Genomic DNA, 60,948 nt, shown 5'->3' with positions numbered 1-60,948 from the left:
TATGCTTCACATGATTACACTCCTGTGAAGTGTCTTGCAACCTTCTCTTATGTGAAAGGCACTATATAAATGTTAATTGTTGTTGATAATTATTGCTTGAATGTAGTTCCATGGGATCTAGCAGCACATCCACTTCATCTAAATGTGAGTCTAGACTGTGAACTTTGGCCCCAATCTTGACCTTATCTCATGTTGATTCAGCAACCACTGGATCAGGAGCAAGAACCTTTCATATTTACTCAGGCGGCACCTTCCCAGCTGAAGTCCCCCAACTGCTCACTAAGAGATAGGTTCATTCAGCGCAGGCCAAACTAGGACCTGTTGGCCTGTGTGTATCAGTATCCCATCAGTGAGGCCATAAACATTTCTGTTAACAAGTACATTAGCATTTTACATTGATATTTGAGGTGTGTTTGCCTCTGATGTTAGGATTAGATTCTGTAAAAAGACTCCTCTAAATTAAATGGAATTACAGAACAGAAACAGGCCATTTGGTCTAGTGGGTAGGTGTTGGTGTTATGGGTTCCTCCCGCTTGCTTTGTCTAATTTTATCAGCATTTCCTACTGTTGCTTTCTCCCTTGCACTTATTCAGCTTCTCTGTTATAAATGCCTCAACTACTCCACTTATTCCACACTCTCGCCACTTTTTGGGTAAAGAAGTGTCTCATGAATTTCTCTTGGATTTATTCCTAACTATCCTATGTTAATGGTCCCTAAAATGGAGGCTGCTGGTAACAGGGATTGTCCAGACACAAACCTCCCCCCAATTGTCTTGCAGCCTTGCCTTTACTGCGTTTGTTAATTTAGCACCAGATTTGAACCCTGGCCTTCAGGATAAGGAGCTCATTGAGCCATCAAGGGAGTCCTTAACCGCTCCCTTCACTGTGTCTGAGTTCACAGTGTTGGGGTGTGCGGTCCCTCAGTCTCCAGTTGGGTTTTTATCCAGTTCTTGAAACATATATACAAAGTAAAGACCTGACAGGGGTATACCCTGCAGGGAAAGCCTGGCTGTGGTTTAATTGGGAGGACCGAATAAGTCTGTTTTTGCTGAACTGTGTGTGTTTGTTCAGTGCTGGGAGCTTGGAGGGGAAGGGGTTAAAAAAGAGAGGCTTGCAAATTCCTGAAGGGTGGATAACCTCAGAACTGCAATAGGAAGTGATGTCAGCATCGAGTTAATGAACACACCTTGAACACCTGACCAGAGAGATTGTGTTAGCAGCTATTACTGAGAATAGGAAAGAAGGGAGATCCACTCAGACAGCACACCAGGGCGGGAGCCGAAGGAGTTTATTTTGGGAGAGGACCTTTTAAACTATGGAGAAACAGGAGAAGTCCTCCTGGACAATGGGACTCTTAAAGACTTTTGATTCAGATGAGTTTGCGAGCTGGGAAAAGATTGGATCTGGCGGTTTTGGACAAGTTTACAAGGTTCGTCATGTTAATTGGAAAACATGGTTGGCCATCAAGTGTCCGCCGAGCCTCCATGTAGACGAGAAGTAAGTTGCTGACCCGAGTCTCGTGTTCACGGTGCAAGAGCTGAAAATTCTCCTGTCGGTGGGCGCGTTGTTTGTTAAACTCTGTATTGATAATGTGCCTCTTAAAATCAAAGTTGTTATCTGCCAGGTTTACAGTCATCAGTAAGAATATTGTATGTAAAGGCAGTGTGGAATTTTGACTTTCAGTTTAACCCTTCCCTTGCCTGTTTTATTGCTGATTCTGCTCCTGCTGTGAGTTTGATTTGGTCCGAGTTTACGTTGCAAAGAATGGTTTCCTGCAAGATCGTATTACAGAATGACATTGGAATAAAGATCCTACTGACGAATTCTCCCACGAATGATCGTTCTGACATCTGCAAGTGTATCCCCTGCAGTTCTCCTCTCCCCAAAGTGCTGACCCTTATTCAGATATAGTTTCATCCGGCCCAGTTGGCAATCTTCACATGTGAGCTGGGACAAAGATTGTCATCCAGAACTATGGAAACAGACAAGCCTAATCCTGTCCTGTCCCAAGGCAATACACATTCATTATTGGACTCACGGAATATAGCATGCTAGATGACTAATCCGCCCCTGGATGTTAATTGCTCCATCATTGCTGGCTATGCTGCCCATGCCCTAAAATTTGGAATTCCCTTTCTAAACCTCTCCGCCTTATTACTTCACTGTCATCTCCAAGGCACCCCCTAAAACCTAACTCTTTGCTCAAGCTTTGAGCCACCTGTCCCAATAGCTGGTGTCAACTTTTATTTAATTGTGCTTCTGTGAAGTGACTCGGCATGTTAACGGTGCTATATAAATGCAGGTTGTTGCTGTATGGCTCTAGGCCTTTAACTCACGATCTTTTGGGCTGGCAATGATTTCCAATTAGCTCTTTCCTGGACAGCTTGTTTTGCTGACCATTTACATTTTATTCTTTGTTGGTGCAAGGCTCTGGGTCCAATAGGTTCACAGCCTGAAGGAGCTGGCCTCCTCATGTGACAGACTGACATTGACCAGGATATGCCTTTAACAAATGTTTGCCTCGACCATGCTTGTGTAGATTCCAGTTGATTGACTTATAGATAACAGCACCTTAATCTGTTAACTATCGTCAGTGTGTGAGACCGAAGTGATTCACAGCACATTTACATAATGCTGACAGAGAAGCAGCAGTGAAATGGAGAGCCCTCACTGCCCCCACACTCAGCGCACCATCCTCTCCTCGTGATGACATTAAGAAAGATAGACAATCAACAACAATGCATGCGGCATCTTTGAAGCATCTCCAGGATGAAGTTTACAGGAGCATTGTCAAACAAAGTTTGACACTTGAGACCCACAAGGAAGTATTAGGGCAGTTCAAAGAGCTAGGCTGAAGGAGTGTCTTAAATAGGTAAAGAGACTGAAAGGCTTACAAGAAAGAAAAGAAAGATTTGGATTTAATCGGCACTCCTCATGGGGAGAATTGCCAGGAGCAAAGTGAGTCCACACTTGCTGGAAGTGAGACCAGCTCAGCAACCTCCCAGGAGGCGGCTTCTTAATGAGGTGCCTCACTTTCAAAGTTCTGTTAAGGAGGGCATGGACTTCCGATGTTGCCTAATCAGAGGTCCGTACTACTGAAACGACTTTGAGTAAAGTTACAAATGACGGCCTTTGATTGTGACAAAGGTAAAACTATCTCTCCTCAACCTGTCTGCAGTAAGAACATAAGAACTAGGAGCAGGAGTAGGCAATTCAGCCCCTCGAGCCTGCCCCGCCATTCAATACGATCGTGGCTGATCTCATTTCGGCCTCACCTCCAATTTCCTGCCCTCTCCCCATTGCCTTTCAACCCGTTGCTAATTAAAAATCTGTCTTTTTCCTCAAATTTATTCAGCGTCCCGGCATCCACTGCACTCTGAGGTAGTGAATTCCACAGATTCACGGCCCTTTTGAGAAAAATAATTCTTCCTCATTTCTGATTTAAATCTACCACCCCTTAGCCTAAAACTATGGCCCCTCATTCTAGAATGCCCCAGAAGGGGAAACATCTGCTCCACGTCTACTTTGTCTATTCCCTTTAGCATCTTATATACCTCAATTAGATCTCCTCTCATCCTTCTAAACGCTGGCAAGTATAGGCCTAAACTGCTCAATCTCTCCTCATAAGACAAGCCCCGCAATCTCTGGAATCAATCTAGTGAACCTCCTCTGAACCACCTCCAATGCAACTACATCCTTCCTCAAGTAAAAGGACCAAAACTGTGCGCAGTGCTCCAGGTGCGGTCTCACCAATGCCTTGTACAGTTGCAACAACACTTCCCTATTTTTATACTCTATTCCTTTAGCAATAAATGCCAAAATTCCATTTGCCTTCCTTATTACCTGCTGTACCTGCACACTAGCTTTCAGCGATTCATGCACGAGGACACCCAGATCCCTCTGCAGTGAAGCATTCTGAAGTTTCTCTCCATTTAAATAATAAGTCGCCTTTTTATTCTTCCGACCAAAATGGATAACCTCGCACTTATCCACGTTAAACTCCATCTGCCAAATTTTGGCCCATTCACCTAACCTGTCCATATCCATTTGTAAATTTCTTATTTTTTCATTGCAACTTACTTTCTCACTTATTTTGGTGTCATCTGCAAATTTAGCTAAAGTACCTTCTATCCCTGAATCCAAGTCTTTAATATGGATTGTAAATAGTTGGGGCCCAAGGACCGAACCCTGTGGCACCCCACTAGTTACAGCTTGCCATCCAGAAAAAGACCCATTTATCCTGACTCTCTGCTTTCTGTTGGTTAACCAATCCTCTATCCAAGTTAATCTATTACCCCTAAGTCCGTGTGATCTTATCTTGTGTATTAATCTTTTGTGCGGCACCTTATCAAAGGCCTTCTGGAAGTCCAAATATACTACATCTACATCTATACTACATCTATATCTATACTGCATCTAGTATCCCAGTTGACCACAGCATCCTCTTCAACACCTCTCCACTGTCATTCAGCTGGGTGGTACTGCACTCACTTATCCAGTCGTACCCAGAGATTCATCTTCAATGGTTTCTATTCCTGCTCCCACACCATTACCTCTGCAGTCATGTAAGAATTTACCTTTGGCCTCATCCTATTTCTCATGCACATGTTGGCCCTTAGCAACATCATCCAAAAATACAGTCAGGTTCCACGCTTGCGCTGGCAACACCCAATGCGACTTCACCATCATCTCTCCTGACCCCACCACTGTCTCTGATTTGCCATGCTGCTTGTGTGACATCTGGTATTGGGCGGGCAGAAATTTCCCCCAAAAAGGAGCAACTTTATCACTGTCCTTCCACCTCTGCGTTCAAACCTAATTCAGATCAATAAGATGAAGGTTTCCTTTCACTGTTGGCTTTAACAATATCGCTTAAAATCTGGCCCAGAGCACTGAATTGTTTATTAGATGTGGGTGTCGCTGGCAGACATTTATTGCCCATTCTTGGTTACCCTGGGGAGATGATGGTGGACCATCTTGAAGCACTGCAGTTATTCTTTGTAGTCGTTTGATAGCACTCAGGGGCTTGCTGGGCCACATCAGAGGGCCGTAATGAATCATGTGTATTAGTCTCTGGAGTTCAGACCAAACTGCCTAAGGGCTGCAAGTTTTGTACCCTAAACGTTATTAGTGAACGAGTTGGTTTTTTTTACATCAATCTGTTCCAGGTCTGTTGTGGAAAAAATGGTGAAAATTGTGTGGCCTTTCTGCAGACCCTTTGTTCGTCTGCGTCATTTCCTTCACTGTGGGAGAAGAAAGACTCTAAATTGAAGGGGCTGGTGCCTTTAAACCTCCAAACAGCCCTATGTGGTGAACGTTGAGGGATTCATCACAGGCACTGTACATTATTTCAATGTGTGTTCCTTTAAACTTGCAAGGTGCAATTACCATACAGCACTAGATTAAAGTAGAGGCTATCTAAGTTAACTAGGCATCAGTTTGATTCAGTTGGCAGAAACTTTGCCTGATTCAGAAGGAAGGAAACCTGAACATTGAGCTCAGGTTAAAAGATTGTCTAGCCGTTATTGCACTTCTGCTTGTGAGACCTTGTTCTGCATAAAATTTCCACATTCAATTGTGACTCCACTTCAAAAGTACTTCACTGGTTGTAAAGCACTTTAGTACAATCTGTGGAAGAAAGACAGATTTGCATTTCTATAGTGCCTTTCATGACCAGCGCATTCCTCAAAATGCTTTAAAGCCAAAGATGTACTTTTTGAAGTGTAGTCAATGTTCTAATGTAAGAAACGCGGCAACTAATTTGTCCACTGCCCAATCCCACAAACAGCAATGTGGTAATGATCAGCTGATCCGTCTTTGCGATGTTGATTGAGGGATAAATATTGACCAGGGCACTGGGTAGAACTCCCCTGCTCTTCAAAATAGTGACAGGGGATTTTTTTTTACATCCACCTGAGCAGCCGGATGTGGTCTGGCTTTTAACATCTCATCCGAAAGACAGCACCTCCGTCAGTGCACTGCTCCCTCGGTACTGCACTGCAGCGCCAGCCTCGATGTTGATGCTCAAGACCTGGAGTGGGACTTGAACTCGGTATCTTGTGATTCAGCGATTTAGGGAGAGGATCCCAGGGCTGGGCCGATAGGCAGCTGAGGTGAGGGATTTGGAAATAAGACGAGGAAATAACTAAAGTCTGAAGACCCCAAGGAAGGGGTTGAAGTTCCTTGGGGACTTCTCAACTGTGTGATAGTTGGAGCCTGCCTTTTGGCCCTGATTTCCACTGTCACACTATTAAGCTGCTGGAATTCTTTCCTTATACTTCCCCACTTCTCTCTCCTCCTTTGAAGAAGCTTCTTTTTAAAATTTGATCAAGCTTTTGCTCAGCTATGCTAACAGCTAGCTGTTTGGTGCAAATTGTGTCAGAGGCATGGAAGGATGATAAACCGAGTTAATCAGATTGCGATGCTAATAATACCAAGGTTGAGGGTTTTTGATCCCTTACAGGCATTAATTGGACCAAAATGGAGATCTGTTGGCGGCAGAGGGCTTGGCTGACATACCAAATAAGTATTTTGCATCAATATTTACCAACGAAGAGGGCTTTGCCAAAGCTAAATGAGGAAGTTGCTGAAATGCTGGATGAGATAAAATTAGGTAGAGAAAGTGCTGGAAGGCTGGCAGTACTTAAATCAGATACGACAACAACAACAACAACGTATACTTATCGTAACCTTTAACATAATGAAATGTCCCAAAGCGCTTCCCAGGTGTATTATAAAACAAAGTATGATGCCAAGCCACATAAGAAGATAGTAGATCAGATAACCAAAACTTGGTCCAAGCAGTAGGTTTTAAGAAGTGTGTTAGAGGAGGAAAGCAAGGGAAAGAAGTAGAGAGGCGTAGGGAGGGAATTCCAGAGCTTTGGGGCCGAGGCAACTGAAGCCATGGCCACCCGATGGTGGTGCAATTAAAATTGGGAATGCACAAGAGGCCAGAATTTGAGGAGCGCAGATATCGCAGAGGGTTGTGGGGCTGGAGGAGATTACAGATATCGGGAGGGATAAGGCCATGGAGGGATTTGAAAAAGGATGAGAATTTTAAATTCAAGACGTTGCTTGACCAGGAGCCAGTGTAGGTCAGCGAGCATGGGGGTGATCGGGGAATGGGACTTGATGTGAGCTAAGACACATGCAGCAGAGTTTTGGATGACATCAAGTTTACAGGGGGTAAAACGTGGGAGACCAGCCAAGAGCGTGTTGGAATAGTCACGTCTAGAGGTAGTGAAGGCCTGAATTAGGGTAAGTCTGGATAGGTGCATCCGAGGGTGCCGAGGGACGTATAGGCAGAAATTGCGGAGATTACCAACAGATTGTCTTGTCACCATCACATTATTATTTGTGGGAGCTTGTTGTGTAAAAATTGACTGTTGTGTTTCCTATATTACAACAGCAACCACGCTTCGAAAAGTACTCCATTAGCTGTAAAGTGGTTTGGGATATCTTGAAGTCATGAAAAGCACTATAAATGCAAGTTCTTCCTTCTCTTATGATTATATCAGGGTTTTAGTTTCTTTGGGTGGAATCTTCCAGTCCCACCAGCAGTGGGATGTTTGGCGGGCTTGATTTAGTGTGACACCAAAAATCAGTTTCCCGATGGCGGGTTGAACTTTAGCAATTCTGTTCTCGGGACTTTAAAAGCAGGTCAAACTTCCTGACAAACAACGTTGGGAATTCCTTTTGCATGCATTAGGATGCCATACATGCTCATTAAAAGGCCAGCTCGTCAGAATTATGTCCCCCTCCAAATTAAGTTCCCAACCAGTGAGAAATTAGAACGTTCACTTTTATGGCTGCACATAACTAGTGTGCACCTGGCGAGGTTGGCTTCTTCAATGATCAATGGCGAGTTGCCACTGCAGTGACCTCTTGGGGTTGGCATCTACAGACGCTCCCTAATGCTTGAGGCAAGGTGTTGGCCGTGCAAGTTGCACTTAGGATGACCAAGGAAGGGAGGGAAGGTTAGCGGGGAAGGGTGGAGCAGTGGCCGGGAAAAGGTAGAATGGATGGTGCAGGCTTCCTGGGTGCCCTTTAAATATGGCACCCGGACCTTCAAGCCCATGAGGTGATTGCAGGGACAGCAACTTCCTGCCTTTCTTTCTTCCACCACCCCCCTGCCCCACCCCACTCCCCCCCCACCCCCGCTGCGAGAATCAGCGAGCTCCTCATTGATGCGTATTCAATTAGCTGAACGGTGCAAGATCACGTGTGGTCAGCTATCCCGCCCCCAGCAGGAATCACTCCCATTTCTGCACCCATCACTGAACTTAGACTCCAGAATGGAAGATTCCAGCCCTCTTTACTTTTCTGTGCCTTGACTGAGAACAGAATTACTCGGTGAATAGCCCAACTTGTTTTGACACAATGGTTCCTGAATAAAAGAAGTTTGCCTTCGATATAATCAGGAACAGGACGGGGCCGAGGCTTGTTGGGCCTTGGTTTGAAATTAATTTTTTTAAAAAAACTTATTATCCAGCCCAAACTCACCTGTTTCAGAGGTTAGAATTATTCCCGACACAGGTCAGATATCTGAGGGACAGACTAAGCCACTCAATTCAAATACAAGCATCCTGAGGTGTTCACTCGTGCACGGGTGTTTGATTGCTAGCTCTTTTGGAAGTTAAATATCGGTTGTTCGGCTAATTCACAGTCTGGATTTCTCATATGTTGAATATTGCCGGCATGATGGATAAAATTTCTTCATGGTTTTCCATTAATTCTCGGCATAACGGCCTTCATTAGCTTTATGAAGATCTGTACGTCATCCACTCTAAGCAGAATGACATCATTGCTCAGGGAGTACAGTAGCATAGTAGCTATGTTATTAGACTAGTAATCCAGAGCCTGGATCGATAATCTGGATTCAAATCTCACTGTGGCAGGTGGGGGTTTAAATTCAATTCATTAGTTAGATCCAGAATAAAAAGCTCCTATCGGTAATGGTGGCTATGAATCTTTTGGACCCATCTGGTTTACCAATGTCCTTACCCTGTCTGGCCTATATGTGGTTCCAGGTGACAAGCCATTCAGTTGTATTCAAGAAGACAGCTCACCACCACCTCCAGGGCAATTAGGGGTGGGCAGCGATGTCAACGTCATGTGAACAAATAATTGTGTTCACATGACAAAATGATAATGGGTTTCACATCAACTTGTAAGATCTGTTGTAAACAGTCTCCCTCGACCCAGAGATAACTACTGAATGACTGCCTTTCCCTTCACTGGGCAGTGCCTTTACCAGCTAGTCTGTTAAGCAGACTTGGCAGTTATATGATATGCTTCCTAGGTGGGTAACTGAGCTCAGCAGTGTCAGGATGTTAAATTAGCACGCACAGTGGGAATGACACATTGGAGCCAAGTGATGATTGAGCCTGTACTCATGGCAATTCCCCTAACTGTTCATCTGATCAGTGACTCATGACATTCTTCAGACCATCAGTGCTGAGGCAAATCAAAGTATTGCCGATAAAAGCAAAAAACTGCGGATGCTGGAAATCTAGAACAAAAACAAAAATACCTGGAAAAACTCAGCAGGCCTGACAGCATCTGCGGAGAGGAATACAGTTGGCGTTTCGAGTCCGTATGACCCTTCATCAGAACTAAGGAAATCGAGAAATGAGGTGAAATATAAGCTGGTCAACACCCCTTTGTCCTTTTGTCTATGACATCTTTGGCAATCTCTTCTTTGCCTTCACCTATCACTGACCCCCTATCGAGCTCTACCTGTCCCACCCCCTTCTACCAGCTTATATTTCACCTCATTTCTCTTATTTCCTTAGTTCTGATGAAGGATCATACAAACTCGAAATGCCAACTGTATCCCTCTCCGCAGATGCTGCCAGACCTGCTGAGTTTTTCCAGGTATTTTTGTTTTTGTTCAAAATATTACAGATGCTGGAAATCTGAAACAAAAACAGAAAGCGCTGCAAGTATGCAACAGGTCAGGCGGCATCTGCGGAGAGAGAGACGCAGAATTAACATTTCAGATTGGTGACCTTTGTCCCCCATCCCACCCACCTCCTGAATTAAAAATGATAAAGTTAATCAGGTTTCTACTTCCATTCCCTGATCCCTATGTGTCCTGATGGTGAGATCCTAAGTCTTTAAGGCACGAAGCAGGAAGTTCAGTCATATAAATGCTCACTGCATTTATATAAAATTCCCCCCGTCTGCTATTTTAACTGAGTTGTTAACGTTAAATGAAATGAGTTAACACTTCCACTTAAAAAGAACTTAATGCAAATACAGAATGCATCGAGTGCTTTGTACATTTCTCACCAGTGATTTTTCAGGCTACAGAGATAATGTTCAGTGTTGTTAACTGGGCTTTCTCCAATTGATATTAAAAAGAAAGATTTGCATTTAAGTAGTGCCTGTCACAACCACAGAACTTCCCAAAGTGTTTTCTAGTGAATGAAGTACTCCTGAGGTGTAGTCACTGTTGTAATGTGGGAAAAGTGGCAGCTAATTTGTGCATGTACTGCAAATCCACAAACAGCAATGTGATGATGACCAGCTTTTTGTTTCTGCTTTTTGTGATGTTGATTGAGGGATAAATATTAGTGCTGACCACAGGGATAACTCTCCCCTTCTTCGAAATAGTACCATGGGATCTTTTGTACCTTGCTGACAGGGCAGCACTCGTTCAACACTGCCCGGGCACTCCAGCCTAGATTGCTCTGTTCAAGTCCTGAAGTGGGACTCGAACTCTCAACCTTCTACACAGGAAGAGAGGAACACAGGAGTTAGGAGCAGGAGTAGGCTATTTGGCCCTTTGAGCCTGCTCCAACATTCGATCAGATCATGGCTGATCTGGTTGTGGCCTCAACTCCACTTTCCCTCCATAACCCTCAATACCCTTGACTATCAAAAATCTTTTTAACTCGGCTTTGAGTAAATTCAATGACCCAGCCTCCACTGCTTTCTGGGGAAGAGAATTCCACAGACCAACCACTCTCAGAGAGAACATGCTCCTCATTCTTCTTCTTAAAAGGGAGACCTTTTCTGTAGAGTGCTATCAACGACTGGCACAAATTACATCCAGATGATAGGAAAGTTGGATTGTTGGAGCTGCTGTCCATTGGCGGTGTTATTAAACCAAGTACCTCTGCTCAATTGGACATTAACGCCACAGTGCCACAATCAGAAGAAGGGCGGGCTGTTCTAGCGGGGTCCCAACTCCAGACTCTCCTCCAACTCTGAGGCATGCACCACTTGCATGATGCATCACAATAACACTTCTAAGCTTACTTTGCACCATCCTGCGCCACTGAGAAAGATAATGCCACAGGAGTGCCATCATTCGATTCCTACAAGTGCCTACATATAAAAGTCAGAAAAGCTATCAATTTCAAAAATAACTAATGCAGCTCAAACCCCCCCCACAACAGAACTGAAGAGCCCACCACCTGTCAGCCTCCCCACCACTCTTTTTTGATGCTCCTTAAAACCTACTACTTTGACCCAGCTCTTAGCCAACCTCCCAATATCTCCTCCTTTTGGCACAATGTCCATTATGTTTCCTGGTTAAGCAACACCTTGATTATTTTAAAATTCCAATTCTTGTTTACAAATCTCCATTGCTTGCCCCTCCCCTATTTCTGTAACCTCCCCTGACCAACCCATTGAGAAATCTCAGTTGATTTAATTCTGGCTACTTGAGCAACCAGATTTTAATCAGTAAGTTATTTTCCCTCAAGTTTAGGAAGGGAATGAGCCAATTGAGGCTTTTGAAGTGATGAAGGGATTCAATATGTTAGCGAAAGAAGGGAAACCAAAATGACTGAAAATTTTAAATGGGGTCGCGGAACATAGAGAATTGGGGGTGTAACTGCAAGTTTTTGAATGAGGCAGCACAGGTCGAAAAGGCTGTTTTTAAAAAATATATATACACAAGATCTTTGAATTTATAAACAGACATGAAGTACAAAAGATAGAAAGCTATGCCAAACGGTAAATCACTATCGGGCCATCTTTTGTGTCCAATTTTGGGAACGATACTTTAGGAAGGAGGCCAAGCTCTTGTACAGGGTGCAAAGGAGATTTAACGGAGTGGTACTGATTTCAGTTACCTGTGGAGAGTAGAGGATCTAGCATTGCTCTCAGGAGGTTAAAGGGAAAATTGATAGAGGCGTTCAAAATCACGAATTGTTCTAATGGATTAAATAGGGAGAAACTGTTTCCGTTGGCGGAGTGATGGGTAATCAAAGGATACAGATTTAAGAAAGACCAGAGGCGACTTGAAACTTTTTTTCTTTATGCAGCAAGTTATGAACTGTCTGAAAGGGCGATGGAAGCAGATTCAATAATTGACTTCAAAAGGGAATTGGATGTGTACTTGAAGGGGAAAGATTTACAGGGTGAATGGATTACTTGGACTGCCGCTTCAAAGAGCTGGCACAGGCTCAATGGGCCGAATAACTTCTTAGGAATTGGAGTAGACCATTCATCCTCATTAGGCCTGTTTCTCCATACAATGAGACCATGGCTGATCTATATCCTTACTACACCAATACCTTTGTCCCATATCCTCGAATAGCCTTGGACAGCACAAACTTTATTGATCTCGGATTTAAAGTCATTAATTGAGCTGGCATCTACTGCTTTTCATGGGAGAGAGTTAAACCCTTTTACCAACCTTTAGATGATAAAAGCTAATGGAATGTTAGCCTTTTGGGTTTTTTTCATACCTGACCATTACATTTCAGCCACTTGTGTACACGGACCCCTGAATATCTTTAGATCTCCACTGTTCTTAGATTTGCACAATTTAAAACCAATACTCTGATCTAATTTTTGGTCCAATAAAAATGAACTCAGACTTGCCTGCATTGAAAATGCATCTGCCACAGTATTGCCCACTCCCTTAATGTACAAATATGCTCTTCTCTACAATACAAAACAAAAACAGAATTACCTGGAAAAACTCAGCAGGTCTGGCAGCATCGGCGGAGAAGAAAAGAGTTGACGTTTCGAGTCCTCATGACCCTTCAGCAGAACTGAGTAAAGTTAGGAGAGGGGTGAAATATAAGCTGGTTTAAGGTGGGGCGGGGTGGGGGGGGAGAGAGAAGTTGAGGGGGTGGTGGTGGTTGTAGGGACAAGCAAGCAGTGATAGGAGCAGATAATCAAAGATGTCACAGACAAAAGGAACAAAGGAGTGTTAAAGGTGGTGAAATTATCTAAGAAAGTGTGCTAATTAAGAATGGATGGCAGGACACTCAAGGTACAGCTCTTGTGGGGGTGGGGTGGGAAGACTGACGACAGGGTATTACAGTTATAGATTTAAAAATAATGGAAATAGGTGGGAAAAGAAAAATCTATATAAATTATTGGAAAAAACAAAAGGGAGGGGGATGAAACGGGAAGGGGGTGGGGATGGGGGAGTGAGTTTAAGATCTAAAGTTGTTGAATTCAATATTCAGCCCGGAAGGCTGTAAAGTGCCTAGTCGGAAGATGAGGTGCTGTTCCTCCAGTTTGCGTTGGGCTTCCCTGGAACAATGCAGCAAGCCAAGGACAGACATGTGGGCAAGAGAGCAGGGTGGCGTGTTAAAATGGCAAGCGACAGGGAGGTTTGGGTCTTCCTTGCGGACAGACCGCTTCTCTACACTACTTATTGCACCACTGATTTCATGTCACTGGCAAACTTGGACATATGGCTCTCATTGTATTATCTAAGTTATTGACAAACATAGAATCATAGAATGGCCTCATTCTGTGCTGTAACCATTCAGCCAATTGTGTCCATCCATATTCTGCAAGAGCAAGCCAGCTTCTCTCACTCCCCCACTTTTTTCTTGCAGCCCTAACTCTTTCTCTTCAGATAATTATTCAATACCCTTTTCAAAGCTACAATTAAATCTGCCTCCACCTTATCTGTCTCTTAACTGTTTGCTGTGTTTTAAAAAAAGTTTTTCCTGCTGTGCCTTTTGTGTTTTTGGCATTCAGTTTACATTGGTGTCCTTGATTCTTGACCTTTCTGCCAATGAGAAGGGTTGCTCCATAATTACTCTTTCTAGGTCGCTCATTATTTTGAACACCTCTATCAAATGTCCTTTCAACTTTCTCTAAGGGAAACGAACCCAATTCCTCCAATATATCCCCATAACACAAGTTCCTCATTCTTGGAACCAGCTCATAATTTTTTTCTGCATCCTCTCAAATGGCTTCACATCCTTCACGAAGTACAGTGCCCAGGATTGGATGCAATACTCCAATTGAGGCTGAACTAATGTTTTATGAATGTTCAGCATAACCCTCTTGCATCGTACTCTATGTCTCTATTTATAAAACTTAGGATCCCGAATGCATTATTAATCTTTCTCAACCCGCTATCTTCAACGATTTGTACACATAGGTGGCAGGTGTCTCAGGCCCTGCACCCACTTGAGCATTCCTTCCTTTTTCTTATCGCTTCTCGTTTTTCCTACTGAAATGTAACACTTCATACTTTTCTGCATTGAATTTCATCCATAATGTGTCTGCACATTCCATCAGCCTGCCTGCATCCTCTTGATGTCTATCACTATCCACTGCACAGTTCACAATACTTCCAAGTTTTCTGTCATCTGCAAATTTCCAAATGGTGCCCCTGTACACTCAAACTCTGGCTATTAATATAGATCAAGAAAAACAGTGGTCCTAATACCAATATATGGGGAACACAGCGTCCTCCAGTCTGAAAAACAACTGTTCTCCAATACTCTGTTTGCTGTTGCTCACAAAATTCGTATCCATGCTGCCACTATTCCTGTTATTCCATAGGCTTTAACTTTGCTGATGAGCCTGTCAGGTTACACTTTATTAAATGCCTTTTGAAAATCTATTTGCACTACCACATTACCCTCATCAAACCTCTTTGTTATCTCATCAAAAAACTCAATCATGTTGGTTAATCGTGATTTTCCTTTAACAAATCCATGCTGGCTTTCCTTAATTTCCAAGTGACTGTTAATTTTGTCTCAGCTTATTGTTGCTAAATGTTTTCCCACCACTGAGGTTAAACTGACTGGCCTGTAGTTGCTGGGCTAATCCTTACACATTTTTTGAACACTGGTGTAACATCCAGTTTCTCAACCACCTCGTTTTTCAATATGATTTTGGAAGCATGTTCTTTCTTGGTAAAGACAGATAAAAAGTATTTGTTTTGTAGCTCAGCCATGTGTAAATCTACATTCTGATTCCTAATTGGCCATACTCCTATTACTATTTATATGCCTACACAAGACTTCTTGATTCCCTTTTATCTTAGCTGCCAGTCTCTTCTCATACTCTCTCTTTGCTTCGCTTTATTTTTTTTCACTTCCCCTATGAGCTTTCTATATTCAGCCTGGTTCTCAGTTGTGTTGTCAACTAGTCACACCCACCCTTTTCCTACTTCATTTTACTCTCTATCTATTTTTGTAATCCAGGGAGCTGTGTCTGTTTGTCCTACCTTTCTCCCTTCATGAGAATGTACCATGACTATACCCCAACCATCTCCTCATTAAAAACAGCCCATTGTTCTGTTACAGTTTTTTGCCTGTCAACCTTTGTTTCCAATTTATCTTGGCCCATTCAGATCCATTCTCATCCTATTGAAATTGGCCCTCCTCCAATCAATTATTTTTACTCCGGATTGCCCTTTTTCCCTGCTCCTTTTTCCCTGCTCTAGCGTACTGAATAATTGAGGCTCCAGTACTGATCCTTGTGGGACACGTCTAGTCACTTCCTCTTCAATTCAAGTACATACCCATTAACTCTTTCCTTATTCTCGGCCTAACCAATCTCTTAACCAGGTCGTTAATTCCGTGAGCTTTAATTTTAGCAAAATGTCTCTTGTATGGAACCTTTCGAATGCCATTTGGAACTTCGCTTTAGCTGTGCTGCATGATTACATGTATTCCTAAAATTAGAGTTGGCCTATTTAATAGTGAAATCAGAAAACACTCTTTCACACACACACAAATCTTGAACTCTCTCCTCTCCCAAAAGGCTGTGGATGCTGGAGCCGAAGCATTCAAGATTGAGATAGATACACAGATTATTATCAGGTAATAGTATCAATGGAGATGGGTCAAAAGCAGGTACGTGGGGCTGAGATACAGATCAGCCATTATGTAATTGAATGATGGAACAAGCTTGATGGAGTCAATGACCTACAGTACTCCACCCTGTTGACACAGGATAAATAATTGCATAAGAAAAGAAAATTCACCGCACGCAGTGAAAACCTTTTATAATGTCACAGGAGAAAGTCACATTTCAAGAGAGGACTTCTAAATTGTAGAGGAGCATTTACATTTTCTGATGGCAAAAGAAAGCAGAAAGTTTTCTTCAAGAGTCTGCTGAGGACTTTAATGTGCAAATTAGCAGGTATCTAGGAGAGGTCAGACTGTTGAAAAGTGCTGTATTGTCTATTTAAGAAAACAAGAAAATGATGGACAGGGAAAGACTTAGACTTACTGGTCTGTTAAACCCGCCCCACACAACCATGATGCCCCATGCATCACATGACATTCCCAACTGCACCTGTAGCCAATGTAATCGCTTGGGAGAGGGAAAAAACACAGTAAAACTGGCAGGGAACTGGAATTTTCTTTTTCTTTATTCTTTCATGGGATATGGGCGTCATTGTTAAGACCAGCATTTGTGCCCATCCCTTCTTGCCCTTGAACTAACTGGCTTACTAGGCCATTCCAGAGGGCAGTTAAGGGTCAACCACATTGCTGTGGGCCTGGAGTCACATATAGGCCGGACTGGGTAAAGCGGCAGATTTCCTTCCCTAAAGAGAAATAGTGAACCAGATGCATTTTTATGACAGTTGAAGATAATTTCATGGTCATTGCATGAGGATTTCTTCAGCTTTATCAGCAGAAATCAGGCCAATTGGGACCCATCAGCAACGATACTCATTTGCACCTCAAGTAGTTTAATGGCGATTTAACTACTTGAGGTTATGGTTGAGAATGTTAGAATGCACGGAATAAGTTAAACATGGTGTAGAATAATGGGTTAATAGTTTTTATATAACAGCTTTAGTGGTTATGATAATGAAATAGTGATGTATATCATGATATAACAGATACAGCAGCAGTCATGTGCATGAGACAAAGAAGAGAAGATGGAATAGTCTGTACAAAAGAAAGATGTACCTGCCTAGAGCTTATTGTGTATTATGGTGTAAATTAAGTAGTTTTTGAAGAAATTTACTGGTGTTAGACCATCCTGGTGGGGGATGGAGATGTAGAGGGATTGGATGTCCATGGTGAAGAAGAGGCGGTTGGGGCCAGGGAACTGGAAGTTGTTGCTATGACGTAGAGCATCAGAGTAACCGTGGATGTAGGTGGAAAGAGACTGGACAAGGGGAGGGAGAACGGAGTCAAGATAGGAAGAAATGAGTTCTGTGGGACAGGAACAGGCTGACATGATCAGTCTACGGGGCAGTCCTGTTTGTGGATTTTGGGGAGCAGGAAGAAGTGGGCTGTCTGGGTTTGGAAGCTGTGGAGGGAAGATCTCCAGAAGAGATGAAGTAAGTGACAGTCCTGGAGTTAGACCTAATTACTCATAAGTAGAGGGAAATCTTCCCATTGCAGATTATGCTGCAAGTTACCTGAAGAAAGATCCAAATATTATTCAACACTGAAACCAAACCGCATAGTACTATTCAAATTACACAGCCTGGTTAACTCGTGCACTGTTTCTTTCATCTTGAAAGACAGTTTTATTATTCAGGTGCTAGACTCCAAGTATTTACAAAGAAGAGTTGTATTGGATTCGAAACGTTAACTCTGTTTCTCTCACCACAGACCCTGTCAGACCTGCTGACTTTTTGCAGCATTTTATGTTTTTACTTCCCATTTCCAGCATCCACAGTATTTTGCTTTTGTCCAAGTATTTACTCTCGTTTGCAATCAACGTCTGAATTTTGGAGTCAGAAATAAAGAGGAAATAACGATGTTTTACAATGGGTGTATATCATCTGCTTGCATAGGATTCATTAAAAACCATGGAACAATAGTGAAAATATGCAAACTCATGGCAAATGTCATGGGGAAAGGATGTCACACAATCAGATCTCCAGGAATATGTCAAACCCTAAAAGGGAGATGAGCTGCATCAGGGCAATCCTTTTCTTGAGATTGGCCAGTTCATTGCAAATTGGGATCAAACTTGGCATATTCTTGCTCCTCTGTGACTCACTTGGTGATGCATTGGCTAAATGAGCCATAGGGGATCCAATATTTTAGACTGTTAAATGCTGTATGCAAACTAACTTTGGACACTCGAGCAGATTGATTTAAGAAACAGCAGGCAAAGTTTAATGGGTATGAGTGTTGTGAGATTAGACATGTTAGAACAGGAAATAAATTTAATGTATACCTGTGGGTGGTGGCTACTTATTCAACTTGTGTGCGTGACTACTGTTGATTACCAGCTATACTACAGCAGTGAAAAAAAACAATTGGATGTAACCATGTTGCAGGTGCAGCAATGCTTCTGGTGTGCCAATGGCAATAATTGTGTGTGGGCGAAAAGTGTGTGTGCTTGGTCCAGTGCTGAAATTTAAAAGCTGTTTTTGATTGTTGGTGGGGGGAGGGGGGCGGGGTGATTTTATAAGTGGGCTTGATGGGTGATGTAGATGCTTGCTGCCTCCTGAACTTGTCAAGTCTAAATTCCCAATGTTCAACAACAATGACTTGCGTTTATATAGCAGCTTTTAACACACTTAATGCTTCTGTGGCTGCCTCAAGATGTTTATCAGACCAAATTAGGTACTCAGCCACCTTGAGCTCTTTTGACAGGTGACGAAAGGTTTTCTCAGAGGTAGCTTTTGAGAACTGTCTTAAAGAAAGGGAAAGAGGTGGAGAAGTTCAGGGAGGGAATTCTAGAGCTTATAGCCAAGGCAGCTGAAGCCACCACCAAGTGTGTGTGGGTGAAAAACACGTGTAACTGTCCCTGCTTTATGTGCACAAATTAAGGGTTTTGTGCAGTAGCACCTAACATGAATGGCAGACGACAGATAATACCAGAGAATGTTGATGGGGCAGACATTCGAACGAATCATCACCGTCACAAAGACGTGTGATCAGCTTGGGGTTATCCAGTGTCGCCAAAGCTGTCGGGCGAGCTTGGATTGGTTTTGATCTGATAAATGCATGCAACTCCACATGGGTCAGTGCTCGTTTGCATGTATGAGCTCTAGAATTACCACAGTTATCCAAGTAACGTTTGGAGTGACCAAAGGAACGGTAACTGATTTAATGAGCCATTCGCAGTTTCGCTGTAGCTGCCATGAGTGCTGAGACTTGCATGGCTTAATCTTTGAGACAGGTATGCTTGTAACTGCCCTTGACATCAAGGCAGTGTTTCACCGAGTGTGGTATCAATGAGCCTTAGCAAAACTGGAGTCAATAGGAATCAGGGAGAAAACTCTCCACTGGTTGGAGTCATACCTAGCACAAAGGCTTGTGTTTGTTGGAGATCAGTCATCTCAGTTCCAGGACATCACTGCAGGAGCTCCTCAGGGTAGTGTCCTCGGCCCAACCATCTTCAGCTGCTTCATCATAAGGTCACTGATGATTGCACAATGTTCAGCACCATTCGTGACTCCTCAGATATTGAAACAGCCCATGTCCAAATGCAGCAAGACCTTGGCAATATTCAGGCTTGGGCTGATAAGCGGCAAGTCGCATCTGTGCAATAGAAGTGCCAGGCAATGACCATCTCCGACAATGCCTTGACATTCAATGGCATTGCCATCACTGAATCCCCCACTATCAACATCCTGGGGGTTACCATTGACCAGAAACTGAGCTGGACTAGCCATATAAATACTGTGGCTACAAGAACGAGTCAGAGGCTGGGAGTTCTGTGGTGAGTAACCCAACTCCTGACTCCCCAAAGCCAGTCTACCATCTACAAGGCACAAGTCAGGAGTGTGATGGAATACTCACCACTTGCCTGGATGAGTGCAGCTCCCACAACAATCAAGAAGCTTGACATTATCCAGGACAGAGCAGCCTGCTTGATTGGCATCCCATCCACCACCTTAAACATTCAGTCCCTCCACCAGTGATGCACAGTGGTAGCAGTGTGTACCATCTTCAAGATGCCCACCAAGGCTGAGTCCAAACCCACGACCTCCAGCACCTAGAAGGACAAGGGCAGCAGATGCATGGGAACAACACCACCTGAAAGTTCCCCTTCAAGCCATTCACCATCCTGACTTGGAAATATATTGCCGTTCCTTCACTGTCGCTGGGTCAAAATCCTGGAACCCTGTCCTAACAGCACTGTGACCTAGCCAATGATGCCTACATCCTGTGAACGAATAAAAAAAAAAGGCTGATTGAAAACTGAAAGCAAGTGGCTATAGGGCTACACCTGGAGGTTGCTGTCCCTGAAGAGGAATGGTTGAAAATTGTCAATGTAATACTGGCTAGACTGTCTTCCTGTTTGTGAGTATTGGGTAGTTACACAACAGCTCTTAGAATCTCAAAAACTGAGTGGAACGTTGAATACTGGTAAAAGTGGCCACGAAGCTGTTCAATTGTATTAATGTCCTTGAGGCAAGGAGACCTACCATCCTTGCCTGGCTTCTATGTAACTCCAGACCCACACTATTATGGCTCATGCTTAACTGCCATTCGAATAGCCATCCAACTTCTCCTTTGTATCAAAGAAATTGCACTGGTTCAGGAAAGCAGACCACCTTGGCCTCATCAGGACAATTGGTAATGTCCAATGAATGCCAGTCTTGCCAATGATGTCAACATTCTGTATTAATTTTTTAAAAAATCGTAAGTAGATGATAGAAAGTTCTAGATATTGGTCTTGCATTATGGTACAGCATTTTCCCCCAGCACAGCAAATGAAAACCTAATCTTTCCTGGGCGTGATGATTTATCAGACAAGGAAATTGTTGTTTCTGGACTGTCAGTAAGGTGACCTTGTGTGAGGATTTAGACTTAAGTGTAGTGTTCAATTGTTTGATTATTAATCAGTTCCCTGATCTATGTAACGTTATTTGATTGCTTAAGCTTGCGGGCGCTAGAGAGCTACTTAACAGAAGTTTCCAGAGAGAATACCTGGACTCTGGCTGTGACCATATGTGTATATAGAAAATCCTGTAAGTTCTGAAGTATTTTAAAGTATTGTAAATAAACCTGTTGTAGATTTGGAACTAGTGTCACCTCTGCATTACTTTTGAGATAAATCAGACATCCAAGATATGCAGCAACAAAAACAGAAAATGCTGAAAAAACTTAGCAGGCCTAACAGCAACTGTGCAGAGAGAAACCAGAGTTAACATTACGAGTCCATATGACCCTTCATTGACTCTGGTTTTCCTCTGCACAGATGCTGCTAGACCTGCTGAGTTTTTTTCCAGCATTTTCTGTTTCTGTTTCAGATATCCAGCATCTGCAGTATTTTGCTTTTAAGATAAACAGCAAACTGGCGAACACACAACATTAAGATTCTGATGGCTAATTGGAAAGATGGATAATAGATGCTTTACTGCACCTTTTAACAATTTGTATTTCTATAACACATTTACACAAAGCTTCCTCGGTACAAACTCCTTTAGGGATATGATTTTCTGTGTATTTGGATTCAATTTGGGTGAAAAGCACATATCGGAAAATTCAGATGCTATGTGTTGTGCACGTAATTACACGTTGCCTGAATTCCTTCAATGTTTTGTTTGCCTGTCAATCCCCGCGCCTGAATAGTCCTTGGCTCATTATAATGACTGTTCCCAAGGTTAAGAAGCCATACATGCAAATTTCCTACAATTACACTGGCTCGAAAGGGTGCGAAATTAAGTCCATGGTTTTAGTTGCAGCAGCAGCAAAAAAACAGGTGAGCCACATCAAAAATTGAAAACTTCCCCCCAATTCCACCTCCTTAAATGGAATAAAGATAGACAGGCTTGCATTTATGTTCTGAAGAAGAGTCATACGGACTCGAAACGTTAACTCTGTCTTTCTCTCCACAGATGCTGTCAGACCTGCTGAGCTTTTCCAGCAATTTTTGTTTTTGTTTCAGATTTCCAGCATCTGCAGTATTTTGCTTTTATCTTTGCATTTATGTAATGCCTGTAGCAACCTTGGAATGTCCCAATGCTTTGCAGCCAATGAAGAACTTTTGAAGTGTAGTCATTGTTACAAAGTATGAAACACAATAAATTTTGCAGATTGCGAGCTTTCACTAATAGCAAAGTGATAATGACCAGATAATCTGTGAAAATGATGCTGGTTGAGGGGAAAAAATTCTTCTTCTGAAAGTGCCGTGGTATCTTTTGCATCCGCTTGAGGGAGCAGACATGGGTTCTGTTTAATGTCGCACCTGAGAGACAGCACCATTGACGGTGCAGCACTTCCTCAGTACTGCGCTTAGTGTGTCAGCCTAGATTTTGTGCTCATGTCTCTGGAGTGGAGCTTAAACCCAGAACCTTCTGGCCCTGAGGTGTGATTGCCCCTAGATGTGGGAACTAACGGGCATTAATGTTGGTTAGATGGCTTGAAACTTTAATTTTCATTCTTTATGGGTATGTTTTGCTGTATCTCACCCATCACCCATGTGCTGACTGAGCTATATTGGCTCTTGGTTTGAATTTGAATGCAAACTGGCATTGGCAAAATTTGGTAGTACTGAACTCGAGTATTGCTAACAAAAGAGACATGCCAAAGCTTTTTGTCTTGCACTCAGCAGGACACTTAGTAAGTACACCAAATGTAAAGCGAACAACAATTTATGTATTGAAGATTGTTGTTCATGTGGTATCTCCCCTTTCAAAGAGAGAAATGCTGTCTTATTTACCAGTTGCCATTGAAGGTGAGGGTTATGACAGCAACAAGTAAATGTAACTTATGACATATACATTTGTCACATTATCCTAACAGACAATTCCAGAAACAAGGTGGCACTGTGCCAATCAAGTTTCTACCATTGAATAATTTAACCCCACCAAAATTATAAAATGGCCCAGTGTCATTGTCTATGACTTGTCTTTTTTCCAATGTTCTATAGCTATCCATGTTGGTGTTCACAAGTTTGAAAAAGATGAGGAAGGTCATTCATCGTTTGTATGAATAGAATGATTGCAGATTTGCTAAAGTCATGACTTTCTGCTTTTATCATCCTAGCCAGATTAATGGTGATAACTCCCCTCATCATCTTCGAAAAATGACATGAAATCACAACCTCCTCTGCTATTAGTGAAGGGAGGGATGCGAAGTCCATTATTGGTAGCGTTGCTGGTACATAGGGGGCAGATTTACATTATGGTCCCTAATGGTATTGACATTAGTTGGCCATGGTACTCTGCACCCAGAGGAAAGTGCCATACCCCAAATATATAAACAGCATTGCCTCCAAATATAAAATAGGGCATGAAAGGCAGGTCAGGTACAGAGCAGGATGGCAACTCTCTTCCTTTGCAAAGCAGGACTTGCGTTCAGGCTGGGTGTTATAATGTCCTCAGTGGGCTGGGTGGAAGCAACTCGGACAATGGCTCAAAGATCATGGTGGGCCTTTCTCCATGAAACAATACAGTCCTTGTGTAGGAAATTCCAGGATCGTGCCCCAGCACTCTTGAAGGAACAGTGATATATGTTCAAGTCAGGATGGTGTGTGACTTAGAGATGGGGATGCTCCCAAGAGACTCTGAATCACGTTAGATTATTGGATTGTAATTCAAAAGTGTTTTTGACTAAGCTTTTGGTCATCTGCCCTAATCTCCCCATATGTGGCTTAGTGTCAAATTTTGCTCCGAAATGCTCCTGTGAATTTCCCTGGGACATTTTATTATGGTAACAGAAGAACATATGAATTCAGAGCAGGATTAGGCCACTCAGCCCCTCAAGCTTGCTCTGCCATTCTAAGATCATGGCTGATCTGATTGTAACCTCAACTCCACATTCCCACCCACTCCCAATAACCCTCCACCCCCTAGCTTATCAAGAATCTATCTAGCTCTGCCTTAAAAATATTGAAAGGCACTGCTTCCACCACCTTTTGAGGATGAGTTCCAAACACTTGTGACCCTCAGAAAATATTTCTCCTCATCTCTGTCTTAAATGGGCGATACCTTATTTTTAAACAGTGACTGCTAGTTCTAGATTCTCCCACAAGAGGAAACATCCTCTCCGCTTCCTGCATAGACCCCTCAGGATCTTAAAGGTTTCAATCAAGTTGCCTCTTACTCATCTAAACTCCAGCAGATGTGGGCCTAGCCTGTCCAACCTTTCCTCATCAGACAACCCTCCCATTCCAGTTATTGGTCTAGCAAACATTCTCTGAACTGCTTCCAACGTAAAGACACATAAATATAAATACAAGTTGTTGGTGGAAAAATGCCTATTGAAAACTAGGTCCTAACTCAGCTTTTATGAGAGAGCACATTATGGGCAGTGATGTGTAAAATGAACATTAAACTGGATATTTCTTCTGAAAAGAAGTGGTAAAGTAAATTGGCCTCTGAATAGAAGGAATTGAGATACTGGGTAAACGCTGGGACTTATGGTTGAGTGAGCATTCACTCTTTTTGACAACTGAAAGAGTCTTAATTTCACAGAAATGCCATTGAATTTGAGGTGCAAGTCATGGGGCATCTGATGTGGACACCCAGGAGCAGTCCAACTGAAGTCGAGATAAATTCCAGGAAGCCTGGATTATTTATTACTCCAAAGCCGAAGGGTAGGGATACCACTGTGACTAAATGTATTTCTGGAGGTTTCATCACATGACTTGCTCCCAAGCTCCAGCCATTAGCCAGCCAACACATCCATCCTTGTCTTCCTACGCCAATTGGAAAGCAAAAAAACAGCCATTGTCAGCCAAACGGCCTTTTTACCCCACTTTCAATATTCCTGTATCTGGTAAAGAAAAATGTTCAAAGAAAATTTAAAGAAAAAAGCAATCGTTTCCAATGTCCTGATAATTTTTCTCCAGGGTTGCATACAACAGTGTCCTGGAGATTAATCTTCAATTCCTGGAGACTCCAGGCCAATCCTGGAGGGTTGGCAACCCTAGGGTTCTGGGGCGAGTGGCAGATTGAGGCAAGATTTGTGAACTAAACATGGAAATAGGGGTGGATTCCAGCTGTTGTCCGGCCAGTCTACCTCGATTTTCCCCCAAGTAGGCCTTTAGTTGATGCCGCGCTACATTGATATAAAAATAGAAGATACTGGAAATGCTCAGCAGGTCAGGCTGCATCTGTAGAGAGAGAAAAACAGAGTTAACGGGCAGAATTTTCCGGTTGGCGTGCGGGCGCGGGCCCAATGCGCCGATGCTTAAAATGGCGCGTGATGACGTTGGCCGTGTGTCCCAATGCCATTGCGATATTTCGTTTGGCGGGTATGCACCGGGGTTGGCTATGCACCAGCCAAAATGTAAACGGCCTATTAAGGCCATTAAAAAATTAATTAAAGCACTTAAGAACGCTGCCTGTCCAAACTTAAGGTTGGTGGGCAGGCGAAAAGCCCAAGCGGCCTTAATGTTTTTCAGGAAGTCTCACCCACGAGTGGGATAGGGTTTCCTGAACCTTTTTTATTAATAAAAAAAATAAATTTTCATTAATATAAAAACATGCCCCCCCTCATGTGACAGTCACATGAGGGGGCATGTTCAAATACATTTTTAAATCTTTTCTGTCATCGTTTTAATATCCATTCAATCTCCCTGAGGCAGCTCCGTGACTCAGGGAGATTGCTGCGCTCTTTTGCACTGGCCCCAACTCTCCCTCCTCCCCCCCTGCCCGCACAGGTAGCGCTGAGTGCTACCGGCCTTGTGTTACGCTGGGCAGGCCTTAATTGGTCAGCCCGTGTAAAATGGCGACGCGGGTGGCAATCGGCTCCACGCCCCCACCCCCACTCCCGCCCAGCCTGACCGCCATAGGGAAATCCTGGCCAATATTTCAGGTCGATGACCTTTCATCAGAACACTGGTAGTTGTGTAGGACCTTAAGCGTTTATATGACATACAGGTATGTTTTGTTTATAATGCCCCTTGATATTCAGCTTTAACAGAAATCTCTGCTTTTTGTGATGGCAAGAAGACGGGGATGGGGGTGGTGTAATAAGTAGGAAGAGAGAGTTTGTTCACTGGAAAGTGCCAATGGGGAAGTAAAATGGTTTTGCATTCTGTGGTTTCCTCTGCAGTGACATAGCAATGTTCCTTGAATTTAGCCTCAGAACATTAGACCCTATTGTCCCTGTGTGACGTTTCCATTTCCTCCAGGAGTTCCTCTGGATATGATCTCCATTTTGGCTAATTTATGTTGTGTAGTAAACATTGGCCAGGAGCATAAGCCCATTAAGTACTGGGTGAGATGACTTCAACCAAAAACAGAGATTTGGCTTTTAGATCCCTTTTTTGTTGAATTTAAAATCCAGCAACTGTTTACATCCCATTTGTTTTGTTGTAAATGTGACCCTCATCCAGGTGAGGTTTGGTTTTGGCCTCCTTGTTTAAGGACGGGTATACTTACATTGGAAGCAATTCAGAGAAGGGTCACTAGGTTGATTCCTGTATAGGATGCAAGGGGTTTTCATATGAGAAAATATTGACAAGGCTGGGTCTCTACTCATTGGAGGTTAGAAGAATAAGGTGACCTTACTGAGGTATATAAGATTCTGAGGGGGCTTGCCAGGGTAATGCTGAAAAGATGTTTCCTCTTTTGGGGAAATCTGGAACTAAGGGGCACAGTTTAGAATAAGGCATCTCCCACTTAAGATGGAGATGAGGCAGAATTTCTTCTCTCCAGACAGTCATTAATCTTTGGAACTCTTCTCCAGAGTGCAGTGGAGGCTGGGTCATTGAATATATTCAAGGTTGATCTACAAAGGAGTCAAAGGCTATGTGGGGCTGGCAGGAAAGTGGAGTTGAGGCCATGATTAGATAAGATCTGATCTTATTGAACGGTGAACAGGCTTGAGGAGTCGAATGACCTACTCCTATTTCTTATGCTGTATCACAGGATGCTTCCAATGTCAGACATCCTGTGTCAGGTATCATGAACTCCTGTATTATGTAGATGAGAAAGTAAAGCTCCTTTAACTCTGCCCAAACAATGTGCTTTAACTCGATCTTCATAAGATCATTTGTATGACATATCTCAGTCATCGTGTGGCTTTTCTGAATAGAAACCTCAAACCTAATGCCAGATGAGGGTTTGTCTGCACTGAGGTGCCCACGTAGACTGAAACTACCCAATCTCATTCCCCACAGGACCCTTATCGTCAGCAGACAAGAAGCCTTTAGCCCATTTTTCTAGACTGGATTTGAACTGGCCCAAAGGTGAAAAAACAAGGGGTTGAATGACTTAAAGATGTGTTGCACATAGATGACCGTGTTCTCTTTGGTTGTTGGGCTTTGTCAAATGTGTAATGCAGCCGTGTTGAATGCCTTAAGAGACTGGCTGAATAGGCTTGAGATTTTTTCACTTTCTTTCAAAGAGGAATTGAAAAACCTCTGCCCTTTACCTTACAGTAGTTTGTTGCGAATAGGGAAGACATTGAGATCCTTGTTTATTTTGCAGGTGCAGACTTGAGTTGTTTCAAAGAGTGAGTCATAAATGTCATTGTGATCCTCCATGGCCATATATAATTTGAGTGTAAAGCAAGACACTTGCATCCCTTTATCAGCAATAAATAGCACATTCACTGTTGAAAATTTATCCACATTATGCCAAACTACATGTTAACATAACAAGGGAATGACTGTAACAATATTTCCATTATTTTCTGGAACGAATAGGCCTGTCAATCCTACGGAACAGGTTGAGTACAAGATGCCAAAGACGTACAGATTTTTTTACTGACTCACCTGACGATAATGTCATGAGTTTACATTAGGCTCCTTTTACCTGGAACACTGAGCTGCAGTTGCTATGAATGTTTTTGTTTAATATGACAATCTTGTCTTGGAGATCTAACTTCCCTTACTGGCTCCAGACAGTCTCTGAATTAACTCAACCAAAGACATGGTTCTTACTCAATAGTTTATCCCCAAGATGTCACTCAGCTGAGAAAGTATGTGAAGATAGAATCTTCGTTAACAAGAGTTATGTGCAATTCAGTGCCTATACAACATTTTATGACTCAATGGGCCAAATCTTTAGATGATCACTTCACTGTATAAACTGTTCCATGACACCTTACCCAAGTAATTATTATTCAGGTCTGATCCCAGAATCACAGTGCAGAAGAGGCCCTTTGGCCCATCGAGCCTGCACTGACATGTGAGAAACACCTGACCTACCTACCTAATCCCATTTACCAGCACTTGGCCCATAGCCTTGAATGTTATGACGTGCCAAGTGCTCATCCAGGTACTTTTTAAAGGATGTGAGGCAACCTGCCTCCACCACCCTCCCAGGCAGTGCATTCCAGACCGTCACCACCCTCTGGGTAAAAAAGGTTTTCCTCACATCTCCCCTCAACCTCCTGCCCCTCACCTTGAACTTATGCCTCCTTGTGACTGACCTTTCAACTAAGGGGAACAGCTGCTCCCTATCCACCCTGTCCATGCCCCTCATAATCCTGTACACCTCGATCAGGTCGCCCCTCAGTCTTCTTTGCTCCAACGAAAACAACCCAAGTGTATCCAACCTCTCTTCTTAACTTAAATGTTTCATCCCAGGCAACATCCTGGTGAATCTCCTCTGCACCCCCTCCAGTGCAATCACATCCTTCCTATAATGTGGTGACCAGAACTGCACACAGTACTCCAGCTGTGCCCTCACCAAGGTTCTATACAATTCCAACATGACCTCTCTACTTTTGTAATCTATGCCTCGATTGATAAAGGCAAGTGTTCCATATGCCTTTTTCACCACCCCACTAACATGCCCCTCTGCCTTCAGAGATCTATGGACACACACGCCAAGGTCCCTTTGTTCCTCAGAACTTCCTAGTGTCATGCCGTTCATTGAATACTTCCTTGTCAAATTACTCCTTCCAAAGTGTACCACCTCACACTTTTCAGGGTTAAATTCCATCTGCCACTTATCTGCCCATTTGACCATCCCATCTATATCTTCCAGTAGCCCAAGACACTCAACCTCACTGTTAACCACCCGGCCAATCTTTGTGTCATCCGCAAACTTACTAATCCTACCCCCCACATAGTCATCTATGTCGTTTATATAAATGACAAATAATAGGGGACCCAGCACAGATCCCTGTAGTATGCCACTGGCTTCCAGTCGCTAAAACAGCCTTCTGTCATCACTCTCTGCCTCCTACAACTAAGCCAATTTTGAATTCACCTTATCAAATTACCCTGTATCCCATGTGCATTTGCCTTCTTTATAAGTCTCCCATGTGGGACCTTGTCAAAGGCTTTGCTGAAATCCATATAAACTACGTCAACTGCACTACTGTCATCTACACACCTGGTCACCTCCTCAAAAAATTCAATCAAATTTGTTAGGCATGACCTCCCTCTGACAAAGCCATGCTGACTATCCATGATAAAACCTTGCCTCTCCAAGTGGAGATAGATACTCTTCTTCAGAACTTTCTCCAATAGTTACCCTACCACTGACGTGAGACTCACTGGCCTGTAGTTCCCTGGCTTATCTCTACAACTCTTCTTAAATAGCGGAACCACATTAGCTGTTCTCCAGTCCTCTGGCACCTCCCCTGTGGCCAGAGAGGAATTAAAAATTTGGGTCAGAGCCCCTGCGATCTCCTCCCTTGCCTCCCTCAGCAGTCTGGGACAGTACTGGGTACTGTCAGCAGAGTCTCTGAGGGGAACCATGGCAGAGTCCAATACTGAGCATACCTAAAGCTTGTACAGTCATTTTGCAGTAGAGCTGTTCAGCTAGTGACCAGGGTCTTGGTGGCTTTCTCTTTCACTTTGTCCTGAACCAGAGGTAAAGGAACCAATAGGGACATGGCAGCTGATGCTCCCACACAGGTCAAGGGTAGAATATGAAACTCTCTGCTCTGAATGGTTCAGTACTAAACTGTGTGGTACTTTACCTAGTAAATCATTAGTTACATTTACTGTAGCAGAACAACTTTTGCACTAGTTCAAAGTCCAGTTCAATACTCGGCCTAAGGCTACATTATCTCATTTAACATGTGGCTTAGGGAGGCGAGTGTAGTGTTCAAATGTTTTCCCCTCTGATGTACAATTGACCTCAACAAATTCATTTGACTAATTGCAACTTGTATTCTCTTTCTGGTGACCTGTGCTGGAACGTGTAATTGTGCAGACGTGAGGTTGGGTGGGAATAGACTTTACTGTGGGGTCCCGGAGTAGGCTGTTTGGCTCTTTGGGCTCTCCTCCATTCAGTTAGATCACGGCGTCGTTAATTCCATTTTTTCTCACATTGGTTCCACATATCTTAATACCCTTACAAACAAAAATTTATCAATCTCTGTTTGCAAATTTTCCTTTGATCACCAGCCTCAACAGCTTTTCGAGGGAGAGAGTTCTAGATTTCCACTGCTTTTTGTGTGAAGGAGTGCTTCTTGATATCACCCCCGAATGGCTTCGCTCTAAGTTGCACTCACTTGTCCTGAACTTGCTCACCAGAGGAAATAGTTTCTCTCTCTACGTCCCATCAAATCCTGCAATCATCTTAAAAAGCTCGATTAGAACACCCTTTAATCCTCCACATATGAGGGAATACAAGATTAGCCATAAGCCGAGCCTTAAATTAACCCTCTTAGCCCCAAAATCGTCCTGGTGAATCTTTGCTGCACCATTCCCCAGGGCCATTATCTCTTTTTTTAAAAAATTCTTTCATGGGATGTGGGCATTGCTGGCAAGACATTTGTTGCCTTGTCAAGCATTTGTTGCCCATGCCTAATTGCCCTTGAACTGAGTGGCTTGCAAGGGTTAGGGTTAGGGTTAGGGCAAGACCATTTCAGAGGATGGTTAAGAGCCAACCACATTGCTGTGGGTCTAAAGTCACAAGGATGGCAAATTTCGACCAGTGAACCAGTTGTATTTTTCCAACAATCGCTGATAGCTGTCATGGTCACAATCTTTATATTTCATAATTTATTTATATTATGACCAGCTTTACATTCCAGATTTATGAATTGAATTTGAATTCCACCAGTTGCCATGGTGCGATTTGAAGTCATATCCCCAGAGCATTAGCCTGACCCTCTGGATTACTAGTCCAGTGACATTGCCACTACTCTTTTCTTCTCCACCGATGCTGCCAGACCTGCTGAGTTTTTCCAGGTAATTCTGTTTTTGTTTTGCCACTATGTCACTGTCTCCTTTTTAAAAATTCATTCATGGGTGTGGGTGTTTCTGGCTAGGCCAGCATTTATTGCTCATCCCTAACTGCCCTTGAGAAGGTGGTGGCGAACTGCCTTCTTGAACCGCTGCAGTCCATGTGATGTAGGTACGCCCACAGTGCTGTTAGGAAGGGAGTTCCGGGATTTTGACCCAGCAACAGTGAAGGAAAGGCGATATATAGTGTGTGGTTTGGAGGGGAGCTTCTAGGTAGTGGTGTTCCCATGTGTCTGCTGCCCTTGTCCTTCTAGGTGGTAGCGGCTGTGGGTTAGGAAGGTGTTGTCTAAAGAGCCTTCATGAGTTCCTATGGAATATCAGTTTGATATTTACTGTCAGGCTACAATCTGGTTGAATTATATGCATCTAATGACAAACTAACTAAAACCAGTTAAGTTGTAGAAAGTACAAATCAAAGTAAACCAGTTTGTATTGAATTCTATCTGACTTTGAAGTTCATCCCTTTATCTGAAATAGGTGAATGACCATCATTTCCATCATTACCTCTTTCAAGCGTTACTCACATGCCAGATCAGAATTGTAGTTTGTTTATTCTTTGTTTTTCAGAGAGAATGCAGAACTTCTGGAGGAAGCCAAGAAGATGGAAATGGCAAAATTCCGTTACATACTCCCAGTGTATGGGATCTGCAAGGATCCAGTGGGACTAGTCATGGAGTACATGGAGACTGGATCCCTGGAAAAACTGCTGGCCTCAGAAGTATTACCGTGGGAACTGCGTTTCCGCATCATTCATGAAACAGCAGTGGGCATGAATTTTCTTCACTGCATGTCCCCACCCTTACTGCATCTGGACCTGAAACCTGCAAACATACTGCTGGATGCTCATCATCATGTGAAGGTAAGGGATGAAAATCTAACAGAAGAGTTTCATTTTCTGCTTTTGCATAACTTTTGTTTTTTCCCATTCTCTCTCCCTCTCACTGTGTATTCCAATCCCATTTTCTCTCCCTCCTACTGTGTATTCCAATCCCATTCTCTCTCCCTTGTACTGTGTATTCCAATCCCATTCTTTCTCCCTCCTACTATGTATTCCAATCCCATTCTCTCTCCCTCTCACTGTGTATTCCAATCCCATTCTCTCTCCCTCCCGCTGCGTAACCCAATCCCATTCTTGCGTTTCTCCTGTTGTGACCCAACCCCATATATCATTCCATATATTGTACCTGGAGGCAGCCACATATCTGGTGTATGCTATTCCTTCCCCTTTGTTCTGGTCTCTGCTCAGCATTTTCCCTAGCGAGAACAGACTCTGTGGGAAATTGTTGGTTATAATCATGAGGCACAAGAAGTAGCCATTTGACCCATTGTGCCTGTGTTGGCCCTTTGAATGAGACTAATTTGATAGGGTTTTCATTCTGACCTTAGCCCTACAAAATTTTCCTTTTCAAGTACATATCCAATTGGGGCTTTGCAAATTACTGAATCTGCTTCTATCACCCTTTTTAGGCAGTGCATTCCATATCTCACTGTGTTTAAAAATAAATATACTTCTCATCTTCCCAATGGTCCTTTTGCCAAGTATCTTGAATCTGTCTTCTTTGACTACTGACCTCCAGTTCCTCCTTATTTACTCTATCAAAACCCCTCATAATTTTGAACACCTCTATTAAATCTCCCCTTAATCTTCTCTGCTCTTAAGTTAAATGATTCTAGTCTCAAGCAAGTCCTAGAATTCTGTGGCATACTGTGTCCTATGTTGCATTGCTACTTGAAAATGTTTTATAAGTGTTTTGATTTCCCGTTAAAAGAATGTTTAGCAAAAAAGTACTCGGTGGGGGGGAGGGGGGGGAGAGAAAGTAAAGAGCATATGACATTGAAACAGCCTAACAAATATCCCAGTCATTGCCTGACTCTATCCCTGCCTCAGCTCATCTGCTGCTGAAACCATCATCCATGCCTTTATTACCTGTAGAATTGACTATTCTAATGCAGTCCTGGCTGGTCTCCCACATTCTGCTCTCCGTAAACTTGCGGTCATCCAAAATTCTGCTGTCCTTGTCGTAACTCGCACCAAATCCTGTTCACCCGTTACCCATCATCGCTGACCTAACCCTAGTTAGGCAAGGCTTTGATTTTAAAATTCTCATCTTTGTTTTCAAATCCCTCCAAGGCCTCACCCTTCCATGTTTCTGTAACCTTCTCCTGCCCTACAGCCCTTTAAGACACCTGCACTCCTCTAATTCTGGCCTCTTGAGCGTTCTCAGGTTTAATTGCTCCACTATTGGTGGCTGTGCCTTCAGCTGCCTGTAGGCCCTAAGTGCTAGAATTCCCACTCTAGCCCTCTCCACCTCTCTAACTTGCTTTCCTCCTTTGATGCTCCCTAAAACATACCTTATTGACCAAGCTTTGGATCATCTGCCCTAACATCTCCTATTCCTGGTTTGGTATCATGTTCTTTTTTTGTAATGTGCCAATGAAGCACCTTGAGACTATGTTAAAGGCAGTATATAAATACATGTTGTAAATTAACCCCTTTCTCTGTATAGATCTCAGACTTTGGTTTGGCGAGATGGAATGGATTGTCTAACACGCAAGACATCAGTATGGATGGTTTTTGTGGTACGATTGCTTACCTGCCTCCGGAACGTTTACGGCAGAAGAGGAATTCTGACATTAAGCATGACGTATACAGGTTAGACATTTTCCCCCTCGCCCTTAATGAAGGCCTGTATAATAAAAATATATGGTGTGGGTGACAAAAGATGGCACTTTCTGTTGGAGCCATCATTTTTGTTTTGGCTGTAGGTGAGTTGAGCATGTGGTTTTTGGACAGTGCTATCCCATACATGTCTTCTACCAACAGAGGTTATCTTTTTTAAAAAAAACCTTGACCATTTCCAACTCTGGAAATGGTCCTCCGCAAATCTCACCATAAATTCCCCAGGGGTTTTCTCACCAAACAACCTGGTCAATTTCATTCCTTATCTGCCCTTGTTTCAAAGTGGAATTTAAAATACTGTGAGAGTTGCTGCTTGGGAGTATTTTACAATGAGATATCAGTAATGCTGTTACAGCTAGCTGGAGGTGTTAATATGCCCTGCTTGGCTTAAAAGAGGAAGCTCATCTCTACCTGTTAATTTCTTCAATGTCAAAATTTTCATGAACAGTTCTCTTAGATATTTCAATGGCTCTCCAATTGTTTTTTTTTCCCCTCATTGCAGTTTTTCCATCGTCATCTGGGGGATTTTAACACAGAAGAAGCCTTTTGCAGGTATGTACTGTGATAGGTTCCCTTTTCCTGTAGATGTATCTGAGGTTGAAAGAATTTTGCTCCACCAACACAGACACTTCATGCGATTTAAAGGCAAAAAATTTCAATTAAATAGGCCACTTTATCTGCTCTGTCCAGTCAAAGCCAGATTGCCATCTTTGAGCTGTACATGGAAAGGTTCTTTTTAGGACCTGTGCTATGACTGATGACGCCTCCTTTCTTACCGTTATCTCGGGCTCTGTTCTGGCCCCTATTTTGTTCCTCCTTCATAACAATAATCTTCCCCATTCTGTATTCAGCCTGTTTACTGACGCTTCCACTCTCTTGTTTATTAACTTCCTTCAGAGTGCAACCAACCTTCTTTCTTCATATGACACAGTTTTTATAAAAAAAATCTTGAAATGTGGGCTATGTTTACTGTGCATTGCTAATTTTCCTGACGTGGTGGTGGTGGTGGCCTTGTTCTTAGTAGCGAGAGTTTTTACATGGCAATATCTTGCTAACCCACTTGAATGGCCATTACCACATTAGAGTCACATATCGGGGAGAGGTGGTAAGAGTGGCAGATTTCCGAGCAGTTGAGATTTAATGACAATGCAGCAATTCCCATGGTCAATTTTTTTTTCCTGTGCTATGCCATAAATTATGAAATCTATTGGCTTCTATAATTTTCCACAACGTGAGTTGCAGTCTAACACCACCTGACCTGCTGTGTATTTCCAGAATTCTCTGTTCTTGTGCCAAAAACCATTACAAAATTGTACCCTTTCCCTGAATTGCGAGACCTTGATCTTCTGGGAATAAAGCCATTTGAGATCAAAGCAGGTACATGCGATTCGGACTGCTGATCATGTGATAATAAAACCAATACAGCCTGTTCTGGGTTATAAATTCTGTAAACCTCATGCCTGGCAATAAAGTAATTAAAAAATATTCTTTGTTTCAATGCCACAAGGACCTATCTCTCTCAAATCCAAAGAACATCTCTTACCTCATGTTGCTAAATCCACCCTTACAAATTTGACATCAATTGACATTCTTAGCCTCATGATCATCTTTTGTCATATTCATTCGTTCTCGTATCTCCTCTATTCCAAAAGCTCCAAAAAAACAATCTATCCAAAATTTGAAAAATGTTTCCATATCTGGATGACTAAAACATTGTTTTAGCTCAGCTGAGCAGCTTAGAAAAGAATTGTTGTCTGATGGTGAAGTCTCTTTCAAGATCTCTCACTCTCACAGTTGGACACCCACACATTGCTCTGACCTTACTTCATATGTTGCAATACATGGCCAAATGTACACATCTGTCCTAACCTATACTTTTTCCCATTCTCTGTTGGAATCAGGACATTGAATTCACTTTTTTTCCAGGATTTAGCACTTGTTGAACTCTTTAATATCTTCTACTCATACTTTCAAAACCGTGTTGATTACTACTGGCAGATTGACCTTGCCTCACCTCAACGTTTTTCAAATTAGGTGCAGTCCTGCACTTTGGCCTATGACCTTTCATCTGTATTAAAGGGGAAAAATGCGTAATGCACTTAGTATCTAAATTGCATCCTGATTTATTGATTTCTATTGGCAAATCATTTCTGGGTTACACTGGATAACCATCGGTGCATCACTTATTGATGAGCCATTTCTCTGGACTCCTATCCTCAGGAAAAAAATTAAAATTTCCTGAAATTTGGCTTTGAAGTCCATTTTTAGTATTAATTGGACGATATTAGTTAACATTGAAGAGCGGAACACCTTTTTTTAGTTCTGGGAATCGTACATTAGGTGTTAAAGTCAATCATGATCAGTGTAAAGCTCCTTTTACTCTTTTCCCAACAATGTGCCCAGCTGCAATCTCAGACAGGCACCCCCTACTGAAACTGTGTGATATTTTACATGCTAGACATCCGCATTAATTGGACCACTGCGAATTCAGCCATACTTCTTACGGAGTGCCCTAACTCATTTCATGTAGGATCCTTAAAGGGGAGACTTTGTCTCATAGTTTTAACTGGGTTTGAATACAGGAGCCAAAGGTGCAAGATGAATTCTTGTTCCAATACATCATCAAGCTCCTGGCTGTAATAAATTGTTTTCACTCTATTAGCCGCACCGTGATATGAGAGTGTTGTCATGTGTTATCAAGCATTCTGATGTTTATTATATGTGTTTTACCCAGTTGATTGCCTTTATATTTAGAAGCAAGTGTGCTAAGAGTTCAAACCCAATCTGGAGGATGAGTATACACAGCCTATGCCACTATCCTCGTGCAGCACTCAGAGCTTTGGCCTTTTGGAGAAATCACAGGATCAAAGAGTGGTTGCAGCACAGAAGAAGGCCATTCAACCCATCTTGTCAGTGCCAACTCTCCATAGGAGTAACTTAGTTTGTGCCATTCCCCCGCCTTCTCCACATAGTCCTGCGCATTCTTTCTTTTCAGATAATAATCTAATTACTTCTTCAATGCCTCAGTTGAACCTTCCTCCATCACACTCAGGCAGTGCATTCCAGATTCCAACCATCACTGCGTGAAAGAGTTTTTTCTCAAGTCGTCATTGCTGCTTTGGCCAATTACTTTAAATCTGTGCCCTCTGGTTCTAGATTCTTCTGCCAACAGGAACAATTTCTCCCTGTCTACCTTGTCCTGACCCTTATGATTTTGAATGCGTTTATTGGATCTTCTCTGAGGAAAACAATCCCAACTTCTCCAATCTATCCATGTAACTGACGGTTCTCATCCCTGGGATCATGCTTGTGAATCTTTTCTGCACTCTCTCTAATGCCTTCACATCTTGAGCAGGAAGTCTTTCCAATGTTGTAACCGAGGTTCATCCAGTGACTGACTAACGTTTTCCGTGGTTCCAACCAGCTTCTTCATGAGAGCAGATGTAGAATGGTTCCTGTTTCTCTACATAAATTTCTGGACTTCAAATACAAAGTGCTTTGAGAGGTGTTAAATAATTAATTAAATGCAAGGGTTGTGATTTATTCAAAACTGTACTGATGTATTTTTATCAATTGTTTTTTTTTTTAGCCGAAACAAATATTCTGCACATTATGGTCAAAGTAGTGAGCGGCCTTCGTCCTGATCTATCATCGGTTCCTAAATCTAGGCCTCCAGCGTGCATGAGTTTATTAAAACTGATGCAGCGATGCTGGAAGGAGGCTCCCAGTGACCGCCCAACATTTCAAGGTAAACCTTACGTTAAAATTAGACTGAGAGTATATTGGCCATAAACAGCACGCAAGCAAAACAGTGCTACAGGAAATAATCTTCATCCCACTGTGTCCATAAACTATTTTGAACAGCTTCTGTTAATCCCCTCTTATTGCACCAGTGTTTTTTTTTTCTTGATGTCAACAATTCATCTGGCCCCTGTGACCTACACTCGCTGCCCATTATGGCCAGTTTTGTCCTGTGCACTTGTGCCTAATAGGAACTGAACTGAGATTGAGCCATCTTGTGCATGTGTGTGTGTATAGAGGGAGAGAGAGATTTCTATCCCACTGGTTTGCTCTCGTCTCAGAGGTCAAAGGTAGGTTGGCATATTGCCATTTCATCTTGCCCATTGTACCAACCTATCCCAATGAATCACTGCTTTCATTTCTCCCTCTCAACCATGCCAGACCAGTTAGTGCATGTTTGAAAATAAATGTTATTTTAAAGGCACAATATGCAAAGTAGCCTAATAACATATTTTATTTTATCTTTAAAGAAATTACTTCAGAAACTGAAGAACTTAGCACCAAGCCACAAGAAATGGCACAAGAGAAACCACAAGAACAGCCTTTGGATTCTGGCCAAACCCATAAGGCAAATAAAAAGGTAAAACTTACTTAATTATGTTTTTGCTTTAAAGTAGGTGGATTGAGTCAAGTTGGAACAACTCTGAGAAGCCCCAGCTGAGACTGAGTTCTCAAGACTTGAGCCCAAACTTGTTGGCATAATTTACTAGACGTTTCCTGAATAGACTAACCTAGATTGGGAAATGCTACTTCTTGCTTAGTCAGGAGTACAGGGACAACTTGTACATCAAACCTGAGATCATCATGACTGGCTTGTTAGTTGGCTTGCCAAAGACATTTGAATTTCAAAAGCAATTGTAAGCTGTCTCATTCCCAATTCCGCACCCCCCCCCCAACTTTTCCCAAAGGCAGTACATCTTAACAGAGTACAACTGAAGCCCCAACAGTCCTCTAATATCTTGTTCAGGTAGCCATTCTTCATGTTAGTCCAGACGATCAGCGTGGATATACATGTCCATGCCCATACTCTCATTCATTCCAATACAGCCGTTTAGGAGGGGCTACTAAATAATGCTCACATTGGGAACATCTTCCCCCTGCTCCTGAAGAAACCAAGTTTACTAACGTTGTAATTTAATCAGCAATGTAGTATTATTCTTTCATGGGATGCGGGCGTCACTGGCTAGGCCAGCGTTTAATGCCCATCCCTAATTGCCCTTGAGAAGGTGGTTGGTGAGCAGTATTTTGGACTGCTGCAGTCTGTGGTGTAGGTACATCCACAGTACTGTTCAGGAGGTGGAGGAGTTCCAGGATTTTGACACAGCAACAGTGAAGGAATGGCGATGTAGTTCCATGGCAGGGTGGTGTGTGGCTTGGAGGGGATCTTGAAAGTGGTGGTGTTCCCATGCATCTGCTGTCCTTGTCTTCCTTGGTGGTAGAGGTCATGAGTTTGGAAGGTGCTGTTGAAGGAGCCTTGGTGAGTTGCTGCAGTGCATCTTGTATCAGGATTGAGGGGGGGAAAAAACCCCAAAATCTTGTATCAATCCAGGACTTGAGCACATGATCTACACTGATATTTCGCTCCAGTACTGGAGGAATGTTGCATTATCAGAGATGTTTGGGCATCTTTTCAGGTGGACATTAGAAATTAACTGACACTTTGAAGAAGAGCAGGGGACTCTTCCAATATTGTGACAAACATTATTCCCTCAACCAAAACCACTGAAACACATTATCTGGCAACTGATTATTCCTATTTGTGGAGGTTCCTGTACACAAAATGGCCATTTTGTTTTGTCAACAGGAATGGGGTGACTATATATTTTTTTTAAAAAGCAATTAGTTGGATGCGAAGCAGCTTGGGACTACTGGAGGATGGGAAGGGTATTATATAAATACAGGTTTGTTGGATATGTTGGGGTGGTTGCATTGCGCATCACTTAGTCACCTAACATTATGTGCTTGACCTCTATAACCTCCAGGATTGGCCTGGGGGTCTCCACGATTTGAAGATTGATCTCCGGGGCTGCTTGCAGCAGGCATAACATAGGGGCATTGAAAAAATTGTGTCCCCCCCCCCCCCCCCCCCGCCGACTTTTTGTTTTCGAACTTTTCGGTTCGTTAGCTAAATGTTTTAGGGGTTGGGGGGGGGGTGGTGTGCTGGTGGTGAAGAAATGGCTGTTTGACTGGCAGTCAAGAATCACCCAACTGGTTACTGAAGATTATTTTCAGGTGATGCCAAGGCAGAAAGTAATGTGCAATCTCCATGAATACATTCACCCAGAGTTGACAATCCAACCACAGGTTGTTCCATGGCCCAGTTTAGCCAAATGTTGCACGATAGATTCAAGAAACATAACACAAACTTGAACCACTGCCCAATTACACATGGTAGAAACATGATATTATTCTAAATTTTTTCTTTCATCTTGGCTACTGGTCAAAGTAATGAAAGGCATATATTAAAGGAAAGAAATGAGTGGAACAACACAACGCAATGATTGTACAACGTCAAGGGTCACTCGGTCATAGTTTCACCATATTAGTCAAGCATTATTTCCAGCAATGTTCTCAAACAGTTCTCTTCGAGCATTACCCTGCCTAGTTTTGCATCCTTAGAGAGGTAGGGGTCAAAGGAGAGAACATTGTGCACAGTCAATACACTGTTCATCTGGCTTTCATCCAATCTATATATTACATGACGTGTTCTTATTTTACTCTCAGGATCCACCAGTAGAAGTTGAGCAGCCAGTGCAGAAACAGCAATTCAAGCAGGTCTCTGACAGTGATGAATGCAGCCTTTCCCAGCTGTTGTCCCAGCTAGACTCGGGCTTTGAATCGGCTGGAAATGAATGCCCAGCGAGTGGGGAGATGGCCGACAGCAAAAAGAGACTGTCTGGGATCTCCTCCATTGACTCTGCGTTCTCATCCCAAGGATCCATATCGTTATCTTTTGGGAAGGAAGCTGGAGGAATTGGTAAGTTTTTTTTTAAAAACGTTGCAACAAGGTGATGCTTTGTTAGCCTGACTGTTGGTCATCCATTGCAGTGGTTCCCAAGATAAAAGCAAAATACACGAGTGCAGGAAATGTGGATTGGTGACAGAAAATGCTGGAAAAACTCAGCATCTGTGGAGAGAGAAACAGAGTTAATGTTTCAAGCCTAAACGATCCTTCTTCAAAGCTAAAGAGAAGTAGAAGTATAATGGAATTTATACTCTTTAAGGGAGGTGGGGCAGGTGAAGCTGGGTGGGAAGGCCAGCGATAGGTGGGGGCTAAGGAGAGATTGACAAAGATGTCATGGACAAAAGGACAAAGGGAGAGTTAATGGTAGTGGTAAGGGCTAAAGAGGGTGCTGATAATGGCATAAATGTAAAAAAGCAGAATGTGTTAATAGCAGAACAAGGGTCAGCACTCTGTGAAAGAATAGCCTGGAACAAATGACAGATGGCCCTATTGGGGGTGTGGTGGAGGGAGGGGTTGATGGGGGGAAAAAAGGATAAAAAAGGGATATAAAAGGAGATAAAAAATGAATAAAAATAAATATAAATTAAAAATAAGTAGATTAAAAAAAATTAAAAAGGGATTAAAGAAGGGGTGAAGATAGAGGAGACAATTCAAGATCTAAAGTTGTTGAACTCAATATTCAGTCCAGAAGGCTGTAAAGTGCCTAGTCGGAAGAGGAGGTGCTGTTCCTCCAGTTTGCGTTGGGCTTCACTGGAACAATGCAGCAGGCCAAGGACGGACATGTGGGCAAGAGAGCAGGGTGGTGTGTTGAAATGGCAAGCAACAGGAAGGCCTGGGTCATCCTTGCGGTGTTCCCAGGCAGTGGTTCCCAAAATGTTTTATCCCCTTAAAGTGCTAACTCATGGCTGGAGCACGGCTGCAACTGCCCTTTGCATCTGCCTTCTGCCGTATGATCCTGGGCTCTAAGTGTTGACCGGGAGCTTGACCGTTGGAGTTATCACAGCTGACTCGCCTTGTCCGAGCTCATGTTTTTCCAATGGACGAGATTACAGATTGTGGTTGGAAGTGGGAACGCTCCTTATTTGTTTTCCTCCTTCCCTTGCCGGGAAGTTTGTAGAACCACTTGTAATACCCAATCATCTCAAAAATAAAAGCCAAGAATAAATTGTAAACCATCTGGTATGCGTGCCTCAGTACCGCACCCTAAGGAGCATTTATCCACTGAGACATTATGGATAATTAAGTTGCAATCTGAATGAGCCACAGGGCTAGAAATTCATTGTTTTCATTGTCATCCAGTCAGGAATATTTTGTATTTGGCTAGCAAACTGTTTTGGCAGCCATGGTTACCGGTATCAATAACAATAGTTTAGTTCTTTCAACTGTCTTTAACACAATTCACACTGGAGACAAATGGCCAACAATCTGTGACTTTGCTAAGAACAGTCCGCCTCTTAATTGTACAAGTTAAAACATACAACCTATTTAAATTGCAGTGTGACCCAATGGACTTCTACAGAAATGTGCTTCTGAAGTACATATATTGTTGGTGTAGGGCATTAAGTTACGGTGGTGTTCCAAATTCTGACTACTTTTTTACACTTTTCATGGGATGCACACATAGCGGGCTAGGCCAGCATTTATTGCACATCCCTAATTGCCCTTGAGAAGGTGGTGGTGAGCTGTCTTCTTGAACTGCTGAAGTCCATGTGGTGTAGGTACACCCACAGTGCTGTTAGGGAGAGTGTTCCAGGATTTTGACCCAGCGACAGTGAAGGTACGGCGATATATTTTCAAGTCAGGATGGCGAATGGCTTGGAGGGGAACTGCCAGGTGGTGGTGTTCCCATGTGTCTGCTTCCCTCGTTCTTCTAGATGGTAGAGATAATGGGTTTGGAAGTTGCTGTCAAAAGAGCCTTGGTGAGTTGCTGCAGTGCATCTTGTAGATGGTACACACTGCTGTCACTGTGCGTCGGTGGTGGAGGGAATGAATTTGAAGGTGGTGGATGGGATGCCAAACAAGCGGGCTGCTTTGTCCTGGATGGTTTCGACCTTCTTGAGTGTTGGAGCTGCACTCATCCAGGCAAGTGGATTGTATTCCATCACATTCCTGACTTGTGCCTTGTAGATGATTGGACAGGCTTTGGGGAGTCAGGAGGTTCATCGGCTTCATGCAGTTGAAACTGTGGTGATGGTCTATTTTGATAATACTCAATAGATAAACTGCAAGTTCAATGTATTAGATCATGGACAGAATTTTATGGACTTCATGGGTGGGCCGATAAAAACCTGCGAATTTCTAACATCAGTGGTAGGGAAACTATTGGAAAAAAGTTCTGAGAGACAGGATTAATCTCCACTTGGAGAGGCAGGGATAGTCAGCATGGCTTTGTCAGGGGGAGATCATATCTAACATTTTATTGAGCTTTTCGAGGAGGTGACTAGTTGTCTAGATGAGGTTTGTGCAGTTGATGTAGCCTACATGGACTTTTAGTAAGGTTTTTGACAAGGTCCCACATGGGAGAATGGTCAAGAAGGTAAGAGCCCATGGGATCCAGGGCAATTTGGCAAATTGGATCCAAAATTGGCTTAGTGGCGGGAGGCAGAGGGTGATGATCGAAAATTGTTTTTGCAATTGGAAATCTGTGAAGAATGGTGTACCACAGGGATCAGTGCTGGGACCCTTGCTGTTTGTAGAGTACATTAATGATTTAGACATGAATACAGGAGGTATGATCAGTAAGTTCGCAGATGACACGAAAATTACTGGTGTGTAAATAATGAAGGATGAGAGGAGTGAATAGTGAAGGATGAGAGGAGATCTAATTGAGGTATATAAGATGCTAAAGGGGATAGACAAAGTAGACATGGATGCCCCCTTCTGGGGCATTCTAGAACGAGAGGCCATAGTTTTAGGCCAGGGCGTGGTAGATTTAAATCAGAGATGAGGAGGAATTACTTTTCTCAAAGGGTCGTGAATCTGTGGAATTCACTACCTCAGAGTGCAGTGGATGTCGGGACGCTGAATAAATTTAAGGAGGAGATAGATTTTTAATTAGTAACGGGTTGAAAGGTTATGGGGAGAGGGCAGGAAATTGGAGCTCAGGCCGAAATTAGATCAGCCACGATCGTAATGAATGGCGGGGCAGGCTCGAGGGGCTGAATTGCCTACTCCTGCTCCTAGTTCTTATGTTCTAGTGAGGAGGAAAGCCTTAGATTACAGGACGATACAGATGGGCTGGTAAGATGGGCAGAGCAGTGGCAAATAGAATTCAATCCTGAGAAGCGTGAGTTGATGCATTTTGGGAGGCCTAACATGGCAAGGGAATACACAATGAATGGTAGGACCCTAGGAAGTGCAGAGGATCAGAGGGACCTTGATGTACATGTCCATAGATCCCGGAAGGCAGCAGCACAGGTAGATAAGGTAACTACGGTAACTAAGGTAACTAAGAGGCCATATGGGATACTTGCTTTTATTAGCTGAGGCATAGAATATAAGAGCAGGGAGGTTATTTTGGAGCTGTATAAAAAGCTAGTTAGGCCACAGCTGGAGTACTGTGTGCAGTTCTGGTTGCCACACTATAGGAAGGATGCGATTGCACTGGAGAGGGTGCAGAGGAGACTCACCAGGATGTTGCCTGGGCTAGAGCATTTCAGCTATGAGGAGAGACTGGATAGGCTAGGGTTGTTTTCCTTAGAGCAGAGAAGGCTAAAGGGGGACCTGATAGAGGTATGCAAAATTATGAGGGGCATAGATAGGGTAGATTGGAAGAAACTTTTCCCCTTAGTGGGAGGTGTCAATAACTAGGCGGCATAGATTTAAGGTAAGGGGCAGGAAGTTTAGAGGGGATTTGAGGAAAAACATTTTTACCCAGAGGGTGGTTGGAATTTGGAGCACACTGCCTGGAGGGGGTGGTAGAGGTAGGAATCCTCACAATGTTTAAGAAGTATTTAGATGAGCACTTGTAACATACAGGGCTAGGGGCCAAGTGCTGGAAAATGGGATTAAACTAGATAGGTGCTTGATGGCCAGCACAGACACGATGGGCCGAAGGGCCTGTTTCTGTCCTCTGTCACCCTATGACTATGTCTTTCCTGCTGCCTAACCACCAGTCCCCCAATCTTGCCATCATTTTACAGATGGCAGGAGAGGCCTAGGTCAGCCTGCCCACCCTCGCCCCAGTTCAGGCATTTAAATGGCCACTTCCTGCCCCGGTCTCTCTCTCTCAGTCAGAGAGAGGAGTTAGGGGACATGGAGGGAGAATGTCCAGCAAAGTAGCCTGCTTGGGCCTGGGGTGGGAGGGAGGGATTATCCCTTCATGGGCCTTGTCCTCCATGGCCTTTGCATACCATCCCTCGCCTCCCTTGCTTTCCCCCTCCCCACCCCCACTGCCACTCGCCAACTCCCACCAGGGGACTCCTGTCCCGGCTGTGCCGAGATCATCTTCACTGGGCATGGATGCAGTCCCAGTAGTGGCCAGCACTCCTGGTGTCTCTGCTGGGACTAGAGAGATGCCAGCCAATCAGTTGGCTGGCAGCTCTGAGGCAAGGTTTCCTCTCCGCATGGAGGCAGTAAGTCTGCCTCCAGACAATCATTGTTAACTGGCCGTGTGGAAGCAACCATTCATGCGACGGGGTGGGGGGTAGGTGAGTTCCCCACTGACTTGATGGTGGGTTGGAGAATCCTGCCACAAGTTAAACACTGCCCGGTATCACAATGTAGCTGCCTTGAATGGAATTGCTCAACTTTTCTGTGCATACACGGTCAGTGAATGGAACATTTATCCTCTTGTTATTTAAACACTTTATCTGTACGCTTTTTATTACCCTGCATGAAGTGCAAGAATTGATTGTCTTTTTCTCTCTCTTTTTCTCCCAGAACAATCAGTCTCGGATATACCAAAGAAGAAACTCTACGAAGCCATTATGTCGGGAGATGTTGCAAAGTTGATGAAGCTCCTGCAGCCACAAGATGTGGACTTGATCTTGGATGATGGCATGAGCCTCCTCCACTATGCTGTTCAGCTGGGCAACGAGGAAGCTGTCCGATTGTTGCTTTTGTACAACGCCAACCCTAACATCCCAAACAAGCGGGGCTCAACGCCACTTCACCTGGCCGCAGAGAAGAACTTGAAGGTCATTGCCGAGCTGCTTCTAGGGAAAAAGGTGAATATAAACGCCAAGGATGAAGATCAGTGGACTCCACTCCACTTCGCAGCACAGAGTGGCGAAGAAACCCTTTCAAGGTTACTGTTGGACAGGAATGCTTCGACAAACGAGGTGGACTTTGAAGGCCGGACAGCACTGCATGTCGCATGCCAACACAGCCACGAAAACGTAGTCCGTGTTCTTTTGAGCCGAGGAGCTAATGCTCTAGCCAAAGGGAAGGATAACTGGACACCTTTACATTTTGCTGCATGGCAGGGCCATCACACCATCACAAAGCTTCTTATCAAGCAGGCTGGGGCTAGCGGGGATGTGCTGACAGCTGATGGAAGAACGCCACTGCATCTAGCAGCCCAGAGGGGGCACTACAGAGCAGCTCGTATCCTTTTGGAATTCAAGAGCACGGTGAACAGGAAGACCTCGAGCCAGCAGACGCCGCTTCACCTGGCCGCTGAAGCTGGGCACACTAGCACCTCCAGGCTCCTCATCAAGCACGGCGTGGATATCAACGCACAGACGGGGGAAAGCTGGACCTCTCTTCACCTCGCCTCTAGCCGTGGCCATCTGCAGACTCTGAAAATGTTGATCGAAGAGCGTGCCAATGCTGAGACCAGGGATTCCCTTCAGAGAACAGCCCTCCACCTCGCTGCAGGTAAAGGGCACAGTGAAGTGGTAAGGGAGCTTCTCGGCAGCGCAGATGATATCAACATCGCAGATGACGAAGGGCTCACACCTCTGCATTTGGCAGCAAAGTGCGGACATCTGAAATGCGTTGAGATCCTCCTTGCTCATGGCGCTGATGTTAATTTGCACGACAAAAAATTTCAGACTCCGTTGAGCCTGGCTCAAGAAACTGGCAACAGCTTAGTCATTGATGCCCTTCAGCACCTGACAGACTCGGACACAGAAATTTTGTAAGGTGGCGAAAACTGAGATTGTTGACAACGAGAAAAAAACCTCGAAGCAGGCTGAATTATTGCACAAGATTTCTTGAGGCGGAGAATTGCTGGAATTAAGGCTTTGTTTGTTTGGTTTTCTTGGTTTTTTTTTTAATCCTCTATTTAATGGAACTGCCTATTTTAATGGGTGTGGACAGAAATTACCCAAGGAATTTCCATCAATGTCTTGAACTTGTGTAGGAGGTGTTTCCTACTTGTATTTCAAAGCTTCGAAATGTAGAGTGTGCCTCAGCATTGCTAAACCCCTCTACGTTTAATCATTAAATACCTGTTGCTCATGATAACTGCTTCAAAGACAATATTACATGGTAGAATCACTTTAAAATAAAACCCACTTTCAAAACTCTAATGAGCAATTGCTTGGCTATACCACTGTGTTTCATGATTTGTGCCATAAGAAACGTTACCTTCATGCCAGACAACAAAACTTGTCAGATTCATTTTGTGTTTGATTTGCCTTCAGTGGAAAAAAAAATCCATTGTAGACTTGATGGAACGAATGACCTCCTCCTGCTCTACACTATTCTATGACTATGAATAAATGAGGAGGTTGAAACCAACCCTTTGAAGCAAAAGTGCAAAACAACGTTTGATTGGTAACCTCCCACATGCTGTGTAGCAGAGAGGCATTGAGGGATGTCATCCCTCCATTATCTCACACTTACTCTAGAGTTGTTATTTCTTAGCTGTAGCATTGTTGTGCTTGACCCAGCTATGCGGGAACTTGCTTTACTGAGTCTAAATGCAATTTGATTAAGTTTTATCTCCTTATACCGTAAGGAAATTACTTACGTGCATGTGAGAAGCGATTTATATTCCATGGACCAATTCTTATGTAACAAGCAAGTTTATTGTATCTACAGGCCTTCAGTTATGAAACCTACATTATTGCCAAGGGGTCATGAATTCAAATGTCATATTTGCCAGTACTGCATTGCTGACCTTGATGGCTATGTACAATTCAATTTCAATCTTTGCCTTTTAATGACATTTGGCATTTTTGCTTGCAAGTATTGCAATTTTATATTTCATAAGTGTTAGGAAGGGAATGATATCTAAGCAGGGGCCCTGTGCAGATTTTGGCAATACCACTACCCGAGTAAAGTAGGTAGCTTGCGTTTTTCTTGGCACACCGTTAGAGTACAGATACCCCTTTAAAAGAAACCTTTTCTAAAAATTGTATGAGGCAAAAAGCTCCCCGTTTTTATTTTGCATTAATGGCTCTTTAAGAGTATCTATCAGGTAGAGCAATGGGGTTGGTACAATTGGTCCCCTTAACTCAAGGAATGGGGAGAAAGCAGACTAGGTTGTCTTGGCTGAGCCTTTCTGTGTGACCCTCACTAGGAAGTGTGGATGGACATTGAGTGGCGCTGAGTGAGGACAGGATTAGCCTTGGATATGACACCCTCAACAGACACACATTTTTCAGTCCCAGGCTTTACACATAATGACTACTTGGAATGCTACGTGCCCTGTGGAACTGTAACCCAGTCACAGCATTAAGGATAAAATTATGTGGAAGAAGGAAATGCCTCATTAAAAATGATTAGTGTTCTGCAAAAATTGAGGATATAAGAGATTGCACTTGCATCACCTCAGACTTCCCAGTGGCCAGTGTGGCACAATGAATGTAAAAGTTTCAAATGCATACACAAACTTTGCCGAATCTCCAACAGTAGCTCCAGACACAGCAGGGGCCGGAAAACCCCAGCCATAGTTTTCCTCTGAGCTGGAAATTTATAGACACCTGCCAATTTGTAAATATTTCTCATCAGCAATTAACCTGTGGAATGTTTACACCAATCTGACTTTGTTGCCTTAAAGGCACAAGCCCCCTCCCACCCCACAAAAACCCCACGGGTAAATACTGCCCCTCCTTAGCAGCAGAGTAAGATGGTGTAGATCACATGGTGTAATGCTGGTCTCTTTAAACAATTGCCCTGCTCTGCAATCAATATTAAGAAGTTGGCCTGTTCCAAAACCCTGCTGAAAAGACATCACTGCCTTTTTAATGGTGAACTTCAGAATATTTCGATATGAGTGATAATTAAAAGTATTATGTATTAGCATGAGCAAATGAGAAGGGGATCTCCTTTGGTCCCGGCCGCTGGTCATCTCTTTGGCTGGCACTTGTTTTCGAAAACTCTTGCTGTAGGCATCAAACACAGTAAGTGAAGTACTGAATATGCCCTATTTCTCATTTACCAGTGTTGATGGAGATTAGCTGGTTAGGAAGGGTCCTTTGTTGAGGTGTAAATAGTAATTCAACACGTCAATGTATGGGCCATCATGTTTAGCGTTTTAATGTGTCTCAGGTGGTAGTGTTGATTTTCCTTTTTAAGTTTTCACTTATCTAAATTGCTGTGCGATTATTGGAAATATGTACGCTTTAGTACATCTCATAAGTAGCAATGTTTGCTTTGTACTATCATAGATTACTGAATCTCATTGTAACTAACATTGTTATATCACTAATAAAAAAAACAACGTTCTTGTTGTCCATATTTAAGTATTGTGGTTTTTTTTTTCCCTCCCCCACCACCTGTTTGCCACCAGGTCACTGCAATGATACTTTGTGCCATAGTGGGTGAAGCCAAAAGGGAAGCTACCAGTCTTGATGAACGGTCACAACCTGAAATGCTAACTCTGTTTCTTCACAGATGCTGCTATCCCTGCTGAGTTTTTCCAGCACTTTCTGGTTTTACTTAGGATTCCCAGCATCTCCAGTATTTTGCTTAGGGGCACTACCAGGTTGGATCTGTCTTGGGTTAGCATTTCACCCAGGCTTCCATTTGGAGGGTGGTGGGGAGGAGGGGGGGTTGTGCGGGCAGGAGGGAGACACTGCAGCTGGCCACAGTTCCAGCAGGTGAGGGAAAGAGGAAATATGGGTGGAGATTCCCACTTCTGATCACGTGTTCTCAGTTGAAGCCAAGGTCAAGCTTGGCTAAGGTGGCCTCCAAGCTCAAAAGAGCTGCCTGACTTTCATTGTCTTGGCACTTACTTGAAGAAAGACCACTAAGCATGCTACATTTGGAGCTATATAAACCTGATGGCTTTAAGGAATAAAGTTTGGTTGGTGAAATATAATTGGCTGCGTTTGCAAGAGACATCATCAAAGCTGCCTAACCTGGAAGTGACATCATCTGAGCATCGCCCACCCACCCCAACTCATTTCTTAATAAACAGGAATTGGTTACACAATGTCATTATTCATTTCAAATATAATTCTTAGGATTAATTTGCAACTTAATTATTTCCATAGTTAATTATCTTTTGTTCCATCAAAGCCTCTAGACCAGCTGCCTTTAATTCAACTAAGTCTCTCACACACACAGAGACACATATAGACACAGATACCACTATTTTCCAAAAAATTCCAATAACATTATTATATCTCCCTGACAGGGAATGATCAGGAAAAGTACAAGTAATGGCTGGCAGTGGTTTTAATGAGAAGGTGTAGGAGGGTGGGGTTTAAAAGAGTGTGACACAGCTGATGTCAGTTTTTTTCAATTGCTTCCATCCAACATCCTCCCACTTCCAATAAAAGATGGATCCACCTCAGAATGAATGAATCTTGCTCCCATTCATATCGGATGGGCAGCCTTGAGGAAATTTGCCCACATTAACGAGGGGCAGATGATTCTTGGCGAGAGAGCAGTGGCTGCTCTACTTGATGTGAATGAATGTGTTAATGGTGAAGTGTATTCTATAGCATTGTCATGTCATGGTATAACTGGAAGGATGTGCAACTTCCCACTGCCTCAGTCACCCTTAATAACAAGATAGAAAGCAGAAGCCTTCTGCAAAACATTGTCTTAGCCTGTCCCGTCCCCTTATGTGAGATAATGAAGTTCCACTCCAGTGACTTCGTTATGGGAATGGTAAATTGTGGGAAATGAGGTCACTGGAGAAGAATGTTCCATTACATCAGCTAATGGGGGAGTTCCAGATGTACAAAAACACTAGGATATAGCTCTCCTTCAGTTTGACAGCATCAAGTAAGATGACTGAGGTAAATCTAGAGGGGTTTCTTTTTTTAAAAGGAACATTTTCACTCAGTGCACTATTGTGATTTTGGATAGCAAATCTTCCTGCAAGCCATGAATAAAGGAAGCCATGTATTTGTAAAGTGGCTGTTGCATATCTCAAAGCACTTCACATATCGATTGTGTGGGTAGTTATTTCGCCACAGCTAGATCCCATGCATAACAATGCAATCAATGGTCATTAAGTTTTTGGTGACATATAACCAGCGCACTGGAAGGAACTCCTTGCTGCTTCTGTGAGAGAGTGCAATGGGATCTTTGCCCAAACAGATAGACAGGGTCCCTGTTTAATGCCTTGTCTGAAGATCAGCGCCGCTGTCAATGCAGCACTTGCTCGCTGTTGCGCTGAAATATCAGCCCAGCTTGTGCACTGAAGTCCTTCAAATGGGGTTTGAACCCACACCCCTCTGATGCAAATGAGAGTGCTGAGCCAAGTTGGCACTTGTGTGTAGAAACTCATGAAAATGTGTCACTGCTATCCTGTTATAACAAAGTTAGGCTGGTGCACCTTTTGCATTTGAATGAATAACGGAGTTAAAATTCCCAAAATATTCAGACTATAAGGTTTGTAAATGATTAATATGATTGTAATGGCTTAAACATGTTACCTTTATTTCCAGGGCAAAGGTCCAAGGTACCTTAACCGTTCGGGTGTCCCGAGTCTTGGATTAGTCATTGGCTGCAGTAGGCTTTGTTTACTGCCTGACCCCTTGTGACGCAAATTGTGATTCAAACTAAAGTGCATAAGAACGTAAGAAATAGGAGCAGGAGTAGGCCATTCAGCCCCCTCAAGGCTACCCCGCCATTCAATAAGATCATGGCTGATCTGACCCAGGCCTCAACTCCTCTCCCGTGCCAGCTCCTCATAGCCCTCAACTCCCTGATATTTCAAAAAATTTATCTACCTCCTCTTTAAATACTTTCAGTGATCTAGCCTCCACAACTGAGGTAGAGAATTCCAGACATTCACCACCCTCCAAGAGAAGAAATTCCTTCACATTTCAGTTTTAACTATGCCCCTTAGTTTGAGATTTCCCCCACTGGTGGAAACATCTTCTCAATATCTACCCTGTCAAGCCCCCTCAGAATCTTGTAAGCTTCAATAAGATCACCCCTCACTCTTCTAAATTCTACTGAACAAAGTCCTGACCTGTTTAGCCATTCTTGATAAGTCAACCCTTTCATCCCAGGAATCAGCACAGTGACTCTCTTTTGAACTGCCTCCAATGCCAGTATATCCTTTCTTAAATACGGAGACCAAAACTGTACACTACTCCAGGTGCAGTCTCACCAACACCCTGTACAGTTGCAACAAGACTTCTCTATTTTTAAACTCCAACCCCCTAGCAATATACGCCAAAATCCCATTTGCCTTCTTAATTACTTGCTGCACCTACATGCTAACTTTTTGTGTTTCATGCACAAGAACACCCAAATCCTTCCGTGCTGCACTTTTTTGGAGTCTCTCTCCATTTAAACAAAAGTCTGCCTTTTGATTCTTCCTGCCAAAATGCATGATCTCACACTTTCCCACATTAAACTCCATCTGCCAAGTTTTTGCCCACTCACTCAACCTGTCTATATACCCTTGCAGATTCCTTATGTCCTCATCACAACATGCTTTCCCACCTATTTTTGTATCATCAGCAAATTTGGATACATTACACTCTGTCCCCTCCTCCGAGTCATTAATATAGATAGTAAATAATTGAGGCCCTAGGACTGATCCTTGTGGCACTCCACTAGTTACGTCTCTCCAACCTCTCCTCTGTCTTCTGTGTGTTAACCAATCCTCAATCCATTACCCCCAATACCGTGAGCTCTTATCTTGTGCAATAACCTTCTATGTGGCACCTTATCGAATGCCTTCTAGAAACCCAAATACATTACATCTACCAGTTCCCCTTTATCAACTCTGCTTGTTATATCCTCAAAGAACTCGAACATGATTTCCCTTTCACAAAACCATGTTGACTCTGTTTGATTGCGTTAAGCTTTTCTAAATGTCCTGCTATTTCTTCCTTAATAATGGACTCTAGCGTTTTCCCAATGACAGATGTTAGGCTGACTGGCCTATAATTTCCTGCTTTTTGTCTCCCTTCCTTCTTGAACAGGGGCATCACATTAGCAGTTTTCCAATCTGTTGGGACCCTCCCGGAATCCAGTGAGTTCTGGAATATTTCGACCAATGCCTCCACTATCTCGGCAGCCATTTTCTTTAAAACCCTTGGATACAGGCCATCAGGTCCTGGCGACTTGCCTGCCTTCAGTCCCATTAGTTTGTCAAATACTTTGCCCCTCGTGATAAAAACTGTTACAAAATCATCAGATAAGCTCCTTGTTTATCTGATACCTTTCGAATGTTTATAGTGTCCTCCACCATGAAGACTGATGCAAAATATTGATTTAAATTACCTGCCATTTCCCTGTTATCAATTCTCCAGTCGCATCCTCCAAGGGTCCCACACTCACTTTAGCTACTCTCTTTTTATATACCTGTGAAGCTCTTGCTGTTTGTTTTTATATTTCTTGCCAATTTACTTTCATGACCAATTTTCTCCTCTTTCATTAGCTTTTTAGTGATCTGCTGCTGGTTCCTAAAAAAATTCCCAATCCTCTGGTCTATCACTAGTTTTTGCTTCAGTTCTGCCGAAGGGCCGTGAAGGCTCGAAACGTTAACTGATTTCTTCTCCACCGATGCTGCCAGACCTGCTGAGTTTTTCCAGGTAATTCTGTTTTTGTTTTGGATTTCCAGCATCCGCAGTAGCTTTTAGCTTTTTGTTTTTATCACTAGTTTTTGCCGTTTTTTATGCCTTAGTTTTTGATTGGATACTCTCCTTGACCACCTTCGTTAACCATGGGTGGTTCATCCTTCTCATCAAGTCCTTCTTTTTGACCGGGATAAATTTTTGCGGAGCATTATGGAGCATTCGCCTAAATGTCTGCCATTGATCATTCACTGACCTTCCCCTTAGCCCATTTTCCCAGCCTACTTCAGACAACTCTTTCTTTATACCTCTGTAATTGCCCTTATTTAAGTTGAAGACACTGGTTTGAGATCCAAGTTGCTCGTCCTCAAACTGAATTTGAAATTCTCCCATATTGTGATCGCTACCCCTTAGAGGATCCTTAACTATGAGATCTCTTATTAATCCTCCCTCGTTACACATTGCTAGATCTAAAATAGTCTGCTCTTGGCTAGGTTCTGCAATGTATTGCTCTAAGAAACAATCCCTGATGCACTCTACAAATTCATCTTCCATGTTACCTCTACCAATCTGATTTGTCCAGTTAATATGCAGATTAAAATCACCCATGACAATTGTAGAGCCCTTCTTACACGCCTCCATTATTTCTCGACTTATACTTTGTCCTATTGAGGCAACTCTTCAGGGGCCTATAGACGACTCCTACTTGTGATTTCTTCCCCTTGCTATTCCTTATTTCCACCTAAACTGATTCCACATCATGGTCTATTGCACCTATATCACTATTCACCACTACACTGATACCTTCCTTTATTAACAAAGCTACCCCACCTCCTTTTCCTTATTGACTATTTTTCCAGAATGTTGAACACCTCTGAAAATTGAGTTCCCAGTCTTGGTCACTCTGCCACCATGTCTCTGTAATAACTATCAAGTCATATCCCTTTATTTCTATTTGCGCTGTCAACTCACCTATCTTGTTACAAGACATTGAGTAGTTTATTAAAACACTTAGATTTCATTCGGTTTACAGCTCTGTGTCCATAAGACCATAACACATAGGAGCAGAAATTAGGCCATTCAGCCCATCGAGTCTGGTCCGCCATTCAATCATGGCTGATAAGTGTACCTTAAAAACAATCCCTTTACCTTTATTGAGATACTAGGGTTAAGGGTTAAAGTCCACAGTGGAGGACACCAACAATGTTTAGACGGTAAGGCAAATCACGATTGAGAGCAAGTGAACCAGAACTCAGGTGTGGAATACAGTAACACAGGTATGCCATTCAGTCCCTTAAGCCAGCTCCACCAAACAGAGCTGTGCTCTGCAGTGTCAGCATAACTTCAGGAGATTTGAACTCAAGTGCTTTGCAATACAACTTTAACTCTGAAGAAGAGTCATTCGGACTCTGAAACGTTAACTCTGTTTCTCTCTCCGCAGATGCTGCCGGACCTGCTGCTTTTATTGACGTTTTCCGTTGTTGGGCAGAATGTTTTGTGCCCGCTGGCATCGGGCGTCATGGCGGACGTGAGCAGACAATATGGCGGGAAGGCCAAAAATCGGTTTCACGCTGTCATGAAACCAGTTTGCAATTACCATCACTGAATCCCCCACTATCAACACCCTGAGGGTTACCATTGACCAGGAACTGAACTGGACTAGCCATATCATTACTGTGGCTACAAGAGCAGGTCAGAGGCTAGGAATCGTGTAACGAGTTACTTACCTTCTGACTTCCCAAAGCCTGTCCACCATCTACAAGGCACAAGTCAGGAGTGTGATGGAATACCCTCCACTTGCCTGGATGAGTGCAAGTTCCACAACACTGAAGAAGCAGCCCGCTGGATTGGCACCCCTTCCACAAACTTTCACTCTCTCCACAACCGACACACCGTAGCAGCAATGTGTACCATCGACAAGATGCACTGCAGGAATTCACCAAGGCTCCTTCGACAACACCTTCCAAACCCACGACCACTACAGATAGATAGATGGGAACACCACCACCTGGAGGTTCCCTTCCAAGTAACTCACCATCCTGACTTGGAAATATATTGCCGTTCTGTCACTGGGTCAAAACCCTGGAACTCCCTTCCTAACGGCACTGCGGGTGTACCTACACCACATAGAGTGCAGCGGTTCAAGAAGGCAGCTCACCACCACCTTCTCAAGGGCAACTAGGGATGGGCAATAAATGCCCACATCCCATGAATGAATAAAAAAAAATTGTCCACTCCACCCTTCAATGGCGGGCCGCGTTCCCTGCCCTAGCACATCGGGAACTTCGTTGTAATACATCTGCATATCATTATAAGTCAGCTTGCTGGAATCATTCCCCTGGGCTGGATCATCTGAGCGTATTAGTGTGATTGCACGCCAACATGTTTCATAACTGAACATAAGCGACATCCACCTGGACTGGACGAGCTGGACTTTGCTCAGGACTTTGTGCTTTGTTTGCCTGCCTTGCTTCGAAAAACACTCACAGTCATCAGCGCCAGGCTTCGGAGGCAGCACCACATCACTTGTAGGGGGGTTCACTGGCAGGTCTCAACTTACGAGACCAGCCGTAAGCTTTACATCGATGACTGTTTTGGTGCCGCTTCATGCTCTTGTTTGGACCTGGAAAAATTGATCAATTTTGCTTCCAATTTCCACCCCTCCATCACCTTCACATAGCCCATCTCTGACACTTCCCTTCCCTTTCTTGACCTCTCTGTCTCAATTTCTGATGATAGATTGTCCACCAATATTCACTACAAGCTCAACGACTCCCTCAGCTACCTCGACTACAACTCCTCACACCCCGTTTCCTGTAAGGACTCCATCCCATTCTCTCAGTTCCTTCGCCTCTGTCGCATCTGTTCTGATAATGCCACTTTCCAAAACAGCGCTTCTGACATGTCTTCCTTCTTCCTCAACTGAGGTTTCCCACCCACTGTGGTTGACAGGGCCCTCAACCGTGTCTGACCCATCTCCCATGCCTCTACCCTCATACCTTCCTTTCCATCCCAGAACCATGGTAGGATTCCCCTTGTCCTCACTTTTCACCCCACCAGCCTCCACATTCAAAGGATCATCCTCCGCCATTTCCGCCAACTCCAGCATGACGCCACCACCAAACACATCTTCCCTTCACCCCACCGGTGGCATTCCGTAGGCACCATTCCCTCCGGGACACCCTGGTCCACTCCTCCATCACCCCCAACACCTCAACCCCCTCCCACGGCACCTTCCCATGCAATCGCAGAAGGTCCAGCACCTGCCCCTTTACCTCCTCCCTCCTCACCGTCCAAGGGCCCAAACACTCCTTTCAGGTGAAGCAGCGCTTCAATTTAGTCTACTGCATTCGTTGCTCCCAATGTGGTCTCCTCTATATTGGAGAGGTCAAACCCAGACTGGGTGACTGCTTTGTGGAACACATAGAGTCTGTCTGCAAACATTACCCAGACCTCCATGTCGCTTGCCATTTCAACACTCTGCCCTGCTCTCATACCCACATGTCCATCCTTGGCCTGCTGCAATGTTCCAGCGAAGCTCAACGCAAACTGGAGGAGCAGCACCTCATCTTCCGACTAGGCACTTTACAGCCTTCTGGACTTAACATTGAGTTCAACAGCTTCAGGCCATGAGCTCTCTCCTCCATCCCCACCCCCTTTTTTATCCCCTTTTTTCAATGTTGATTTTAATTTTTTAATTTTTATTTTTGCTTTTACCACTATCAGTAACACCCCTTTGTCCTTTTGTCCATGACATCTCTGGCAATCCCTCCTTTGCCTCCACCTATCACTGGCCCTCTATCCAGCTTCACCCGCGCCACCCCCCCCCTTAAACAGCATAAATTTCATCACATTTTTACTTCTCTTTAGCTCTGAAGAGTCACATGGACTCGAAACGTTAACTCTTGTTTTTTCTCTCTCCACAGATGCTGTTAGACCTGCTGAGTTTTTCCAGCATTTGTTGTTTTTGTTCCAGTAGCATTCCGCAATATTTTGCTTTGCACTTTACATAGGGCGCCCAGCGTGAGGAAGCGGCGAGGTGATGGCGTGGCGGGCGAATTGGAGACCAGAACGACTCTTGAGCTTGCTACAATTCTATAGAGTCGATATCTCTGTCTTGTAGGGACAAACCTAACTCCAGATCTAATGGATTAAGAAATGCAGGAAGCCCCAAGAATTTTGTCTGTTAATGGGCGGGGAGAGGATAACTTTTCTCCTTTCTCCTTGCCTCTCGGTTGTCCGCAACATGATGCGTTTTCGAGGGAGTGTTTTAAACATTTTGAGTGCTGCGATTTTCAGTAATAAACACGATGCAGGCTTTCAAGTACATTTAAATCAAAAGAAAAGATAATGTTTATTCACACAGCACCTCAAAACATCCACACACACACACACACACAAGGCCTGGATGGGTTTGGGTCTCCAGCTGGAGTCGTGGCCAAGTTTTGTAGAGGGGAAGCTTTGAGGGTTAAAACAAATTAGTGTTTCCTGGGAATGGATGATTAATGAGGCGGGACAGGGATGATACGGTGTGAAAAGCTGCCATTGCGGCCAGCTGGTAAATTGTTCTTTTTCCTGATTGCTCCCGTACTTAGTGCAAACCTGGGACGATTCCACCCTTTATTCCAGATCACCAGTATCTGCAGTATCTTACTTCCAATTTAATTTAGGATGCTATTTGCTGTTGAAAGCATGCCACGCAATGTGATATTGTGGCGATTAAGATATGATTTAGCCTCATCCTATGAAACTTGCAATTGATTTTGTGCTTATTTAAGAACGCCTTTTAGGAAATTTGGTAGGAAAATTGTAGGTTTGGCATAAAGGATAATTACTTATAAGTTATTCTAAAGAATATTCGTAGTATGATTCAGGATTATTCAGGGAATTTAATGTTGCCTATGTTTCCTTGGTAGGTTCTCGTAAATCGATGACCCATGAAGAAGTTAGCATTTTACAGTAATGATCGTAAGCCTGAGGAATGCAAACTGGTATTAGCTCAAGGGCCAAGCATGACTGGTGTTAAAATGATGTAATTGCTTCAATTATTATTTAATTTGCAACCCTGTTTACCATTGTGTTGCAGTGACCTCCAGGACATTTCATTGTGTAATAGCACCTCTGACAATGTTTGGCCCTTGTTGTTATGCATTAAATGCAAATGATGTTGTTTCAAAGAATTGTTGAGAAACTAAGTTGTGAACTATAGTGTCCGATAACCTTCAATGGGATGAAAGTTACTGTTTCCTCCAATAAGACAGAATTTGCATTTGCATTGCAACCTAACAACCTCAGCACATCCCAAAGTGCTTTGTAGCCAATGGAGTAATTTCACTGTTGTAGTGTAAGAAACACGGCAACCAATTTGTGCACAGCAAACTCACACTCATCAATGAGATGATGACTAGACATGTTTCATGAAGAAAATACCATTTTTTTTGTTTAATAATCTACTTTTGTAATGGGGATTGAGAGATAAATATTGGCCAGGACACCAAGGAGATCTCCCATGCTCTTCTTTGATTATTACCATGGGATCACCTATCACCTGAGAGAGAATAGTTAATATTTCATCTGAGAAACGGCATCTCCAACAGTGCAGCACCCCCTCCCTCAGCACTGATCTGAGATGCCAGTCTAGGTTTTATGCTCAAATCTATGGCGTAGGAATGAACCCTAATCTTCTGACTCAAAGATGAGATTACTACCACTGAGAAAAACCTGACACCTGTCAATGACTGTAAAGGCCTTAGTACAAGTTTAGGCAGTTTCTAGGGCCACAGCTTACCACTCAGCACAAATTGATGCCAAGGTTGGTCAGAGTACAGTTACACTACACAAAACCAGCTTAGACTGAATGACTCTTGAGCTTGCTACAGTTCTATAGAGTAGATTTCTCTGTCTTGTAGGGACAAACCTAACTCCAGATCTGAGCTTTTAATGAATTAAAAAATGAAGGAAATCCCAAGAATTTTGTGTGTTACAGACGAGAAAAGGATAGATTTTCTCCTTTCTCCTCGTCTCTTGTTGTCTGCAACTAGATGTGTTTTCGAGGGAGCGTTTTAAACCATTGAGTGCTGCGGTTTTCAGTAATAAACATGGTGCAGGCTTTAAAGGATAATGTTTATTCACACAGCACCCCAAAATGTAAATGCAATGAAACACACCCACTCCCTCATTCATGCACACACACACACACACAGACACACACACACACAGACACACACCTACACACAAGTAAAGATGGATTCTGGAGACAGACCATGAGTTTAGGTTATTAGCAAAAGAAAATACAAGAAGTAAATCACTTGTCCAAGTTTCAGTCCTGTAAAAGCGCACCCGTATCAGGCCTGGATGGGTTCCTCCTCGTGGTTCTTTGGATGAATGGAATTTGGAAGCCTTTGGGTCTCCAGATGAAGTCGTGGCCAAGTTTTATAGAGGGGAAATTATGCAGGTTAAAACAGCCCTCCCTGGGTTGACTGGTTGCTAGGGAGGGTCCTGTTCTTCTTTACAGCCTTCCGGACTTAACATTGAGTTCAACAACTTAAGATCATGAACTCTCTTCTCCATCCCCACCCCCTTTCCGATCCCCCTTTTTCCAATAATTTATATATTTTTAATATATATATATTTATATATATATATATTTCTTTTCCCACCTATTTCTATTATTTTTAAATTTATTTCCATTCATTGTTTTATCTCCACCTTTTAGCCCATTTCGACCCCTTCCCCCCACCCCACCCCCACTAGGGCTATCTGTCACTTGCTCGTCCTGCTTTCTACACTTAATGTCACCATTAGCACATTCCTTAGCTAATATCACCACCATCAACACCTCTTTGTTCTTTTGTCTATGACATCTTTGGCAATCTCTTCTTAGCCTCCACCTATCACTGGCTCTCTATCCAGCTCTACCTCTCCCACCCCCCTCAGCCAGCTTATATTTCATTTCATTTCTATTTTTCCTTAGTTCTGATGAAGAGTCATATGGACTCGAAACGTTAACTGTGCTCCTCTCCGCAGATGCTGTCAGGCCTGCTGAGTTTTTCCAGCTATTTTTGTTTTTGTTCCTGTTCTTCTTGCAGGACATCTTGCTAGCCCATCTGCCCTAATGCAGACAGATCTGTCCCTCCCTGGTTCTTGGAGTAAAAGTTTTTTGTGATCTGAGATTGGTTGCAGTCATGTGAACACCCTTCACCACCCCCCCACCCCCCAACCCGCCATGATCAGTACCTTCATTTTCCACGTGACTGGTTCAATGTTAGAAGCCACTGCTACACAATGGTGTTTTATTAGTGGCTGTTCACACCTGGTAGCGATGAATTGGATTCTCTGTACCTTTGTTAAGAGTCAAGTTT

At 43.3% G+C, this 60,948-nt stretch overlaps 1 protein-coding gene across 1 annotated transcript; it reads left to right on the top strand.

The window, feature by feature from the left end:
* The first annotated feature begins 1,195 nt into the window (after nt 1–1,195).
* Nucleotides 1,196–47,171, top strand: ripk4 (receptor-interacting serine-threonine kinase 4). The gene is made up of 8 exons (XM_078560328.1): nt 1,196–1,497; nt 31,825–32,116; nt 33,765–33,910; nt 34,440–34,489; nt 37,527–37,685; nt 38,209–38,318; nt 40,463–40,715; nt 45,585–47,171. Exons 1-8 carry the CDS (start codon nt 1,316–1,318, stop codon nt 46,787–46,789), a joined length of 2,397 nt encoding a protein of 798 aa, XP_078416454.1. The 5' UTR covers nt 1,196–1,315; the 3' UTR covers nt 46,790–47,171.
* The last annotated feature ends 13,777 nt before the right edge of the window (nt 47,172–60,948 follow it).

The sequence above is a fragment of the Cetorhinus maximus genome, chromosome 16 (assembly GCF_964194155.1).
Source record: "Cetorhinus maximus chromosome 16, sCetMax3.hap1.1, whole genome shotgun sequence".
Lineage (NCBI taxonomy): Eukaryota > Metazoa > Chordata > Chondrichthyes > Lamniformes > Cetorhinidae > Cetorhinus > Cetorhinus maximus.
This window is presented reverse-complemented; position numbering and strand designations above follow the sequence as displayed.

Coding starts and splice junctions, on each gene's coding strand:
- ripk4 (XM_078560328.1), top strand. CDS start 1,316: ATGGAGAAACAGGAGAAGTCCTCCTGGACAATGGGACTCTTAAAGACT. Junction 37,686..38,208: donor TGACCGCCCAACATTTCAAG/GTAAACCTTACG, acceptor TTATCTTTAAAG/AAATTACTTCAGAAACTGAA. Junction 38,319..40,462: donor CCCATAAGGCAAATAAAAAG/GTAAAACTTACT, acceptor TTTTACTCTCAG/GATCCACCAGTAGAAGTTGA.